The sequence below is a fragment of the Pyrus communis genome, chromosome 11 (assembly GCF_041283825.1).
Source record: "Pyrus communis isolate YQ-2024b chromosome 11, ASM4128382v1, whole genome shotgun sequence".
Lineage (NCBI taxonomy): Eukaryota > Viridiplantae > Streptophyta > Magnoliopsida > Rosales > Rosaceae > Pyrus > Pyrus communis.
In genome coordinates, this window is record NC_142575.1 from 19,235,896 (window position 1) to 19,307,097 (window position 71,202).

Here is a 71,202-nt window from a genome sequence, read left to right on the forward strand (position 1 = left end):
TGTAATCTTTCTTATGATTTCAATGTTTAAATTCAATACTTTTTGTTGTGCAAGCATGAGGAACTAATCCCCCCTTTGGCTAGGGGGGAATTTCGAAACCATGGTTATATTTGCATGATGATTTGATTACTTTTAGTTGTGATTTCATGAATGATGAATTCAATTTGCTTATCTGTTTTAATTAAAACTTGCTTATGTATATGAATTGAGAGTGCACGCTTAATTTGCATGCATAAACATGATGCTAGGGTATGAGGGAACTTCACCTAATCGTTGGGAACTTATATTCATGAGTAGTTAAGATTGTTGGTCACAATTATGATAAGTGAATTCTTGGCATAAGTATCATGCGCTTTCATAGTTACGAATGCCTCGTCAACACCTATGATTTCCATAGAACCTAATGATCTTTGATTGTCTTTCTACCATGCGCTTTCATATAGAAAACTTTTAAGGAATAATTTGATTGCAATGCGCTAATTCCATTCAATTCAATGACCTAAGGGAAATCTGAGAGTTAATTTAAGCGTACCTAATTAACTTGGGGTGTTGAGGTTCATAAATTCATCGAATAAGCAACTGGAGATTATTTTGTATGCAAGTATGCCATGTGTGGAGAAAAACCTCCTAGCCATCTCACCATCCACTTAATTTTATCAAATTCGCCTAAATCTGCCTATTTTACATATTCGTTTTGTTTGTTTGATTTTCGTCCAAAACCAAATCCCCAATTGTCTTAGAGTGTCTAATTGGTCCAAATATGTTTTAGATTGTGTTTTTAAGAGTTTTGAGTCAAGTTAGAATCAATTTTCGTCCAAATTTGTGTTTAGGCTCAAAACTGCCCAGATTGTGTTTTTAAGGCAGTTTTGAGTGTTTTTAGCCTATTTTGAGTTTTGTGAACGTGTTGAGTCTTTTTAAGTGAGTTTAAGTGTTTTAAAGGTTAGTTTTATTTATTTGAGTCAGTTTAGAGTGTTTAGCAAGCCCTCCTAATCCCCGGTGTAAGAACGATCCCTACTTATTTATATGCTACAATTGTCAAAAGAGGGTTAATTTGTGTGTTAAGTTAATTTGCACATCAAATTTTGGCGCCGTTGCCGGGGATTAGCAACTTTGCTAATCCCTTGTTATTTCTTTTTAGTTATTTTCGTGTGTTATTAGTTTGTTATTTGTTTTAGTTTCTGACCTATTTGTTTCCTTGTTTTAGGCACTAGTTTATGACTCGGAGTTCTCAACCGGTTCATGCGCATATCTTAGACTTTGACGACGATTTTGAGCGAGCCTTGAGAAGAAAGAAGAATCAACAAGAGCCTCAACCATCTCAACCTGCACCTGAGCTTGAAGAGGACGAAATACAAGTGGAGGAGGAGGCCACGGCAAGGGTTGTTGAGGAAGAACAAGTTATGGCAGCCGACAACCGAACAATCAAGGAGCTTTCCGCTTCGGGATTGGTTAATGCCACGCCTCTATGCATTCAATATCCAAGGGCAGCCCCCGACAAGACTGACGAGTTCGAACTCAAGTCCAGTTTATTGCACCATATTCATAAGTTCCATGGGTTGTCCATGGAAGATCCTAATAAACACTTGAAGGAGTTCGAGGTTGTTTGCTCAAGTATGACCCCGGTGAATGTTGATGGGAGCATTTTAAAAATGAAGGCTTTTCCCTTTTCTCTCTTGGAAAAGGCTAAAGATTGGTTGTATGAACTAGCCCCCGGAACTGTCACGTCATGGGAAAGTATGAAAAGGGCGTTTTTAGAGAAGTTTTTCCCAACTTCTCGAGTCATTCTTTTACGTAAAAGAATTAGTGGCATTCAGCAAGATCAAGGTGAATCATTTCCAACTTATTATGAACGTTTTAAAACCCTTGTTGCTTCATGTCCACAGCACCAAATGAAGGAGGAGCTTCTTCTTCAATATTTCTACGAAGGGCTTCTACCAATTGAACGTCAAATGCTAGACGCCTCAGCGGGTGGAGCTTTAGTGGACAAAACACCTATGGCCGCCAAGACTCTCATTGCCAACCGAGCTTTGAATGCTCAACAATACGAAGGAGTTGGCCAAAGAGACATGCCACGGCAGCAACAAGTTAATGAGGTAAGTGCTATTTCCGAACTTCAAAATCAAATGGCTAATCTTACTTCTCTACTTTCGCAGGTGGTTGAATTACCGAAGGTACAAAGTGTGGCTGTTTGTGGCGTGTGCTCCATGAATGGACATCTCACGGACAAGTGCCCTCAATTGATTGAGAACGGAGGGTGGGAATCTGCCAATGCCGTGGGTTATGGGAACCAAAACCAACCAAGGAATGATCCTTTCTCTAACGCATACAATCCCGGTTGGAGAGATCATCCAATTTTCAAATGGAGGGAGCCACAACAACCCCAACAACAAAGCACATTTAGGCAGCAACCTCCGGGGTTCTACCAAAGGCCGCATGCACCCACACCACCCCAAGCACAACCTACACAACCGAAATCAGGTTCGTCCATAGATAATGATCAAATTTTTCAATTACTAACTTCTATGGCGCAGGGAATGCAAACTAGGGACAAAAAGGTTGATGAATTAGAAAAGCAAGTAGGGCAGATTGCGGAGTTCATGGGCCAATTTAGAGAACAAGGTAAGTTGCCTAGTTCAACCGTTGTCAACCCAAAAGGAGGATTTGAATCTGCCAAAGCAATCATGTTGCGAAGTGGAAAACAAGTTGGAACGGCTTCACAACCCTCTAACTCAGCCCCAACGGAGGATGAAAAGTTGCAATTGGAGGAGGGGGAGCAAGAACAAGCCACGGCAAGGGTAAAAAGTACCTTGCTGCAGCCACCTAACCTACACCATTCGGCTTCCAAGGGTAAGAATGTTCCAAGTTCGATTATTTCTAATGCTATTCCTCCAAATATACCCTTTCCTCGCAGATTCATGCAAACAAAGAAGGAGGAAGTTGAAAAGGACATTTTAGAGACATTTAGAAAAGTACAAGTCAATATACCACTTTTGGATGCAATTAAGCAAGTTCCAAGGTATGCTAAGTTTTTAAAAGAACTTTGCACCACTAGAAAGAGAATTTCTAACAAAGAGGTTGTAAAGGTAAGTGAAAATGTCTCAGCCATCTTACAACGTAAATTGCCCCCTAAATGCAAAGATCCGGGTAGTTTTACAATTCCTTGTGTTATTGGCAATAATCGGTTTGAACATGCCATGCTAGACTTAGGTGCATCTATTAATGTTATGCCTTACTCAATTTATGCATCTATGAACCTAGGTGAGTTAAAAAATGATGGTGTGATTATTCAATTGGCCGATAGATCTAATGCCTATCCAAAGGGTGTTTTGGAAGATGTGTTAGTGCAGGTTAATCATCTAATCTTTCCGGCAGACTTCTATGTATTGGAAATGGAAGAATCAAACCATGCCCCGTCCTTGCCAATTCTCCTTGGCCGGCCCTTTATGAAAACCGCCCGCACAAAGATTGATGTGTTTAAAGGGACCTTGACAATGGAATTTGATGGGGAAGTGATCAATTTCAATCTTTCTGAATCTATTAAGTACCCTCTTGATGATCATTCATGTTTTGCTATTGATGTAATTGATTCGTTGGCGCAGGACCATTTTGAACAATTGAACGAAGATGCACTTGAATTGGTCATCACAAAGGGAATGGAACTCAAGGACAAGGAAGTAGGGCAAGTGCATACCCACGGCATGCATGGTGAGCACCATGCCGTGCCCCCTAGTAATGACATGGTCGAGATAGTGGCTGCCCTTGAGTCATTGCCACTACAATCTGGTAAGTCCTCGAACCCAATTTCAATTCCAATTTCGACTGATAAGCCCATTCCTTCAGTTGTGCAGCCACCTTCCCTTGAACTTAAACCATTGCCAAGTCATTTGAAGTATGTTTTCTTGGGAGATCAAGAGACCTTGCCGGTCATCATATCCTCCTCACTCACGGCACAAGAAGAAGGTAAGTTAGTGAGGGTGTTAAAGGAGTACAAAACCGCCATTGGGTGGACCTTGGCCGACATCAAGGGAATAAGCCCGACTACGTGCATGCATCGTATACTTTTGGAGGAGGGGTCCAAAACATCTCGAGAGGCTCAACGCCGACTCAACCCTCCAATGATGGAAGTTGTGAAGAAGGAGATAATCAAGCTCTTGGATTGTGGAGTGATCTATCCAATTTCAGACAGTCGGTGGGTGTCTCCGGTGCAATGTGTTCCAAAGAAATCCGGAGTAACTGTGGTGACAAATGCCGAAAATGAGCTTGTTCCTACGCGAATCCAAACAGGTTGGAGGGTTTGTATTGACTATAGGAAGCTCAATGCCACGACAAGGAAAGATCATTTTCCCTTGCCATTCATTGATCAAATGCTTGAAAGGTTAGCGGGTTATGCTTTTTATTGTTTTCTTGATGGATATTCAGGTTATAATCAAATTGTGATAGCTCCGGAAGATCAAGAAAAAACCACTTTCACATGCCCTTTTGGTACATTTGCTTATCGTCGTATGCCATTTGGTTTATGTAATGCACCTGCCACATTTCAAAGATGCATGATGAGCATATTTTCTGATTATGTTGAGAAAATTATTGAAGTTTTTATGGATGATTTCAGCGTTTTTGGTGATTCATTTGATGGTTGTTTAAATAATCTTAGTTTGATTTTAAAACGATGCATTGAAACTAACCTTGTGTTAAATTGGGAGAAATGTCATTTCATGGTTAAACAAGGCATAGTTTTAGGTCATATTATTTCTGAAAAAGGTATTGAGGTAGATAAATCAAAAATAGATCTTGTGCGTCACTTACCCTCTCCTACTTCGGTTAGAGAGGTTCGTTCGTTCCTTGGCCATGCAGGTTTTTATAGGAGGTTCATCAAGGACTTCTCGAAGATCTCCCAACCTTTATGCCGCCTCCTACAAAAAGAGGCACCTTTCGACTTCACCAAGGAATGCACGGCAGCTTTCCAACTCCTCAAGGACATGCTAACCACGGCACCCATCATTGTGCCACCAGATTGGAGCCTTCCGTTCGAGCTAATGTGTGATGCATCCGACTATGCATTAGGGGCTGTTTTAGGTCAAAGGAAGGACAAGCAGCCGCATGTTATCTACTACGCATCTCGGACGTTGAATGACGCTCAATTGAACTATTCAACTACTGAAAAAGAACTTCTTGCCATTGTCTTTGCTTTAGATAAATTTCGATCATATTTACTTGGTACTAAGGTTATTATTTTCACTGATCATGCAGCTTTAAAGTACTTGTTCACGAAGAAGGAAGCCAAACCACGACTAATTCGATGGATGCTACTTCTTCAAGAGTTTGACATTGAAATCAAGGACAAAAAGGGAAGTGAAAATGTGGTGGCTGACCACCTAAGCCGCATGATACATGAAGAGGAGCCGTACCCTATTGTAGAGACCTTCCCCGACGAGCAATTGTTATCCATTAAGGTAAGTGAGCCTTGGTATGCGGATTTGGTAAATTATTTGGTGACTAAACAAGTTCCTAACACTTTAAATAGAAACCAACGTGATAAATTGAAAAAAGACGCTAGGTTTTATGTTTGGGATGATCCATACTTGTGGAAATATTGCTCGGATCAGATTATACGTAAGTGTGTGCATGACATGGAATTCACTTCTATTTTAACATTTTGTCACACTTATGCATGTGGGGGACACTTTGGGACACAACGCACAGCCCTTAAGGTTTTAGAATGTGGATTCTATTGGCCAACTTTATTTAAGGATGCTAGAAACTTTTGTATGTCTTGTGATCGTTGCCAAAGAATGGGCAACATTAGTGCAAAGGATCAAATGCCGCAAAATGTTATTCTCCCGGTTGAAATTTTTGATGTTTGGGGTATTGATTTTATGGGTCCTTTTCCTTCCTCACATGGTTTCTTGTATATCTTACTTGCTGTGGATTATGTGTCGAAATGGGTGGAAGCAAAAGCCACCCGAACTAATGATTCTCGAGTGGTTGCAGATTTCATTAGAACTAACCTATTTGCAAGGTTTGGAATGCCACGAGTGATCATAAGTGATGGAGGATCTCACTTTTGCAATCGAACCATTGAGGCTTTGCTCAAGAAGTACAACGTCACGCATAAGGTTTCAACACCTTATCATCCTCAGACCAATGGGCAAGCCGAGGTTTCCAATAGGGAGATTAAGCAGATTCTAGAAAAAATCGTGGGCCCTACAAGGAAGGATTGGAGTGCACGATTGGAGGATGCGTTGTGGGCATATCGCACGGCTTACAAGACCCCTCTGGGCATGTCCCCATTTCGGCTCATTTATGGCAAACCATGCCATCTTCCCGTGGAATTGGAGCACAAGGCGCATTGGGCCATCAAGACATTCAATATGGACATTGATGCCGCTGGAATTCACAGGAAGCTCCAATTGAATGAATTAGAAGAGATTAGGAACGAGGCGTATGAAAATGCTCGACTTTACAAGGAGAAGACCAAGGCTTTCCATGATAAGATGATTCGAGGCAAATCATTCTCCATTGGGCAGAAAGTGCTACTCTTTAATTCCCGCCTTCGCTTGTTTCCTGGTAAGTTGCGTTCTAAGTGGGTTGGCCCGTTTGTTATTACTAATGTTTTTCCTTATGGTGCAGTCCAAGTTCAAAGCTTGAAAACAGGACAAGAGTTCACGGTGAATGGCCATCGATTAAAGCCTTACTATGAGAATTTCGAGGAGCATGTGGTGGATGATGTACCCCTCCATGCCGTGGGTACTACTAGTGAAGCTTAGCATGGCGTATTCGTCCGGCTGGAAGACGTTAAAGCAAGCGCTCCTTGGGAGGCAACCCATGCATTCAACAAGGAGAAGATGGAACTTCCACTCCAAACCCAGATTTGCGTTTCTAAACCCTTCTCCTTGCTGTTTATTTTATCATGCTTAGTTGTTTATTATTTGTTTGCTTTTATGTGAGTCTTTGTGTGAAACATTGAGGACAATGTTTGATTTAAGTGTGGGGGGGTAAACAAGTGTTTTTATGCAAAATTCGTGGGATTCTATCACCTATCACTTCTAATGTTGTTTCTCACTGTTTTTAAGTGTTTTTAGTGCATTTTAAGCTGTTTTGGTGTGTGTTGATGTAAAAATCCGAAAATTCGAAAAAAAAATTTGAAAAAAGTGTTTTGAAAAAGCCAAAAAGAGTTGTTTTTGTGTGTTTGTTTGTGTCTTAGGGTACCTTCCAACACAATGATGAGGATTTGGTTTTTAATGCATGACTGTTAAAGAAAGTTACAAACAATGATGGACGTGGGAATTGCTCTTTGGTTTATGTTTGGTTGTAGTTATAGTTTACAAATTCACATGTAATCATAAAGGATAAAATCAGTTTTGTAACATGCTTGAAGGAAGGAACTTAAACAAACGCTACATCCCTGAGAGATTTGAGCCTAAACGTTTATTTGGAGAGTTATTAATCTGTGCATTCTTGTTTTCTAAAGTCGTTGCATGATCTCATTATTCCTTGCTTGGTTGCTACTTAGAATGCATTTCATCACTATAGTTCCAAATACTAGAACTCATACCCGTTTTATTCAAAGCATGAAATTGATTAGCATAACAAATAACAAGATGAAGTTGTGTAGTAGTCACCACCATAGCCAAATAGCCGAATCCACCCTTGTCATTTGTATTGTAGGTTTAAACCCCTTTGAGCCTTATTTAGCCTATTTTCTTGTTAACCACATCATCCTTACCTAGCCTAGAATAGGACTTTCCATACCCTTGTTCTTGAAGTATAGTGGAGCATAACTTAGAAGGAATTCCTTTTGAGTGACATTCTTGCAGAAAACAAGTGTGGGGGAAAGGATTTTGTGAGTATGTGTGTGCCAAAGTCTTAAAAGGGGCACGGAAAAACGAAAGAAAAAAAGAAAAAAAAGAATGAAAGAAAAAGAAAGAAAAAAATCGTGAGAAAGAACTCACAAGTGTTGATTGTTGAAGAAAGGGTCCAAAAAGTTTGAATATGGCCCTAAGTTTTGTGTGACCCCTTGGGTATTCAAAGTTGATTTCTGCATTCTAAAGGGAATTCTAAGTGCCTAATTCATTACTTTGCTCACTATTGCTTTAAGAATGTTTGTTTCCTCTACCTTTCCTTGTTAACCAATACCTTAGCCCCGTTACAACCCTTAGACTTCTATCTTGATTGTTATGTATTTCAATATGTGGAGTTTAAAATTGGTTTGAGCATATGGTATCCCTGGTTCTCGCGTCTAAGTAGTAGCATTCCATTCATGAGATCATATACATACATGTTAATAATTCCAGAAAGTGCTTTCCTTGTTATAACATATGTGAGTGTTCGTCTACATGTTTACATCAATCTTCTCACATATACCTAGTGTAGGGAGTGTAGTTAGAAAATCTGTGTGAAAATTGAGAGTACATCTAGTAAGGAATTGAGGGAATTCTCTAAGGCATGTTACTACATTCAAAATGTTGTTTTAATTGATTAAATGCGAGCTAGTGAATGGTGACTATGATTAAGTATGCTCGAGGGTAAGGATTGCGTAAATCTATGTGAGTAGTGATCTTTAACATGTTATGTTTCATTGGAAATCCCTGAGGCAACGTTGGAAGGTTTAGAGTTGTGTTTTGTTTCTTTTGTTTATTTGTTTTGCTCGAGGACTAGCAAAAGATAAGTGTGGGGGAATTTGATAGGAGCATATTTAGGCGACTTAACTAGCTTATTCTTGTGCATTTGTGCTATTATTTCTTAGTTAATGTCGTATTACAACTCAATTTCGTGTGTTTGTAGGTCCTATGGGTTAAAGTATCAAGAAAGTGCATTTTGGTGCATTTTGGAGCTATTTTGGACACTAGGTGGTGAGCTTGCATGTGGGCTAACATGGATGGACGAATTTGGACTTCAAGAAGGTGGAAATGTGATAAGAAGAGGAAGGAACTAAGCTAAGGACAAAGTGGATAAGGAAGGAGCTCAAAAGAGGAAACCTTATCCAAAACATTATCTAAACATTATCCAACCTTATCCAACCTTATCCAATTATCCAAAACATTATCCAAACCTTATCTCATCTTATCCTATCCAAACCTTATCATGTCTTACTCCTAATTACATGGGGACTTAAATGGATCATTCTAGAACCTATTTCTAGAAGCATCCTAGTCTAGAAGGCCCAAATCTGCCACAAAACCTATTCTTTCTAGAAACCCTAGAAAAGTGGCGCCCCAAACCTTTCTAGAAGGCTTTACCTTGCCTTGCAAGCCAAGCTACCCTCTCCCCTAAATCAGCCGCACCTCCCTAGGCCCAATCCCTTTGGGATTCTGAATTCCAAGGCCTAATCCTTGTGGATTTGGGTATACAAATCAGTTTATAAAAATATGTGGGCCAAAACCTTCTCCTAAGTGGATTTGATTAACCCTAGCCGAATTCTAGGGCCCTAATCCACCAAACCTGTTAAGTAAACCCTAATCTAATAAACCCTAGGACTATATAAACATATTTTCAGCCACAAATTCGTACCACCCCCTTATGCTATTCAGAAACCCTTGTGCCGCACCTCCATTCTCCATTCTACACATCCACACATCTCCCTACACATCCATACACCTCTGCCGCACCTTCCCCACCATAATCAACCATCCTCCATCCCTCCAAACAAGAAAACACCACCCAAAACCACAAATTCCATCACCCAAACTTTGTGCCGCAGCAAGGAGGAGGAAGAGGAGCCAATCTGTGCATCGAATCCATCTTGGAATTGCTAGGCATTTAGGTGTAATCTTTCTTATGATTTCAATGTTTAAATTCAATACTTTTTGTTGTGCAAGCATGAGGAACTAATCCCCCCTTTGGCTAGGGGGGAATTTCGAAACCATGGTTATATTTGCATGATGATTTGATTACTTTTAGTTGTGATTTCATGAATGATGAATTCAATTTGCTTATCTGTTTTAATTAAAACTTGCTTATGTATATGAATTGAGAGTGCACGCTTAATTTGCATGCATAAACATGATGCTAGGGTATGAGGGAACTTCACCTAATCGTTGGGAACTTATATTCATGAGTAGTTAAGATTGTTGGTCACAATTATGATAAGTGAATTCTTGGCATAAGTATCATGCGCTTTCATAGTTACGAATGTCTCGTCAACACCTATGATTTCCATAGAACCTAATGATCTTTGATTGTCTTTCTACCATGCGCTTTCATATAGAAAACTTTTAAGGAATAATTTGATTGCAATGCGCTAATTCCATTCAATTCAATGACCTAAGGGAAATCTGAGAGTTAATTTAAGCGTACCTAATTAACTTGGGGTGTTGAGGTTCATAAATTCATCGAATAAGCAACTGGAGATTATTTTGTATGCAAGTATGCCATGTGTGGAGAAAAACCTCCTAGCCATCTCACCATCCACTTAATTTTATCAAATTCGCCTAAATCTGCCTATTTTACATATTCGTTTTGTTTGTTTGATTTTCGTCCAAAACCAAATCCCCAATTGTCTTAGAGTGTCTAATTGGTCCAAATATGTTTTAGATTGTGTTTTTAAGAGTTTTGAGTCAAGTTAGAATCAATTTTCGTCCAAATTTGTGTTTAGGCTCAAAACTGCCCAGATTGTGTTTTTAAGGCAGTTTTGAGTGTTTTTAGCCTATTTTGAGTTTTGTGAACGTGTTGAGTCTTTTTAAGTGAGTTTAAGTGTTTTAAAGGTTAGTTTTATTTATTTGAGTCAGTTTAGAGTGTTTAGCAAGCCCTCCTAATCCCCGGTGTAAGAACGATCCCTACTTATTTATATGCTACAATTGTCAAAAGAGGGTTAATTTGTGTGTTAAGTTAATTTGCACATCACATGATTAAACAAAATGCGTGAGAGACTAAAAATAGTTTCCTTTTATCACTGCAAAAGTATTATATTTATGTTGAGGACAAAATATTTCATAATTGATTAAAAGTAGCCCCTTACAAAATACTATAAATACCATAAGCTATTTAGTTCAAACACACCGTCTACAAGTCTGAAACCTTAAGCCGCCCTCCTCCCTTCCTTTCCCTAGTTTTCATTTCTCTTTTTTTTGAGATATTATGACTAGAAGGAAAGTGAAACTAGCCTTCATCATGAAGAACTCGTCGTGAAAAGTGACATTCAGGAAAAGGAAGAGAGGATTTATGAAGAAGATGTATGAAATCAATAAACATCGTGATGTTCCAGCATGTGCTATCATATACAGTCCAGATGAGCCTCAACCTGATGTCTGGCCTGATCCTTTGGAAGCACGATGCCTCATCGAGCAGTTCAAGAACATGCCTGAGGAAGAACAGAACAAAAGGATGGTGAACCATGACATGTTTCTGAAGCAGATGGTCGAAAAAGAGCAAGAGAAGGTGAACAAGCTAAAGAAAGAGAACCAAGAGGTGGAAATTTGGCTAGCCATGAACAAATGCCTCACTGGGAAGTCCCTTACCAGCTTACAATTCACTGATTTATAGGAAATAGGGTGGATGATTGATGAGAAGCCGAAAGGAGGAGGAGATAGCAAAGATGAATCAACAATTAGGTGCATAACCATCAGTGACTTCAGCGGCAATTGATGAGAACATTCATAACGCCATACAGGTGGTTCCATAGTCCATTGGGGACGTGCCATGTAGATGACTCGATCATCTCGCTTATGGATTAGGACCACCATATTAGGTCATGTTAGGTGGCCCAATAACCCTATTAATTTCACTTGAGTAGTTTGAGAAGTTTTTATTGTTTGTTATTTTCGTTATTTTGCTTCAACGGTGTTTTAAACTTCTATTTTGATGGTTGTTATCTTGACATCAAAACCACAAGGTTTATGTCTCTTAATTTCTTGAATTTTAGGTAGTAAAAATTAATTATATAACAGTTGTTTGGTAATTTTGGTTTGTATTTAACGTAGTCAATGTTGTGTTACAGTCTAGTAGGATTCCACTTTACTTGTTAGTAGTAGTATATAATAGGTTCGTACCTCATGGATGACGAGTTTGAAATTAATTTATTTTTCACTGATTAATGTAAATATATATAATCCTCTCTTGTCGAGGAATCCTTCAAAGAAAATCATTTGAGGGACTCTTGTGGTGCTCAATCCCTTAGGTACTTCAATAATCCAACATCTATTTTTAAGATCTTTCCTCGAAATCTCTACCAAAAATCATCTAAATCTGGAATCATATGACCGGTGAATTAAATAGTAGCCATTTCATGATTCTTTGAGGAACCATATTCATTAATCAAATCCTTTAAGTGTTGGAATTCCTACAATCTAAGAATTGGCATATGTCGTTGGTAATCATAACTCCTAAGAAGGTGTCAATCTACTTCTACATATCCTCTAGAATTCTCCCGGCTTAGAACGAGAATTCTATCCTAAAAAGATCAATTTCCCCATGGTATAAATGCACCCATCTAGGGTTCATCTATGGTAACACAATCTGAACACTTTAATTCTCTTGCCCACTGCTTGAGTCTAAAATCATTCATTAACATGACCATCGAAGAGCCTTTGGCCAGCACACACCCTCCTGATCTTAGGCTTGCTTACAGTTGTTTACTGTTTTGCAAGTTGCTAGAGTTTGTGCTCAATCACTACTTATGGCGATATGCGAATTTGGTTCTAACAATTGGTGCTTTCATTGAGAGTTCAACTCATATTCCTCCTAACCAAACCATTCTGCCAATTGACATGTTAGAAAACTCGTTAACGACAACGACTTGGCTGTTTTCCAAGATTATATCCACCAGAAGTACAACGGTGTTGCGGCCATAGATAAGATGTGGGAAGACGTCATGGAAATCTGTTAATCTCTATAAGGCATTTAGTGAAGCCCATTGGCTGTGGAACCTGCTAGACTTGCCAATATGAAGGCACGCATTGATGGGCAGGTCGCGAAAGAAATCGATTAAGTGCAATTGCTCATTAGGTCAAACCTTGGATCTCCTTCAAAGTAGTGAGGAACTTCATATCTAGGATCGCTCAAATCTTATTTGGGTGTGCGTTTGGCGTGGTCTGACCACTGCTTAAGGTCAAAGGAGATGTGCTCAGCGTTTTCTTTGGGTTTCCATCCTGATTCATCTACAAGTGCATTGTCGACCTTGACGCCACCTTCTTGACCTGTCTACTGTGATTACTATTTGGTGAAGGTAGAATCATCTTTCTACACTTCAACTATTACTAATAAGGCAAAAGACTTATTCTTCTTCTCCTTGACAACTTGTATAGTGCATCGTCGAGACATGGTCTGATCGCCTTTGATCTCTCCAACTACTCCTCCAAGGATGCGAAATTGGATTTTCTGATACTCGATTGAGGTCACAGCTCCAATCTTCACTAGCCAAGGTCGGCCTAGAATCCTGTTATAAAGGATGGGTCGCTGACGATCATAAAGGTCTACGATGAGACAATTGGAGGGCTGGTTACGTCGAGCGTTATAGTGTCAATGGCAGTTAAGGTAAGTCTGTTAAATCCGGTCAAGATCTCTGTTTTTCCTGGATCGTGTTTTCTAAGCCCATATTCTGGATGACTAATAGTTATAAGATGTTGACTGAGCTGCCGTTATCCACTATAATTTTGTCAATGATGGCGTGGGCCAGTTAAATAGAAATCACCAAGGCATCATCATGGGGAAAGTCTACTTCTTCAGCATTTTGCTTGGTGAAGCCAACGATCGGTCCAAGTACAGCATCGGTGGCTTAAACCTAAAAAATTGATCTCGCCTACTAGATGTTCCTCTTCTTAGAACTGTTGGTAGGCCCCAGATGCTTGGATTCGGCAAAGATGCTGTTGATTTGGGTCGTCTTGGCTAAGGGTTTGGCATCAACGTCTACTTCTCGCCTTGGTCCAGATAGCTGGTTTGTTGACATACTGGTCTAACTTGCCTTCCTTCACGAGCCTTTCAAGGTACTTCATCTATATGATGTAATCATTGGTTACGTGCCCCGGAGGGAGTGCTTTTCTGCCAAATGATAAGAATCTGCTGGAGTCAAGTTCTAGCCCATGATCAACTCTCCGAAAAGTGGGTAATCTGCTGAGAGTCCCTTCCAGAAGACTGAGCTTGTAATGCTATCATCGCATCCGACGATCTTTGCCTTCCCCACCTTAAACCTCTTGACATACATCTGGAGTGACTCATTCAGGTTCTTCTTCATGTTAAAGAGGTGGTCATATTTCTTCTTGATCAAGCGGTATAATGAATATTCCTTAGTGAAAACCAAGAAAAGTTCACTGAAGGTGTGGAACCAGTCTTGCGCCTTGCCTTAGAGGGTCATGGCAAAGATTTTAGACATGAGAGCATCATTATTGTCGTAAAGGGTCATTGCGCTTCGATAGTGCATCAGGTGCATATCTGGATCTTTATCTCCTTTGAACAAAGTGAAATATGGTAGACTAAACTTCCACAGTAGCTCCATCTGCTCGATCTCGTATGTGGACGATGAATTGCTCATGTTGACCATGTCTCTACGAAAGGTATCGTCGGTAGTCTCAATGCGCTGGAATTCACGCAGCTGCTCTACAACGAACCTATGTGCTTCCTCTTGGATTTGCTCCTGGCGAGGCAACGAAGCTTCCAACTGCCCCCGATGTTAACCTACTGGTCTATAGTGCTCTTCTACATGTCCTACTTGTCTGTGGTGCAGTCGCGGTACACGTGGTTTGTTTTGTGCTGCTCGTCATTGCTCTTAGTGGGGGCTGCAGGTGGAACTCGAGCTAGACTACTCTCGTTCTCTCCTCGGTCTATCATGCAGCTGCCTACTCTGGTGCCTCGTAGAATTATCTCATTGCGGGCCTAGTCTCATGTCTGGAGTGCTTATCGGAGTGTGAACCCACCTCGAATGCACACTAACTTATGAGCCAAGTTGGGAATGAATAGTTTTCTAAGTAATGAGGTTGGAGAAGACGTTTTCCAGAGGGCCCAAACAAGAGTGCACACTACCCGAACGCACGATTTGTGGCGGGCTAAGCAGCTCTTTGTTGGAACGTCATTGGAATGGGTCACATTCATTTGCTCTTGTCCTACTTTAGGACACCTCGTCTGGGGCATGCTGCGTCTCGATATGCTCAATGAGTTGGTTCACCAAGGTGGTTTGTTGTGAGAAGGTGCTAATCAAATTGGTGACCTGCTAGGACTGGTGGTGCTCGCTATTTAGATTGGAAAAGTCTGGATAATAGGCATCTCCTTGTATAATGGAAGTGTAATGGACTGCAAGTACAAAGCTTGAGCCCGAAGGGGGCATCCTTGCAGCAAAGTGGGGTGAAAATAACTTTGGTTCAATCACGAGACCAGTAATTGGAATCTAGATCGCCTGAAATGGCCTCAGATTGGATTAGGTTGCGGGCCAGGTTACCGGAACGGGTCTTGGGGCTAGCCAACCAGGCTGGGTGGACGGAGCATGTGCAAGGACGCGTTAGGCTCGCGCGTGTGGTGTGTGGCATTGGGCATACGCTACGCGTTAGGCTTAGGCCTGGCTGGTAACCAAGTAAGCTCGAGCTACCTTTACAACGATCTGGGCCTGGTCCTAAGCATGGGCTGGTGGCTGGGCTTTAACTTCTGTGGCTTGGGCTACTACGGCTTGGGATGCCTGCCTGGCGGCTTAAGTTATTGCGTCTTGGGCCTCTTAGGCTCAGCTGGCAGCTTGAAGGGCTTAGGCCGCCTGCTCATAGGCCATGAAATGGACCTAGGCCTCCTACCCAGGGTTTTGTGGATTGGGGCGCTGCAAGGGATGCGGCACTATTCCTTGGGCCGTGGCCTGATGGCCCTGCCGAGGTTGCTGGGTCGCAGCAATGGTGGTGGCACGGCTCCGTAACGGTGGGGCTCCTCCTGCCGTCACGTTGAGCCTTGAGGATCACCGTCGTGGGGCTACGTCCTCGTCTCCACTATTTGGTTTAAATCCTTGTACATAAGGGGTTTCGTTTGTCATAGTTTCCGAATTTCCTACCATTGTATCCTTTATCCAAGGATTGATCAAGAAACTTTTCTAGGAAAAATTAATTGATACAACGTGTGAAAAATTCAACGTAATAGAAAATTCAAGAAACCCAATGCAAGAGGCTTCTTCGAGTATTTGAATCAGCTCTAAATGAAAGCACCAATTTGTTGATGCAAATTTCCGCCGTCTCTAACTTTGACAAAATTGCACCTGCAAAACAATCAACACCTTTGATCAAGGACCTAATCCTCACGCACCCACGAGGTGGGGAGGGGGGGAGGGTTAGGCCAATAGATCTCCAATGCCCAAGTTAGTTTCTTTGAGAAGAGTAAAGTGTATAGGACTTTTTAAGGTTGTAAAAGCTTACGAAAATTTGGTAGAATAAAGGGTATATATAAGAGGTGGCCGGCCATGGTGTTAGGGTTTTGCCCTGCAAATGGCGACATCCTATTAGCCAAGGTTTTATGGAGAAATATTCTCAAGATATTAAATAGGAAATAATATCTTGAGATAATGGAGTAATTATCCCTAATTGATTTAAATAGGGATTACTGACTTGAATGGAGTCAATCTTCAATTGAGAATGTATTAAAGATAGAATTTGGGTAATTAATCCTTATCCTTAATGCTTTGACTTTTCCTTGCCAAGGGCAGATGAGCTATGGGCAGTAGTATTCAGTTGTAGGGACCTTCAAGGGTGGGAGCTGCGTGTGAGAGTACCTAAGGAGTCTGCCCATTTAATGAGGGATGTCTTGTCTTTCTTGAGCAAAAGTCCATGTGTCGCCTCTAGAATTTTTGGGATTATTTTAGACTCCACAAGTAACTACTTCTTTACTAAGTAAATTAAGTGTAACTTCTTTATCAATACAACAAACTTCATGTTGACTGATGCTACTTACAATTTTTGGGATTATTCTACTTCATGTTGATACAAATTATATTTATTTTTCTGTGTTCTTTCAAAACCTCTTCTAATAAATTCTTGTGCTTCTTCTTCATTTGGATAATTTATCTTTAGCTCTAACTATTTCTTTTCCTTTTCTTCCAAAGAGTTCCATTTTTTATTATCAAAAGGATTTATCTTAGGTCTTCTAATATGATTATTTGTACTCAAAGTTAAATCTTCTAGTTTTGTAACAAAGATGGTGGAAGTGATGAAGATTTGTTATGTAAAACTTGATTAATTTATGTTATTTGTTCTTCAACTTGATCTAATTTTTCTACTAAATTTAAAACTAATTCAATAATTAAATTATTTTTTCTAATAGGGATATTACTACTAGCTACTGGTGTTGAAAAATCTATTAAACCTACTAGCTCTTTGTCTAACTTAGTAACTTCTTTCAAAACTTGAATATATTTTCTATTAGTTCTATAATCGATCATTAAACTAATAATATATTTATTTTATCATGTAACTTATCTACTTGTTCACTCAAATCTTTTTGCACTAATTGAATTTTTTGAACTTCTAATATTAATTGCTCAATTATTTATAGTGATCTAAGTTTTACTTGTTTAGGCTTACTATCTATAAGGTCAATAAGCTCTTTTATCTCTCTCTTCCTAGGAAACCTTTGAATATTTTTATTATTATCTTCTAACTGGGATGTAATATAATCTAAATTATGTCTAATTGTTTTTATGAAATTTTTCTGAAAATATTCTAACAACTGGTTTAACAAATAATTATGTTTATTATTTTTTAATTTTATACTTTCTGCTTGACTAAAAATAAAATCTACAATACTATTAGCTTGTGGATTTTCTTTACTATGCAAATTATGATTATGCTTTCTCAATCGAAAATAATAAACTAAACTATTTTAGTGTATGGTCATTTTTCTTTTTTGAGGTTCATTAATTTCTAAATTAAGGTAATCTTATCATAAACTACAATCTACCTTTCTCTACAGTTACGGCTAATTGGTTTCTTAGAAACTCTTTTTCTTCTCTCAAGGTCTCTAAAGTATAATCTATTGTTCTTTTTGCTGCTAATAATTTATGCTGCACTTCTGTGTTATTACATTTACTAATAAATGAAGGGTGTTCAAGATAACCAAAATAAAACTTCTACTTCTTCAAAGTCTTGCTGATTCTTTTTGAAATATATGCTAATCTTATCTTTATACTAATTATAGTTGGGTGTCTAGGACAAAAAATACCTAGTGGTTGTGGTTGACAAGATCTACAAGGACAATATTATCTAGTATTCATACAAAATTAAACAAGTGTGATATCAGTTGTATTAATGACTTCCGTCCTCAAGGTACTTTACTATTATAATTATATTATTAAAAGGCTAAACTTGGATCTGTTACCGAAGTCAAAGCAAATGCCTAGTTAAATAATCGGATGGCCATTATAACAACTAAACATAAAACCTTGCACATGGAACTCGACATGTTTCAACATGACGGCTACTCACAATGTAGGTATAAAGCCTTAAAGGCTGAACTCAGAGGTATGAAGAACTTAGATGTACCCTGGTTAATGTCCAGTTATTTGTATGGCAAACATTCAAAACAGAGTGCTCGAACAAAGTATGATTTAGCAAGTTAATAATATAACTATAATAGTGTTTTCCTGTTTTGGACTAGAGTCTAATTAAACAAACACACAAAAGAAAGAAAGAAAGAAAACTTACTTAAGACTTGGATATTTCTTGAATATATATGTATAATGTTTACAAAAGAGGAGTGTTTACAAAGGATGCTAGGTAGGCTTCGGATGCTCTATGCTTGAGTGTTTGCAGATTAAAGTGTGTTCTTCATGGGAGGAAAAGCTCCCTTATATACAAATCAAACTCCTAAATGACAAAACAACTTTTGAAAAAGCAAACTATTTACAACTTTTTTGAATAGTAACTTTGCATTGTTTCTAAATCTATTGGAAACTTGTCTTTTTCTTTCTTTTGTGGCTACCATTGTTTTATCTTCTTCTTTTCGTTTGCTTTAATGAAGACCACGTGAATTTTTCTACATGTTGGTCTACTTGTTGCATGAGTTGTCTCCCTGGAGCCCATTTTATAATCTTTCCTATGCCCAGTTCAGGTATTATACAAAATATTTGTCCTAGATTATAACTAAAGTTTATAAGGGCCTTTGGTTAATTTTTATTTCATTTTTCTTTCTTAAAACTTTATTTTCCATTGTCATTTAGTACTATGGTCAATTAGTTTGTCAAGCTCTATTAAAATGGATTGAGTAACCCATAAAATTCAAGGGTATATATTATCGAGTGCAGTGGCTAATGATTTTTCACTATGAGTTAATTAGGCAGAGACTTAATATAAGGAAATATCCTTTCTAGTCCACCCGTTACAGAGAAGATTGGAATAAATAAGTTTCTTCAATTAGTACTTCATGCCTTTGTAAATCTTCCCGCACCCTTGAAAGGGTGAACTGTAGTAGCAAAGCCACCAGCTAATCCTTTTTTTATTATAAAAAAAAAAAAAAAAAAAAGAAGAATTAGCACTTCCATCTTACTTCTCTTTCTTAGCAAATGCCTCCCCTTTGCACTCATTTCCAGCAGTAACCACGAAACCTGCACCAACCTGGACTCCAGCACACATAAATACTGGGATACCGTCAACTGAATGGAACAAAAGAGGAAGGGGAGAAAGACAGAAATAAAAAATCATGCTCACTTGACAATCTTTTAGTACAACATGATCTTGGAGCTGTGCATTACTGCAAATAACTGAATTTTGGACTGAACAACCATCGCCAATGGTAACATGATTCATCACAACTGAATTCACAACCTGCGTTAAAAATTAAGAATTGACTATTATCTGAGCTCTTAATATCTCAGTTTTTCTACTTATTTAATTATTTATTTATTATTTTTGGTTGATTGAGCTGAAGACCAGCAATATAAATGCCATTCTCGAATCAATTTATATTTCGAAAATATATGAATAAGTAATACTATATTTTAGATTTCAACATTTTATGATAAGCAAATTATCTTACCTTCACATTAGAACCTATCCGGCAGTGACGACCAATAACAGATCGTTTAACACTGCATTTGTCACCCATTTGTGAACCTTCCCCAAGCATACAATGTGGTCCGACCTAAAAAGAAAAGTAGAGACCTTAACATGGAGCTACCCAGCACAATGGCCTGAACTTTCGCAAACTGTCACAAAAGCCCCAAGATTTATTGCTGAATTGACAATCAATCGTTTTGGTTCGTAAACAATTTGACTTACAGTCGTCTTAGATCCAAGTTCTGCTGATGGATGGATGATGTTATTTTGTGCAGAGAAGGAATACCCTGACAAATGGCTAGCGTCTCCTATGACCTGACAGAATGTGAAATGTTAAAACTATCCACAGAATGAATGCAGAAGAGAGAAGTTTCACGGAAAATGGCAAACTAAAGCTCTCAACCATGAACTCACATCTCGATTAATGTCACTGAATGCTTGAATGGAATTTAACCGCACACAGTACTTGCTGTTTCCAGCAATATAAACACAGCATTTATGGGTTCTTTGTACAGGAGTAGAGCCATTACGACCTAGTGCATTGAGCTCATGGAAGCTTGGAGTGGATGAATTAGCCAGGATTTGAGATATCACTAGTTGGTTGTTATGAGAACTAGCCTTCTCGTTTCCATTTTCTTCTGGTTGAGGTGCACCATATAACACTTCTGAATTCTAATGTTCAAACACAGAAATATCAAGTCAGATGCTCTAGAAGGGCCTGCATGTTCAAGGAATCTAGCAAGGAACCTCACTGGACTAACCAGCTGGCGACGAACAAGATAAGGCAATACATCACACTTTAAACTTTGAAAGGTATCCTTTTGATCCAAAACTTCTTGTAGAACAGACCTAGGAGGGAATGAAAAAAATATACTGCACGTATAAAGATCAAGTTGTATCCAACAAACATCATTTGACAGCAAAACGGAAGGATGTATAACCTCTTGAATGCATATAAATGAGCATCCATGAGATCAGATCGAATTTCCATCTACAAGGAAAAAACAAGTGTAAGAACACACAGAAACCTAAACACCATATATCACAGTTAATGACATTTAGATTGAGAATTCTTAACTTCATAGGTATGTCCTTTCCTTTCATAGAAAATACGCATAGCCCTTGATTTGAGGTGTTATAATTTGCCCCCTACACAATTTTTACCACCTAGATTATGCCTCGAATGTTAATGTGGGGGTTCTACCAACTTCCATTCATTTTCTGTTAAATTTGCCATGTCGCAGTACTCTTTTTTATGTGGTTTTCTTAAATTTATTTTATTTATATTTCACTTCCACCACCTCCCCTTGCATCTCTCTTCTCTCTTCTTCTCCGCCCATTATTAAACCACAAACCCCACCCACCACCACCCGCTTATTCTAACCTGATCAAACAAAAATTTTAAGAGTAAAACAAATGAATAAAATAATCAAGTACGCAGCTCAGACTGACATATAAAAGAAACCCAACTGAAATATAAAATATCAACACCAAAACCGATTCAGCAGACACTCAGCTGACCAGCCAAACAAACTGCAGCACAACACCACCCCCCCCCCCCCCCCCGCGCCCCCCCCCAAAAAAAACAAAAAAAAAAAAAAAAAGAAAACACCTATCAAAACCACCCCAGCCCATCCAATCCCATTGGTCATTTGCTAATCCAAACCCACTGATAATGCCAATCCCTAAATCCCATTAACTCATGCAAGAATAAGCACAGAGTTCAAAAAGAATGACCAAATCCCCTTAACCGGGGGGGGGGGGGGGGGGGGGGGGCGGGCGGGGGCCCTCCTCTCTGCGGCACATTATCTTATTTACAAAATATTGGTTGGAACTGAATGGAGACAACACTTTCTAGTTTCTTTTCCTTTTTTTATAAGAAACAAATATTCTAATTGGACAGAGAACCCAAATTGACACACAAGCATAATCAAGGGAGTACACTGAAAAAAGAAAAAGATTAGGGGATCAAAAACAAGAAAAATTATAAAGCAATTGTTGAAGCTGGAATGCTATCCTGAAAAGCACCTAATCAAATCCATGACTGAATTACAAATTCAGTAGCGATAAGCACGAACTGAAACAGTAACTTTAAATTTTTATTATGATAATGTCCAAGATGAGAGAATAGTTTCTGATGTTAGTGAGGTTGTGGTTGAGTGCCAAGCATATCTCAATGAAATTCACCAGCCCAGTAGTTTTTTACAGCTGGAAAGTGTCGACCAAAAGAAACAAAATAATTCACAGAGGCAAGCCAATTACTTACCTGGCCAACTGCACGGAGTATGCTCTTCTGAATTCGAATATCTTTCTCAAGTTCCGCTCCTAGCAAAGGACCAAGAGAGGGATGATGAATTTATAAGGTTACATGCTAAAGAAAGGGAAAATTATAATATCTAACCTGTTGCAATGTACAGTAAAAACTGCTTTGTTGGATCCAGCCCAATGATATTGTAGTGTCCTGGTTTCTTGGCTTTGTCTTTTCCAACAGAGGATACCGAATCTGAAGGTCCACTTATAGGAGCAGAACAAAGCATTGCAGTTAATACTGCATCATGACGTCTATGAGCAGCAGCTACAGCACCGGGAGAAACATCAGAGACAATATCGCCACTCACAACCTGCAGCATCGCAAGGAGTTGAAAGCTAATCTAGAAGAAACTTTTGAGAAGTCAAAATACTAGAAAGGATACATAGATGCTAACCAAAATGTCTTTTGCAGTCAAGTGGTGTGCAATGGCCCGAAGTGCACCAGCTGTTCCAACATCCTCAGGGACTGCCGCAACCTGCACTATGCCAAATTATGCAATGAATCTCTACATGAAATACTTATATAAAAAGAACCATTTGTGGAGTTACGAACTCAGAAAACATGCACAGGCACCTTAACAAAATGCAATGCAAATGCAAGAGATGAAAATGCAGCTTCTTAGAAATATAGCAGTAGATACAATTTCGGAAATACAGGGGATTGGCCCACATACATTCAATGAATGGACATCCAATTAAGCAATAAACAAGAAAAACAAGGGATTTGCATCAAACCAAGTCTTTCTAATAGAACAGAGGGTGAGAGGTATTAAACACCATGCTTTACAACAAGAACCATTAGTCCCATGAATCATACAATACAATCTCTTGAAAGACAAGTTTTATTATGACATAAACTAGATAGTGGAACTAATAATAGCCCATAAGAGGCTATCAAGGAAAAATTTATACCTCTCACACACCAAAGAATTACATAAAGCTGGAATAAACCAGCTCAAATATGCCTCCCCAAGCAAACCCTTACCTAGCAATGCAACTAGACAGACGAGCAACTTGCACACAATTTTGCAATGGCAGAATTTTGGTAGTTAACATATGTAAAGACCAGGAAAGGGAGAACAAAAGGTTGTTCCTCCCACCAAACACTCCTCCCAAAAACCTCACCCTTTCCCCATTCCCTGCCTCAATGAAAACTGTAATAAGAAGAAAGAATTAAGACTTTGAGAGATGCATTTCATGGGCATTGACTTGATCTTGAACCTCTGAACACAAGGTCAAAATCTCACCCATCCATTCTAATGCGCGTCCTACTTACTCCTAATGACAGCATGCCAAAGGCAACTCCTCACTAGCTGAAAACCTTAACAAATCATGACCAGTTTCATAAGTGGAGATTTAGTGCAGGTGGCTGGGCTAAGTTTGATTGTGTGTGTGGTTCTAAGTCCGAGTGCAAATTCCTATAAAAATAAAAAATAAAAAGTTTCCAATTAATGCTTCAATTTTATGCACCAAATTCCCCACCTCTACCCACCTTTATCCTTTATCTAAGCACCGCTTCTCACGTTGCAAGAAATCAAAGAATTTTTGGGGGCACTAGCATGAGCAAAAATGGTTCAAAAGTCTACAGTTTGAAGGAGAGTAAAACTGCCCAAAATCCCAGGATCTAATCCAAAATCACCTACTCGATTGAAAAACAATTGGATCCATCATCCATGTCAACCTTCTAGCCTCCCTCTCCGCTTGTACACATACTGAGACAAGAGGGTGCAACATTGACAAGCATCTTACACATAAAGTGTCCCCCAACGCAATGCACAAGTAAATGAACTACAAATAATGTTAGTACACTATAGCCTTGGAACACAAACAAAATAAAGTAGCATGAAATTCATAATATTAACAATAAAAACAAAAATAGAAGAGAGCAAAGTTGGGTAAGTACCTCAACATGTAAACGATCGACATAGGCCCCGGAAATCCAACTTCCAACAAGTACGGCTGCATCTTGCCCTTCAACAACCTGGACAATCCACAAAGAAAAATTAACTGTGAGCCCTGCTTGGTTACCGGAAAACCGAAAAATTGGCATCACATTAAACCAAACAAAGCCAGGACAACTGTAAACAAGAAAACCCTTTTCTCATGAGCACCATTAACCAAGCAGAGAGCATAAGAATTAGAGTCTTCAGAGAGAGGAGGGGAGAGAAGAAGAAGAAGTCGTACAACTATGAGGTCCTTAAGGTTACTGAGTTCCAAGAGCTCCAGAACGTACGAGATAACCGGACGGTTCGCAACTGGAAGCAGAGCCTTTGGAACCTCCTGGCATTATAATTCATATAAAAGAGAGAAATCATAACAAAAATTGGACAGAAATAAATCGAATGGGATTCCGGAGAATCAAAGTGTAGAAAAAGAGGGGGACCTTGGAGACTAGAGGGACAAGATTCTTCGAGGTGCCGCCGGCTAAGACTACCACTTGGAAATCCATCGGAGCAGCCGCAGAGAGGGAGAGAGGGAGGGAGGGTTTAGGGGTTTTTTTTTTTATTTTTTTTTATTTTTTTTTTTTAATGTCTCTCTGAAGGAAGCTGAGAAATTAGGGAGCAGAGCGAGCTAGGGTGGCTTCACTTCTCGCAGGGGTGTTATCCACTTCTAATACATCCTTATTAATTTCTGTTATTTCATTTTTTTTAATTTATCCAATCTAATGGTCGAAAATTAAAAATATATTTGAAAAGTAAAAAATGATGTGTGGATAGCACATCCCTTCTCGCAATTGTTCTTGTCACATCCCAGCCCGGGATGGATCACTTCCCGGGCCTGCTCTACCACCGTAGCACGATATTGTCCGCTTTGGGCTTACCATTCCCTCACGGTTTTGTTTTTGGGAACTCAAGAGCAACTTCCCAATGGGTCACCCATCATGGGATTGCTCTAGCCCTCTTCTCGCTTAACTTCGGAGTTCCTACGGAACCCGAAGCCAGTGAGCTCCCAAAAGGCCTCGTGCTAGGTAAGGATTGGAATATACATTTGAATCACTCCCCTGGGCGATGTGGGATGTCACATTTTGATACTCAATAAGTTTGTAATCATTTGAGTACTCAGTCTTATGGTCTCAATAGGGTATTATATGTGTTTTTGCATAATTTTCAATGGGCATCAAACACATGCTTGTTTGCTTTTATTAATATTGAAAACAGTCCAAATGCACTCTAAAGAGAAAAATTGTGTACTTTTGACACCCAATAAGCTTCTGATCTTTTGCGTACTCATTTTTATGGACCTACTAGTGCATTATGTGTGTTTTTTTTGTTCACCATTCACTAGGCTTTGAAAGTCATGGGTTTTAGAATTGTTTTTAAATGCATGCCTACTTTAAAGTGTTATTAGTTTGCTTATGTGTTCAAATGTTCTCACATCTTCTTAGCTAGGACAAATTTTTCTTTCACTTTTGAGTACTCATTCTTATGGTCCTAGTTGCACGTTATATGTTTTTATGTGCACAAGTTCCAATGGGCGTGAAACGCACACTCATTTGTTTTTATTAATGGCATAAACAGTCTGAACGCACTGAAAAAAGAAAAACTATGTACTTTTGACACCCAATAAGCGTTTTATCTTTTCAGTATTTATTCTTATGGTCTTAGTAGCACGTTATATATTTTTACATGCTTAATTTCCAATGGGTGTGAAACACATGCTCGTTTGTTTTTATTAATTGCTAAAATAGTCCAAACTCACTGAAAATATAAAAGCTTTGTACTTTTGACACCCAAGAAGCTTTTCATCTTTTAAGTGCTCACTCTTTTGGTTCTATTAGCGTATTATATGTGTTTATTTTCTTAAGTTCCATTAAGTGTCAAACGCACGCTCGTTTTTTTCCATGAATGTCGAAAACAGTCCAAAAGCACTCCAAATAGAAAAACTGTGTACTTTTGACAGCCAATGAACTTTAGATCTTATGAGTACCATTCTTATGGTCCTAGGAGTGTGTTATATATGTTTATTTCCTTAACTTCCATTGGGTGTCAAACACACACTTATTGTTTTTATTAATATCGAAAGTAGTTCAAATGCACTGAACATAGAAAAATAGTGAACTTTTGATTGGGGGTGGGCACGGGCCGGGCTAGACCCAAAATTGGAAGGACCGAACTGGACCCCTATCAAAATTTAGCGGGGTGGAGCAGGGCGGATCATGCAAAAATTGAAATAGGAATCGGACCTAATTAAGCCTATTTTAAATGGGCTGGTTCCTAGGGGCCTCGCGGGTGCATGTCCTATTCCTTTCGTATGAAATTTCCTAGTTCAACCAATTCACCCAAATCTCAAAACTCAATCATAATTTACACACCCAGTCAATCTCCTCAGGAAAAACCTTCAAGGCAACAAACTTTAATACAAAATTAAATTTTAGACAACCCAGATGACTAATTTCCCAAGATTGCTTTACAATACAACATAATTGATCAAAATCCAAAATTTAACAATTTACCACAACTTTAGTTCCAAAGTATGGATTGCATGCATCAGAAAAATAACAAATTCCCTCTCTGGATCTTTTTTATTTATTTATTTATTTTTTTTTTCACTTAGAATCCCCCACAAATAGCTCAAAATCAAAAAACAAACCAAAAAGATAGCACAAATGGAAGACTTCGAGCAGTAGACACAAGCTTAACCTCAATAACTGGGTAAGCTTCAAACTTTTTCTCCTAGTCGGTGAGGACGCTGATCTCCTTCTCCATGAGGCCGTTGAGGGAGGCAGTGATGTCCTCGTCCTTGATTATCTTTGCTAGAAACCTGCTGGCATCTTTGTGGTGAACATCACATATGGACTGATGAAAAGGCTGAAATCACGATGACGAAGAACGATGGTAGGCAGTCTGGAGAGAGATCTTGAGATCGATGCTCGACTTGGGAATTTGAGTTCCAATTGTTGTCAAACACATGCTTGTTTGTTTTATTGATGCAGAAAACAGTCCAAATGCAATGAAACTAGAAAAACTATGTACTTTGACACCAATAAGCTTGTGATCTTTTCAATACTCATACTTATGGTCCTAGTAGTGCATTATATACTTTTATTTTCTTGAGTTCCAATGGGTGTCGAAGGCATGCTCGTTTGTTTTCATTAAAGTCGAAAATAGACCAAAAACACTCCAAATATAAAAAAACTTTGCACTTTTGACACCCAATAAGCTTTTGATCTGTTGAGTAATCATTATTATGGTCCGCATTATATGTATTTATTGATGCCAAAAATAGTCTAAATGCACTGAAAATAGAAAGAAAAAAAATCTTGAACTGCCCAGCCTTTCGATATTGGGCTTTTTGTCCATTACAGTAGTATCCTCTCCATGTTCTTCCACATGCATAAAATCCAAGCAACTTTCGTTCACCACCTTCTTCGACCTTATAGTGGTATCCTCACCATGTTGTTACACTTTATGGTTTGGGTAGTAGGTGCAGTGGGTCTTGAACCAAAGAAGAATGGGAGAAGGGAGAAAGACGAATAGGAAGGCACGGTCAGAAAACTTTACCTAACCGAGTATCACCTAATTTGTCGATTAAATATTCTCCTCTTCGCGCCAAAAGTTGACTTGACAACGTTTTTCTTAACCTACAAACTATGTTCATCCCAAATAACCATTACTCGGACATCTTTACCCTTAGCCATGAACCTCCTTTGGTTTTTTATTCACTCAATTCTTTAATTTTCTGACCTGAAGCAAGGAAGAAGAAATGACACAAAAATAGAAGCAGGTAACTCGAAATCAAATTATGAAAGAAATTTTTTGTTGCAATCAATATAGTAATAAATAATAAGTAATATAATGATTTCTAACTATATTTTTAATTTTTAATTGCCATACAGTATTTCATTTTCAATTAAGTATCTTGTATGATATTGTTGCCCCAACCACCACATTTCCATTCTATTATTAATTTAATTTGAGCATGAGCCCCCGTAAACATATTCAATCAACCCAATATGTTGACCAACTTCGCCCTATCAGCTGAATTACCCATCGGATAAATAGTTGTTAACTGACGAAATTTCTTCCGTTGAGCATAATTTGGTAGGGCAAGCCGTAATTTCTAGTAGTGATATTATATGTTTATTGACACACCCCGACCGAAATCAAGTCGTGCTGGTCGTCACGTGAGAGTGACGTAACCATGTGCACAGTGCGGAAGCAAAATGATAAAGAGAAATACGAATAAATAAAAACCGAACTACTAATAGTACTAGCTAAGATAACATGCTAGTGTGAGAGTAAGTGTGAAATACACAACCAGAGCATGAGTAGCCTAAGTGCAGTCTAGCAGGACAAAACTAATTACACAACACCCAAAGGTGACCGTACAATGGTAATAATCTGTCAGATCTGCCGTGGATTCCTCGCAAGCCACCAAAAGCATTCCTCACTAGAACCTAGAGGGGCACAAAACAGAAAGTGTGAGTGGGCAGAAACAAAGCTTTTCAAAATCATTTCATTTCTCAAAAGTTCTAACCCCTTGTCGTAAAACCTGTATAATTTCCCAGAAAATATAATATATATATATATATATATATATATATCTATATATTCCACAACCATGCTCAGAATAGAAAAATTCACCAATATGCCATGTCAAATATCGCAGCATAAAAATATATGTAAGCCAGGTGATATAAATCAATGCAAATGATATGTCAGCCGGAGTCACCTAACGTGACCTGCACGGATGAATCTAAAGCTCATCCATCTAGCCAGAGTCACCTAACGTGACCTGTACGGCTCAAATCCACATCTCAACAAATATACCTGCACACGAGTCGGAACCACCTAAAGTGGTCTATAAGACAGGAATGGGTTTAAATAAATACGCTTAAGTGCTACGATCACGTGAAGACTGTGTGAATAATCGCGGGTCACCTACGAGTTGGAACCACCTATAGTGGTCTGTACGACAGGACTGTGCACCTAACTTGGATCCAAGATGAACGTATGGTGCGAGAGGTGAACATCACGTGAAGGACTGTGCCCTAACTCTGGGCAGGAGCACTAACACCGGGGTGTAGGTTTATCAGCTCTCAATGCCTCTCAACATAATCATCATAATGCAACTCATCATTATCAACACATAAACTCATCTGGAACTTACCTGAGCACCCGCAACGTCAACAACCATAAACATAAGCAATAATGCACATTTAAAGTATAAGCATATTTGGCATGGCATTTCATTTCATAAAATCATTTAAATTCATTTTCTGGGAAAAATACCAAGTATATAGGTATATACGGAAAACCAAAAGCCCACTCACTGGTATGTGGAAGGGTCGTAGCCCCCAAGCCTCGATTGACTGCGCTCGTCCTGAGGATAGGTTTCACCTATATGCGAAACAACTATATAAACGATAATTTAAAGCACATAAATGAAACTAGCTAATAACTTCTCATACATTGCTCAAATGAGGTGTTTAAATATACCAACGTGATCTACTCAACACCACAAACATCCCCATATTTTTAAAATAATTTTTGGACGTCTCACGCGCCACCACGCACCGGACAAGGCACGGCCAGACACGCCCCCACCCACGGCCATGTGTCTGGCACGCTTAACGGAACCTTAACGCCGTTAGGGAATATTCTGTTAAAACCTTAACAAAAGTTAATGGCCGTTACCTGATGTCATTAGAATATTCCGTAAACTCTGACGGAATATTCATCTCCTTCTCCAGTGAGCCTCGCCAGTCGCCGCCGTCCGCCGTCGTCAGCACCGCCATCTGCAACTCATGGTTTCGCCGGTTTCTGGAAAAACTTCAAAACGTCATATCTTCTTCATTTCTCAACCAAAATCCATGAAATTTGTACCAAAATGAAGCTTATGAAGAGTAGAATAAAACCTTACCCTTTCAAGCCCTAAAACCAACGAAAAGTCGCCTAAAAAACCTACGATATTCCGGCCAAACTTGCAACTCACTGAACTCGAGCTTCCCGACGTCCAAAACACCTCAAATTTCTTCCTCGAGCTTCGTGAAGACGTTCTAAGGTTCACTATAACCTCAAAACTCGATGAAACCTCCGCGATCACGAGTGCATGAACAGTACCTCAAATCGGAGATCCTTGGTTCTCGGGTTTCCGAATGTTTCACGTCCTAAAAATGGTATGGATGAGTTCTTGGGCTTGCTAGGAGTCCAAAAATACCAACAATGATTTCGATCCATGCCTGAAATGGTTGGTTCAAAGGTTGTACGGTTTGTAAAGGAATGGAAGAAATCCGAGAGAGGGAAGAGAGAGGGAGTACACGGGAGTGAAAGAGAGGGTTTGAGTGTGTGTGTGGTCCAGCTGAGTCACCAACCAAAAACAAATCACCCACAACACCAACTAACGTCCAAGGGCAAAATCGTCATTTCACGTCATCGATAAAGTAATTCAGGATGGGCTGTCACATTTATTTATTTATTTCCTTGTGTATTTAATTATAAGAATTAAATTAATTCAATTATATATGCCTAGAAACACAACAAATATATAATCAAACATGAATGCACAGCAAAGACCTCGCGGTGCATTCACAAATTCTTTCTCTTCTTTGCTCTCCTTTTCGTGCAAATTCTATACAACCACCTAGAAAATCAAAACAAATAAAATGATGGAACTCGATCGGTCAGATTCTTATCCCTCTGTCTGCCTTTTCCACCGTTTGAACTTCAAGTTGGGTTCGAGTTGCAGCTTCAAGTACGTACGAAAGTTGGGTTCGCGTTGGGTTCAAATTTAAATTGGGAATCATCCCAATCCATTTGGTTTCCGTTTGATACGAACCAAAACTTGAAATTCCACAAAATAACACAGAATTAACAATGTAATAACGGGAGAGGCTTCTCGGGGGAGAAAGATCTTGAGATCAGTAGTCCTTCCACCGTGGTCAGATAGAACGAAGTGGATATGAACAGGGTGTTAACAGAGCAATAGTAGGGTACTAATGAATATCTCACGAAGTTAATACGGAACCAACATTGCTTCATATTTTATTAAAAGAATATCATTGTCACACTCTTTTTAACTTTTACACGCTCCAGATCTAGTATACTCAGTTTGTTACAACGTACAATAAAAAAAACAAAACAAAAGAAAGCACGCACAGTATACAGTGTACACACACAGCGGAAAGAAAAGGAAATCAACTGATAAGTAAAAAAGAATAATCAAAGTCTCAAAGATATATAAAAACTAGGAATAAATTATCAGCCAGCAAATCACCAAAGGCAGCAGTAGAGAAACCCTAACAACATGAAAACCCTAAATAGCATCCCGTGATTGTGATTCACACAAAGTGATCCAGATGAATCTTTATCATGATCGCCAGTGGCAGTGTCATCCGCTTTGGGATGGTCGAAACTGGCAGGAACAATTGTATCCGGGACAGAACCATCATCAGTGCCGTCACCACCTGGAGATGGGGACCCGCCGGGACTGCTTGCTGTTGCTGGACCTGGGGACTGGTCCTGTGTGGGTGTGGTTGGGTTTTGTAAACTCTTTGGCAACCCTTGTCCGTGAGCGACGCTGATCTTAAAGTGCTGCCCGTTCTTGCATTGGTCGCCATCATAATACCCTGAAAAGAAATAGTTCATCCCTTCCTTTTCCAAAGGCACTGCCACCGACACCTTGCGTACTGCCGTGTTTGACGGGTCAGCTGCCGACCATTGCATTGTGTCGTTTTCTAGAGCATCGTTGTAATCGCACAGCTTGTATGTCGTCAAGTTATATGTTTGCACAACTGAGTGGTTGGTGTCCGTATTAAAAACTGCATAACAATCACGTCTATAATCAACTCTTCGGTAAGTAAATATAAAGCTGAACGAAGCTAAGTTAACTAAAGAAGCATTAGATTGAATTATAATATTACTCAAATAAAAGAAACTTCGACAAAATTAATCCATATACATATTATTTCCCCGAGCAAAAGCAATAAAAGGTTTTTGGTTCTTGGTCTTCATATTTGCCAGAAGATAACATTCTTCAGGTATTATATATATATCATATATAGCAGTTGCAGGACACTGACTAACTAAATGTTTTAAATAAGTATACCTATGTACATGCGTCAGCTCTAGATTACCAAGGCAGTGGAGAAATAATCAGGCTGTCCAGTTGCACAACCTATAAAACATCCTGTCTTTATTTGCCGACAAGCCGAATGATTATGTACTGCCGTTCCGTTTGAATAAGATTTTACCCTTTTTTTTACGTACTGCTAAACTTACAATTATTTAGTTGTTCAACTGTTTTGTTGTTTGATTGTCAACATCTTCATTTCAATTATATCTCGTGAAACATGACTTTGCGCATGTTTTAGCTGACCAAACATTTTATAATTTGAATAATCTAAACTACATATTAATAGAATTTTGGTTGTCATCTAAAACTCTATAAGATTACCATCCTAACCTCTAATTAAAAGTGAACTCTAAATGAAAAAATATGAACAGTAATATAATTTCAAAACAAATCAAATTTTTCTTTTTTTAAAGCTTCACCTACATATGATTTTAACATACCTCAAATATTAAAAAAAAAAAAAAAAAAAAACAACAACAACAAAACAAAAACAAACAAAAACTTCTGTCCCCTCTCTCCCCATTTAAAAAATAAAAAATAAAAAATATTTACCCACACTTTTGTGTGGGCATGTACTAGTTGTTTACAAAAATAAGTCTTGATTAAAAACACAAAATGTTAATGGTTTTAATCATTAAAATGCATTATACGAATAACTTTAAAAATAGGGCAGTGCTAAATAGATTAAATTTCTAATCTAAATTATGTAAACTAAGTTACGTGGTTGTTGATGATTAAATTATTATTTAACTATTGATTAACGTGCTTATTTCTTAGTAGTGACACATCATTTAGTTTGTAAATTTTGTCTCCCTAGCATTAGCCTTAAAAATATATAGACACATGAATATAATAATTTGGGTAATGTTAAGAAGACTAAATTTGTAGATAAAATTTACAAATTAAATAATATGTCACCAATAGAAATGAGCATAGTTATCAATGGTTAAGTAATAATTCAAGTATCAACTTCTATGTTATTTAGTTTTTAAGATTTTATTTACAAATTAAATCTCCTAACATTACCCTAATAATTTATGCAACTCCAAACCTCGATTGGAAATTGGAAACAGAATAAATTAATAGGCTTTGACCTGGTTGGGGGATAATCAAAAGAATTGAAAAGAAACAGAAGAAAATGGTAACTGTATTCTAAGGGAATTTTAACGAAAAATCTACGGTACTGTTCATTTTAACAAAAAATCATATTTTTATACTAAAAAGTTAATTCTGGTACTATTTATTTTACCTTTTATTTTTTCTTTATCATTAAAATTCAAAATTTTCAAACCTTTTTTATTAATTTTTCTGTATTCTAATTCATGTTCCAAGTGATGAGTTGGGTGGTTAGTAGGCAGGGCCGAAGCGTCGGCGGTGGTAGCTTTGGCTACACGTGAAGTACACATGGTTTGACAGAAAAGTCTGTGCACTTGATTGGAGTACACTAGACAGTATGCTTTTCTTTCTTTCTTAATGTTTCTCTCTTTGAACTTTAGCTTTTCCACTAACGTGAATGCTGTTCTGGGAAAAAGCAACGTGATTACATACTTGATGAGGCAATTACACTACTGCTTAATTAAGTTATTACTATTAACACACAGATTAGCAGAATATTTATAAAAAAAAAACAAATTAAAAAAGAAGGAATATTACTGTACAACACCTCAAATTCTTTAATTTCCAAACACGAAATTTGGACAAATTAAACCAGGAAATAGCTCAAGGATACTCAAGAAATGATTTACGCATCCATGAATGTCTTTTTTTTTTTATATTAATAATCAATTGTAGAGACATGCAAAAATAAACATAGTTTGGAAATGATGATATACTTTCGAAGCATTAATTATGAATTAATAATTAATTATGATGAATTAATAATGATGATATATTTTTCTTTTCTTTTTGGATATGAATTAATTATGAATAATTACAATTCAAGGACTAATAATCGCAATTTTCTTTGCCAAATGTTAACATTAATGGGTTAAGTTGTCCACTGCTAAGAAGAAGGGAAATCGATAGAGATCGAACCCACAACAGAGCGATAAAACGTAATTTGCAACTGATAGCAATTGATATTAACATAATATTATCGATCGAAAGAGCAAAAAATGAAAGAAATTGATGGATAGTGATGAAAGGAAGCTTACTGAGAAAATCTCCCAAACTGAATGTCTTGGCGGCAACCCATTTCTGATAGTTCACAGATTCATACCAACCGGAAGAGTCACCGACTGTATAATTCTTGTAAGCTTCAACGCCTGATATTCCTGAAAACGAAGGAATAACAAGAGGAAGAAGAAGGACAAGGAGAAAAAACAAGCTAGTGTACTTGCTCTGTAGTAATGGTTCCATTGTTTTTTGGTTGGAGTTAGTGAAGACTGAAAACAGAGAGAGGGGATATTGAAGAACAAGGGGCATCAACTGTATATGTACATACATGTATTGTATGGATGCTGCCAGCTAGCTATAGCTAGCCACCCAGCAATTGGTGCGTATTATGTTTATGTTTACCCCTACTTTTTATTGGAATTACCAAAACGGTCTCTCTTTCCTTCCTGTCGGTTCCGGTATGAAGTCTCAGAGTAATGTATGGTGTGACTCGTCTCGTTCACGCAACATCTTTTGTGATAAAATTATATATAACTTGTATTGTGTGGTTTAACTTTTAATTATATCAAAGTTTTTTTTATAATGAAATTAGGTTTCACAACTGGTGTGCTGATAGTAGTATACAAGTTGAGAATATGACCTCTCTCTTAAATGTTGACAAAACATAACTCATGTTTCCAATCAAATAAAATAGTCGTGTGTGATTGAATAATAAATCATAATGCAAGTTTTGTAGTTTGATTGCTTGCATTATTTATAAGAAAATATTATTTACACACTTATTTTATTTTATTTTTTTTGTAGTTTGATTGCTTGCATTATTTATAAGAAAATATTATTCACACACTTATTTTTAGTTTTTATGTACTTATTTTAATTGCAATCATCAGATTGAAGAAAATTAATGGTAAAAAATTAACAAAGATGTGTGAAAGATAAAAATAGATGTGTAAATAACACTATCCTATTATATAGCTCAAATTTGGTCATGATCTGATTTATGTATTATTGTTCACTTTTAAAAATTACAAAGTCTGTGTTGTCCGTAGGCTGAGTAATTAGGAACTAATTACATCTTCAGTCGTTTGAATGCTGATGTGGACGTGCCAATTAGCTGCCGAGCTCGATTGCTCAAATTTTTTTTTTTTATAATTATTTTATAAAATTTTACTTATTAATGAAAGAGAGTTCGAAACTATTACATTTATTTAGAGAAAGGTAAGAGTTTCAAATCTGAAACGCGGATAGAAATTTAACAACTTATCTACTAGAATTTTTTTTTTTTAATCAGTTGCATCACATGCGGTTGGGCAAATAACTTGAATGTGGTGATGTGATAAATATGCTGCTAACTTCTAAATCGATTCTAGTCTTCGAAGAGATCGCAATCTTCGAAAGGATCCAAAATGCCCAGCATCTACTATCTCTCCTTGTTCTCTTTGATCTTTTGGACCCTTAACTACTTGTTGAAGCCCCAGCGCTTTTCTGAACAGAATGGTTTTCATGCCCGAAAAAAGAGGGAAAGGAGGGAATGGGTGAAGAGAAAGAGGGAGGGAGAGGAAGTATCAATCTGGGTTTCAAGAGGGAGAGGGGAGGGATGGGACGAAGAGAAAGAGGGAGGGAGGGAGAGAAGTTTCAATTGGGGTTTCGAGAGGAAAAGGGGAGGGATGAGACGGAGAACAGAGGGAGAGAGAGAAGTTTCGATCTGGGTTTCGAGCAGGAAATGGGTGAGATGGGATGGAGAACAGAGGGAGGGAAAGGGAGAAGCTTCGAGGGAGAGGAAGAGGTTTGTCGAAAAAGGAAAAAGAATTAGTAATATAATAATATTATCTTTTTTTCAATTTTTAATACCAATGGCTCCAATAATTTATTTTTACAGGTGAAGATGCACTCCGATAATTATTATTCACTAAGGCAATTATGGTAGTGTTATTCAAACACTTATTTTTACTTTTCACATACTTTTTAAATTTTCAATTGTTGTATCGAATAAATTAAAGAAGATTAGTAACAAAAATTAATAAGGGTGAGTAAAAGTTAAAAATGAAGGTGTGAATAACACTATCGAGGCAATTATTGGCCTAAGAGTAACTCCACCGAGACCATTAGCTCAATGGATCGATGACTTCCCCATCCCAATAGCCCCAGCTGCAAGCTCCAACCCATGCGAGCGTGTGGGCTGAGGGGAGGCCCGAGCGAAAGGCCTAGCTCGAATTGGTGGCCAGAGAGCCTGAGGGATGTGTGATGTGTGGCTGACGTCAAGGTGACCCGGCTCAAATTTGTCCGTTTTCCTTTGTTGGAATCTGGAAAAAGAATGGGATGCATGCAGGGAATTAAGCCCTCAAATTAAACCACAAGAATTGCAACACAACATGATTTAAAGCTCAAAAACACAAGATAGTGATAGAAACATCACATGGGTTCGAGATTGAGAGCTCAAGCTCTCGGCTTCAATGGTAGGACCTCGCACCATGCACCAATGCCGCATGCAAGGCCATGGTTGGGTTCCTTGAGTTCCAGGGATTCCAAAAATATTATTTTTGAGCTTGATTTGTTGAAGGTTTGAAGAAGAAGGAGGAAGAGAGCTCACGAGAGTGAGCTGGAAAAGATGGAGAGAAAGAAAGAAAAAAATGAAGAGAGAGAGAGAGAGAGAGAGAGAGAGAGAGAGAGAGAGAGAGAGAGAGAGAGAGAGAGAGAGAGAGAGAGAGAGAGGGAGGGAGGAAGAACCGGTCAAATGAGAGAAAAAAAGGAAAGGCTGGGGATGTTTGATGGACTGGGTGAGGAAAAAATACTAACATTTTATTGTTTATTGCCATGACTATTCAGTTTAGGGATGGAGATGCAAAATACATTCACTGTTCATTAAAGGTAATTACTGTTCATTGGATGGATTCCATAGTGAGTTGCCCTAGGGGGCCTTTACAATGCTGAAGTTGCTCTAAGGGCATACCAAAAACAAAAATAAAATGCCTAATTGGATTATTAGTCCCCGTGGTGACAGGGTAGTTGGAAGATAGGCAATTATTGACCTAAGGACAATTATTAGGCTAAAACGACTGTTAATTGTTAACACGTGTAGTTGGCTCATGTGCTAATAATTTATAGAATTTTTAATTTTGGACATAAATCCTAACAAGCTTAATTCATAATTTTTTTTTTTAATTTCTTCCAACTATCTTGTCATCATGGGAACTAATCTCTACTAATTAATAAAATACTTATTGTCAACCAAAACCCTATAAAATTACCAGTTTAACCATCTAATTAAAACAGACCATGAATAAGAAATATAGGACAAAAATGTAACAACCAAATTTTGCTTTTTTTTTTTTTTTTTTCAAAATCTCATCTACATGTAATTTTAACATATATCTAAAAAAAAAAAATTAAAAAATTAAAAATAAAAAAAAACTTCTCACTCCCACATTATCTATCACCCTATTCCTCTCATTCAATTTCAAAAACAAAAATAAAAAAAATTTCGCCCATATCCTAGTAATCCAATTAAGCCAAAATAAAATAAGTCTAATATAAAAAAGGCAACAGAAAAATGAAAACAGGCGGGGAAGATTCCCATTACATGGAAGACCATTTCTTTCTCAAAATACGGTAGTAAAGAGAGATGGTCAGTCAGTCTGTGTGAGAAGAAGAAGAAAATGAATTCGTCGCCGCCGGCAGAGGAGCCCCCTGATCTGGTGTGCCAGATCGACAACGCCCAGGGCATGGTCGACGCCCTCACCACCGTCCGATGGAAACGCCAGCAGGTGTGTCCCTCCCTCCCAACCTAAAACGCTTTCAATTTTGATGCTTGCTTGCTTTCTTTCTTTCTACTGGAAATTGAACGCAATTGCGGAAGAATCTTTTATGTTCTTCTTACCACTAATTATCAAGGGTTTTGTCATAACTCTCTCTCTGTCGTCGCAATTTCGATAAATTCAGGACGCGGTGGTGGAATTATCAGAGCACGGCGTCGTTTTAATTGTGGAGGAAACCGGTTGTCTTCAGGCCAAAGTTTATTTGCAGCGTGAGGTAGTTACCATTGCTGATTCATGGATTGTTATTTTCCTTTTGTAAATTACTAAAAGAATAAGGAAAAGGAAATGAAATTTGATGTTGAATTGGTTGGTTGTTTGTAGCTGTTTACTCGTTACGAATACAACGGGCAAGGCCGCCCCCGGTTTGGAATCAGTTTGGGGCTCTTCGTCGATTGCTTGAACACATTTTCAGTTCCTGGACAATCAACCATTCTCGAAATTCGCTATCCCGGCCCTGACATGCAGCTTCTTCTCAAGTATTTCTTTCACAGTTGAATTGAATATTTTGTTCATTTCTGGATGCAATGCATTAATACTTACTTGTTCATGATCCTTGTATTTATGCTTTCAATCCACGATAACTGAATCGAACTTTTTTCATGGCTATGTTATCTTCCCTGTTTTGTCAGGTCTGTTGATTCGTTGGATGCTTGCATTTATGCAGAGATCAGGACAAGAATCCCAGATACAGTTTCATGGGACTACAATTTTGAACCCGCAGGGAGCACCCCGCTCACCTTTACTGTTAAGGTATGCTGCTCTGCTCATTTATTTTTACTCGTATCGAGGGTGTACATGCTGCCTCATTTGGTCTCTCAATAATTAAATTGGTGCCCTTTCGTAGTTTGCTTCCAGTGCAATAAGGTCGCTACTGAGGCGTCCCTGGAGAAGTCTTCTTAACATTCTTCTTATGTTTCCTTTTTCTATCTTTCCAAACACTTTCTGACCCATACCTTCTGTATTAAAGATAAAAATAGTCCAAGGTTTATGTTTTAAAGTTTAAAAAAAAAAAAAAAAAGGGGTTAGGTATTGACAAGAAGCGGCATCCACTTGTATTTCATCTCTTTTCCGTTTCATAAGTGGGTGCTGACTCCAAATAGTTTTCGAATCAACCTCTACTGTGCTTCTTAAGTACTAGTTTTACCTGCCACTATGTGCGCATAGTTATCATATTTGTCCTCAATATAAGTTTTAAGGTCAATGAGAATATGAATGTTCAAGGTGTGTGCGCTTGTGTGCTCGTGCATCTGACTCTCTAACCAACAGAAAGTTTTAGCCCTTTTAAGACAAAAGAATATTAAAAGGAACGACCTGCCGATTAACAATACTTGTGAAGGAAACAGTCATGCATTCGCTATATAGTGTATAGCACTCAAACATAAATGTTCTTGATGTATTGAATATGTTCCGACTCATGTTGAAGTCTTTTTCCTAATTGTTGTTTGGCATCTAATTTAATTAACAGTCTGCGGCGCTGAAGGAAGCAATCGATGATCTTGAGTGGCCTGGATCAAGCATCCAGATCAGTTTACAACCAGTTCCTCCAACTGTTACATTCAGAGGTGAAGGCCACGGAGATTTGCAGGTAAAAGATTGTTCTAACTTGAAAGCAAGCACTTACTGTGATGATTCGAATATCAGAGAATAAAGTTTGACTTTATTGCAGATAGACTTGATGTACTATGTGAATACCGATCTTTTGGTTGCATTTCATTGTGATCGTCAAGTATCTTACAGGTTTGTCTTGAATCACTTTCGAACCATTCCATCCACTGTGTCACGTCTAATTTCTTAATGTTGGTTCTTACCCTGATGTTCTTAGGTATAAATACAAGTTTCTTCGAGCAACTACTTCAAACATACCGAGCAGCGTCATTAAAGACAACAGAGGAAGCAAGTTGACTATTGGGAGAGGGGGATTGCTGAAAGTTCAACACCTAGTTTCAGTGGCAAGACCATCCACTTCACACCCTCGGATTGATTCTGCTGGGTATCAGCAACCCAGTCGAATTGCTTATATCGAGTTCTTTGTCAAACCAGAGGAGGATGAAGACACTGCCAACGGTTAGTAGGCAGTAAATCGAGTTTGTAGCTACAGTTTTCGCATTGTAATTTCAGCCGTGAATCTCACTTGGTGTCCCCACTAAAACTAATTGTGCAAGTGTTTTCTTTCGTGCACCAAAAGGAAAGCACACTATGACATGTTTTCGCGTAATAATTATGCGCATTCCTCCGATAAATATAGCAATATGATGGTATTCGTTTTACAAATACAACGTTTCAAAGTTAAATTTGCCAAGGTTGAAAGCGAATGAAGAGTTTATTCCTACTCCGTGGCAGAGTGCCCGAGCACAAGTTATCAGCCTGAAATATCTTATATCTTAGAGGCGTCAGCCGTGACTCGACTCAAGGCAACGGCAGTCTTTGAGCCAGACGGGCGACCCAAATGCTTGCTGATGAAATCCCCGGTCACCAAGAGCTTCGCCAGATCCACATTGGTTTTCACACCGAGTCCATTAAGCATGTATACAACATCTTCAGTGGCAACGTTACCTGAAGCTCCTTTAGCATACGGACACCCACCTAAACCCGCAATGGAGGAATCCACCGTGCTAATCCCCATCTGTTCAAACGAAAATATTATGGATTACGAGTTTGCAACACATTATTTACTCATGAAACCATCTTCAGCGCGGAAGATTGTTCATTGTGTATCGTACTTCTACCTATCATTCATATGTAAAACGATGTTCTTTTACTTTCTGAAAAACAATAATATGAGACACTTTTGACATGTTAAGATCGCTTACTTGAAGAGACACTAGGATGTTTGAGAGAGATTGCCCATAGGTGTCATGGAAGTGAACAGCAAGCTTTTCAACAGGAACAGCAGCCATTACAGCTTCCAGCATGGGGACAACCGTCCCTGTTCCAAAGAAAGACAGAAAAGAAAGAAAAGAAATTACGTACGAGGCCAAAAATATGGAACCAGAGACAGATACGATAGTTTGAAAACAATAAAGTCGATAATCGTATGTCTCTTGGAGGAAACACAAAAGTTCACCCCATGAATCAACACTCATCTTTAGGGGCCTTGTCTAGTACAATCGTATAAGGTCTCAATCTATCAAATGCTCGAGTTCAATTCTTGGATGCAGCCATCCAAGGACTCGACAAATGTGGAGTCAGCAAGGGGTAACGACCTTCATTGAATATAAACACATTTTCTCCATCCTAATGTTGGGTATCCGAAAGATCCATCCAAATCGAACTAAAACATCTGCATCAGTATTGGTTATCTCCATCCTAATGTCGAATGACTATGCCTAAAATGAGGTAAAATTTGTGCCAAATGGTCTTAGTCGAACACAAGCTAAAAGATAAGAAGAAATAATGATTCGAGAGTCCAGATACAGAAGCTTTAAAACAAATGAGAATGAACAAAACTTTGGACAAAGTTCAGTGTGTTACCAGGTGTACCAACACCAATTGTGTCACCAAGAGATATTTCAAAGCAGCCCATGTTGTAAAGTTCTTTTGCTACATATGCCACTCTTGATGGAGGAATTGCTCCCTCCACTGGACATCCAACGACACACGAGACATACCTATCCATGGTAAAAACAAGTTTATTCATAAAAGAACCACCTAAAAGAAAAAATGTTCCTTTTTGTCGTCGAAGAAGTAGAAAAGTTAGATTACCACCTAAAGGATAATGAAAATGATACATAACGTTGAACTGTACTTCTGTCTAACTAATTATACAGAGCTCATAAACCAAACTCCTGTAAAGGCATTCATACAACCAAGCACAGAATTTTAACTTTTTAAATAATCACAAGACAGTAAACTCTTATCTGCTGCAAAATCGACTTTGAAGTGAGATATACCATCCTATCTAACCCACCAGATCAAACACTAAATTCGTTATCCTCTATCGCAAGGGGAGAAGAAGGTAAAGCATAACGCCCTACGTAAATGGAGAAACAACACAATCGAAAACCCCAAGACAAGATTTAATGACAGCATAAGCACACCGTGGAGTGATCTATGGCCTTGTATCATGCCCAGCACTGTTTTCTCACATACTTTTATGTTTTCAATTTTCATGCTATGTTATTGTCTGTAAGTAACAAGAATATGCGAGGGGTCAGAAACCAAAGATGAATGGAAGAAAATATGAATTAACTAGTGCAACAGAAAGCTCGTGCTTTCATCTGCCATCTCAAAGGGTTAGCCACAATGTTAAGGCAACTGAGGCCATGTGTCAAGGAAGGTTAGCCAAATGATAGCATATTTTGTGGCTTATCATTTCCATTCTTAAAAATTGCATTGTAAAGGAAGCGTGCCCTTGGTAGAGAAAATACAGAGATCTAACGGAGACATCATGTACGAGAATGGTAGCATAGAGTAGCTAGAACTGCATACCAATCTACTTAACAGTTAACATCCATTTAATGCAAGCACAGAGATTTAACCCTTTGAACGTACTCTAATGTTATACAGATTTTTCCTCCCAAGGAGACAGAGAGAACAAGAGAGCATGAAAGAGAAAAAAATTCATATAAACCCTACTTTAATCTTGATAAACCATCCATTTCATTTCTTGACCCATAAGATGATTTGAAAGGATAAGGAGGTAGCTGTCGTGCTTAGTTTATTTCGTAAACATTCTGTGAAAATGAGATAGAGAACATACCCTCGTACAGGAATTGAAAGCTCTTTTGCAGCACGAGTTACAGCACGATAACGAACAAGGCTTTCTTCAATGCTACAATTGATGTTTGACTTTGAAAATGATTCAGAAGCTGATGCAAATACTGCTATATCTTTAGCACCTGCTGCAACAGCTGCTTCAAACCCCTGTAAAAAATGGCGTTATATGTCAGATAAGTTGCATGACGAATGTCTGGTATTTCTAGAGATCACTCACTTTTAAATTGGGTGTCAGTACAGGCAATCTAGCACCCTCCAGATTGTGAACTGCTTCCATTACGTCCTTTGCATCTGCTAGCTATACAGACAGGAAAATGGAATGTATCCGTTACTAAGATTCAGCTTCAAAATTAAATTAAGACGAGCTAGGTTTGTTTACTTTCTTGAAATACGAAAAAAGTTTGGTTAATTCGCGGAACCTCACTTTGTAAGATAAAATTGAAGTTATCAATACTAAAGGGTAAAATTACCTGAGGAACCCATTTGGGCGATACAAAACTCGTAGCCTCAACAACAGACAACCCACAAGATACCAGTCTCTGAATCAGTTCAATCTTTACGGATGCAGATATAATATTCTTTTCATTTTGTAATCCATCCCTTGGACCTACTTCTACTATCTTCACAAACTTTGGCACGCCTTTCAAAAACTGTTTAGTTCAAGGCAAATCAGTGAAAAAAAAGGAAACGTTATCTGCTAATCAAAGATTACGGCATCCTCATACGATATTTCAAAACAAGAAGAGAACACATCATCATCTAATTTAAGTTATTGAAGCACCTTATTTGTTGTATCTTTTTCATTGCACTTGGCGTTATATTGATCTGACAAATACCATGAATCGCACACATTTCCAAATACCCTGTGATTCCTGCCTAAGCTCAAGGTCCGTTGATTGAAGGAGTCACCATGGGACAGGTCCCTGTCTCTTGTATGTCTTTTCCATGGAAAGCCTTCTCTTGCATATTCATCATAATCTTCGCTGAAAATAAATAGAGGTTAAGGTTAGTTATCGCTCTAAGATTATTACAGTACAAAGCAGCTGGACTACATATTCTAAAGGCAAGAAACAATTAAGAGCTGACTTATTGAACTTAAACACGGAATAAGAAGATTAATAGATCAATTTGATCAATTTGATCTTTAACTTAAATGTAAGGGGAAGAACAAGCTCTTGTCTCTATCCCTTTGATCAGTCGATGGTCACCATAGCACATGCTTGCACATATGCATGCATGGGCACAAGTGCACATATATGGACATAACATCAAAGGAACACTGTCAGTTTTTGAGTGTTTTGTAAACACGAAAGCACATGAATGGATACATATGTACATTCTGAGTGTTCCACAAACCAAACACCACACAAATTACTTACTCGCAGCTATTGGATGTGCTGCAACTTCTTCCTTCAATCCAACAGGTTCCCATTGCCGCATCATCTGATCTAGATCTGCAAGCAGTAGACGAGAACCTCTGAATCCGATCCATGGTACCCATGCTAGGCAACTTGTCAAAACCAAGTGGCTCCTCCAAGCTTGACATGGTGGAAGTAGACGGAAAAAAACCAACTGAATTCACCACAACACACAAGTAAATATCTGCTAGAAGCCTAGAAAACATACGTTTCTAGCATGAAACCACCAACACACCATGAACAGGTTATGCAAACAGGATAAGTAAACATTAACAATATTCTCCTACTTTGCCAAAGCAGCCAAATAACCATCAAACCAACAAAAAAAAAAAAGGCTTAATCTCAGCTACAATCTGTATGGAAAGCAAATTAACAATAAAAACATTACACAATCCAATGAACATAATTAAGCATCAAAACCAGAACTCTGTTTTGCTCCCAACAAAACCAAACTCAAACAAAAAATGTTATAAATAGTTTCAAATTTATAATGAAAAAAAAAAAGAGGAAGGTGAGGGAAACAGACCTGAATTCCTTGGGGGAGGAAGGGAAAAATTAGGGTTAGGGTTTCTGAGAAGAAAAACAGAAACCCTACAAAATGGGAATAATTTAGGCAGTTTGAAATCGTTATGTTATGGATGGTTAGATGAAAAAAGAGTTTGAAGAAGAAGAAGAGAAGGTGATGAAACGTGACGGAGTTGGTTAAAGCGTTTGTAATTGTAAGGGTTGATGGGATGGGATGGATTGGTAGGTTGGTGGACGACGTTAAATTATAAATTCAATTATTTTTCGTGATTACAAATTAAGCTTTTCCGGATTTTTTGTGTTGTTCGTTCTTTTCTGTCTTTGTTTGTTCTTTCTGTCTTTGTTTGTGTTTCTTTTTGTCCACAATTTTCTTCTTGTTGAATGGAAGACTGGTGAGGCATTCACATCTCTCCCGTCTATCACGTTGCGTGTGGGTAAATTGTAATGGCGCGGGAGGTCAGAAGAGGTGGTAGGTTGTTTTCAGTTGGAAGTTGGTCACTTTCTTTTATTATTATTATTTTTTTTTGGACAAGGTCTTTTATTATTTTTAATGCTTGGTCTCTCCTAGGGCTGGGCACGGGCCGGGCCGGGCCCAATTTTGAAGGGACCGGACCGGACCTAGGTTCAAAGGGAACGGGGCGGGCCGGGCCGGGGATTACATTTTTTAATATAAGAACCGGACATTACCCGGCCCGGTTGAAACGGGCCGGTTCAGGCCGGGTCCACGGGTCCCTTTTTTTTTTTTTTTTTTTGGTTGTTTGAAAGAAAAAAAAAATTGTACATATTCACAGATTGCAAACTGCACAGATTGCAATCTGCACAAAAAACTACACAGATTGCAATCTGCACAAAACTGCACAGATTGCAAACTGCACAGATTTGCACAATCTGCACAAAACTGCACAGATGAATCTACAACAAAAACAACAGAACTGTAATATTATCCTTTCAAATTTTCAATATTATTTAAGAGCATCTATTACACTCACTCACCTGCTATCTCGTTCAACCGTCAACTAAAGTTTGAAAATCCTCCCAACTTAATAAGGTACAAGATCATAAAAAGGGAATAGAACCGCAACTAGAAGTAGACCAATCTCTTCAGTTTGATTGTAATGCAGCGTCCATTGTTCCAAAAGCCCCAACCCTATCTCGAGGAATCAGGCGTAGTTCATAACCATGCTTGAGGAATACATTCCCTGAGAAAGCCAGTCAAAGGTTGTGTGAAACCAAGGGTCTAATCCATGCTAACAATAATGATGAATTCAGTACCACAATTATTCTAATTGACAATTTAATATCTATCTGTTTGGGGAGTGCACATAGCGACATTTGTTTTTTTGTGTACATGAACATACATCATAGCATAGCATTGAAACTAAGCACAACTAAATATTCTTCATAATGAGAATCCTTGAACTCCTATTTATACCCTGGAAATTGAGAGGTCTTGCAAAGTACGTTGCATAAATCTATACCATCCCTTGTGATTCCATCATACATTTACTTCTATGAGTCTATCAAATAAAAGCTAAAGCTATTATTGTTCACAGAAATCTTACTGTTTGTTAAAATTTCAATTGTCCAAAGATTGGACAGTATCAATTCTAATTTCAGATTGGATCTTGGGATAGGAAAAATCGCACAGCAATTTAAACTAAAAAAACAAAACTCATTGTCCCTTGAAGTGACAAGGACTAAGATATTGGTATGTGTTGGGTGCACTTCAAACTGCCACATTGATCCTTCCAACTTCATACAAAATGTAGGACATTTCATTTACGTTTCAGTTGAAGCAGAACAAATTATGCGCTCTTAATATTCTTGAGGAATTCTTGTGAACTCAATCCCATAAGACCAAATGATGAAACATTTTTCTAATATCAAATTCGAGAATGTCATCTGAATTCAATTCCCCATTTCCTTACCTCAGCTCTATACATTCCCTAATTTCAAATTTTGGTCTTTTTGTTGAGGTTTATATCGCTATTGCTCTACATAAATTATAAGCCCGAGCCGTCAGTTAAAAAGACCACAAGATCTAATCTTCATAAGCGTATTGCAATCTCATACTTTGGATCACAAAAAAAGGGATGCCCAATTTCCAGAAACCAAAAACCCTTATCGATTCCGATCAATGCCCACTAAACTCCACAAGCAAATCAATTACAATTTCCAACAAAGCCCAAATCATAAATCAGAAAGTCACAAACTTTACGAGCCAAAAATGAAATTAACAGCGACATGCAAAAGCCCAGAAGTCAAATTACCGTTAGTGATGATAGCGCTGGTTTGGGGAGGCACTTTGAATTCCTCGGCCGCGAATTTCAGCACGGCGGTGAAAGGGGCTGCTTCCGGCACGCTAAACCTAAAAAAAAAATCACAAAAAATTGATTGAATTATAAAAAAAAATTATGGAAAATCGAAATAGGAATTGGAATAGAAATTGAGGGGGTTATGTTATACGAACACTTTGAAGGGGAGCTTCGGATCGGAGGTGAGAGTGACTTTGAAGGAGACCTTTCCAGATGTCGGACTTCAAGAAGAAAATCGAGGATGAGAGACGGAAAGGTCGAGGTCGATCGAGAGAGAGCAAAGACTCTATTAGGGTAAAACCTAAAACCAACGGTCATGATTGGAAGGTATGTTTATTTTCAATCTGGGCCGTCCATTTCAATTACAAACGGGCCGGTTCGGGGCCCCGTTTTTCTATAAATCTGGAACCGGCCCGACCCTAGAATGCCATTACCTAGGCCCGCCCCGCCCCGTTTCCCCTATTTAAAAACAGGACCCGCCCCGTACCCGTCCCGACCCGCCTATACCCGCCCCTACCCGCGGGCCCAAGACCCGTTTGCCCAACCCTAGTCTCTCCTCTTACACGCTTCCTTTAATTCCCGGCCCTATACCCAATTCCTGGTCTATTTTATTTGACAAATCATAATCACAGTCCTTTTTTACACTTGCACATTTTTATTTAATTTTGGTTATTAATTCTGTTTGATTATTCAATCTAATAGTTAAAAATAAGAAATGTGTAAAAATTAATAGAATATGTTATGAAACTTAGTGTGAATGCCGCATATGTAATTATTTAAGATGGCAAACCAAGTTTAGACTTTTGGTGGCAACCTTTAAAAGTCTTAGGTAAAAGTCCTAGCATAGTAAATCCATGCATGTAAGGATGTGTCAGATGAAAATCCCTATAAATAAAGGTATGTTTGTAACCTCAACACAACACACCAAATCAAGAGTGAAAAGTAATAATACCTAAATCCCTCCCTTCTCTTGACTTGCATCCTTTGTGTGATACAGTTACAAAAACAAACAGTGTGATACACTGCACCCATTCCACTTCTATCTCTAACAAAGGTTAGCTCTCTCACTTTTACCTATTTATAGTATGTTATCAACACAACTTTCTAACCCGAGCCAGTTTTCATTTCCTTCACTGAAAAATGCTTCCTCCAAGGATCTTACTGTTCATCTTCCTTCTCTGCCTCAACTGCTTGGTATCTCTTAGCCAAGAGCTGCTAGCACTATGCCTTCTCCTAGTTCTCAATTTAATAATTATTTATATTTTTTATTATTTGGTGTAGCTCCTAATTACTAACCTAGTGTGTTTATTTATGTTAATTTTACCACAATTTTAGATGGTGCGGTACAATCGCCCATCTTGAATTACATAATTAATTTTACTGCAATTTTAGGTGGTGCGGTATAATCGCACATTCTACACTGCATATTTAATTTTCCTACTGGTTGAGTGGTGCGGTATAATCGCCCATTCTACATTATATTATTTCAATGAGGGTGGTGCGGTACAATCGCCTTCCTCATTAATGTCTAAATTATGTGAATCTCGAGCCTGAAGATTCGGGTACTTATCATTTTGGCTTGAAGTTCAAAATGAAAAATTTGTAAAAACCAGAAGTTCTAACACTACATTCCTTCAAAATCCATATTATTGCAAGTTCTTACACATCTCATGTTTCAAAAAAAGAAAATGGCGAACTTGGCAAACCTTGATTTTGTTGCCCTTGATATCACTAGGAAAAACTACCTTACCTGGGTAGTGGATGCCAAGATCCATTTGGATGTAGGAAATCTTGGAGAAACCATCAATAAGGGAAACAATGCATCTTCTCAAGATCGAGCGAAAGCCATGATCTTTATTCGTTGCGACCTCGATAAAGAATTAAAGAGCAAGTATCTAACGGTTGATAAGAAGTGTGTAAAAATTAGTAGAACATGCTATGAAACTTAGTGTGAATTAGGCTTGACAAACTGGTCGTGTCTATCGTGTTCGTGTTGTTTTCATGTAACACTTGTTATCTTAACGGGTCGTGTCGTGTCGCACCTGTTAAGAAAAATATTTTTTTTTCTTAAATTTGCACATACCACACATTGCCACATAATATTAGTTCAAAACATTAAAACACATTTGTCGTTTAAGTACTACATCTACACTCGAAAATAAGAGCCTAATAAACATATACACTACTAGTCTATTACAAAATATTAAATGTGCAAGGATATGCAAAATGAAAGAGCTATTGTTTTCAAGGTTGTGAAGCCTTTCTCCAAAGTTTAAACCTTGCCAAAGGAACTCAAAGCTTGCATGTCATTCATTTTACAAAATCCTCAATTTTCATCAATCATCATGACATAAGATTTTGTGGTATCCACTAGTGTAAATATTTTAAATTGAAGATCGAATTCATTCATTGTATTCATATAGGGTCAAGGAGTGTAGCTGTAAAAAAATCATCAAAATCGGAGTTAAAATAACCGTTAAATCGTGATTTTTTGTTGATAACCATTAAAAAGTTTTGTCCCATTACTTGATCTTTGAATGTTTGTTTTTTGCGATTTTTGGCGTATGCGATCTTGAAGCATATACAAACAAGTTTGACGGTTGGATCATTGAAATTAGTTTCATAGAATGCGTATTACATCAAAACGATAGATTCACTAACACTTACAGTTTATTTATACTTTCATTAAGTATAACATAAGATTTTGTGGTATCCACTAGTGGAAATATTTTAAACTAAAGATCGAGTTCATTCATTGTATTCGTATAGGGTCAAGGTGTAACACCCAGTCCCTAAAAATTATGGTTTTTATAATTTTAATACATGAAATTACGAAATTGCCCTTTTGGGCAAAGTGTGATTGTACGAGGACGTATTTTATCCTCATATATTTTGTCATATTTCTTGACATATTTGGTTAGAGCTCGACCTTACAGACGCGTAGGCATAGGTAGAAGTGAATTTGGAGTTACGATTGAAGTTTTATTGAGTTACGAACCCGAAAGTATTTGGAATGAAATACTATTTTAATTATTTTACACTATATTTTATTAATATTACTAAAGGTTTTTTTTATGATATGTGGGTGTGTGTATGTGGCGGAAGAAAAGAGAGAGGAAGGAGGGGCTGCCTAATGGCAGCGAAAGAGTGGAGAAAATGGAAAAAAAAAGGGAGACCGATCGGGGAAAGAGGGAGGAGAAAGGAGGACCAAAGAGAACGAGAGCAGGAGGGAAAGGAGAGAAGAAGAAAATGAGGGAACCCAAACGGGTCTTCCTTGACCCGGGCAACCCGTTTCCTCAAACCGGCGACTCCTCACCTTTTCTTGTCCAATTTTCCAACGAATTGGACCTATAAACTGCTCCCAGTTATCACCTTGGCCCTTTCTCTTCTTGTTCCACCAAAAATTAGAGGGAATTTGATAGTATTTTGGTACAAAAATAGTGATGGGTGCCGCGGGAGACCTTGCCCAAAATCCATCAATTGTGAAAAGATTTATTCCAATTGCCACCACCAATAGACTTCCTTTGAGGCTTAGAACAATGCCCAATCATTGAATGGAGCGTCGGAGTCGAATTAAGGACGAATCAAGAGCACCCATTTCTAGGGTTTCCGGCGGTTCGTGGCCAGTTTGAGGTGTTTTCCGGCGAGCTGGAGTAGCCGACCACCACCCACGGCGGCTAGTGCGGCGACGCACGGCCAGGGAGCCGTCATTGTGTTTTTATGCGAATGTTATTATTCTAATGATGCTTTTGAGACCTAACTGCGATGGTTTGAATAGTAGTACGATTGTAGTATTTGTTGGATTAAATAAATATATTCGGATTTGGTTTGAATTTTGGAATTGTGAACTACGAATGGCTTGATCCTTGTTTAGGGTACGTAGGCAGTCTAACAAGATGTTAGATGCAGCCATACAATATTTGAGACAAAAGCCTTGTTTGGGAAATTAAGCAATGCGAAGGAATTGGTGAAAATGTGAGCTTTAACCTTATGATTTGTTGGTCAAATGTGGTCATAAAACAGTGTGTGAGTAATAGAGAAATTGAAGTAAGGAATCGTAAGTATTGATAGTTAGTTAAGCTAGTGTTTAGTTGGGCTTGTCACCGATAATTATTCCCGAAAATAAATTATTCGGGAGTAGGGCGTTATAGATTGTGCATTTTACGCCACATTATATGTACATAATTATATATTTGAAAGCACTACGATATAGTTAAGTTTTGGATTGCATCATGGCATATCCATAGCTATATTACTGCGCATAATTATTGTGAATGCTTTGAAGTTTGAGGGTGAACGCATGACGCACAGGTAAGTTCAGGTAAGTATATGTTGTGAAATGTGAGATGCATGGTTATGATTACATTTTATCTGAAATGATTGGGTTATGGCATGACTACATGTATGTTTTAGGCAACTCCGACCTTGTTGTACAGGTTGCAATGATAGGTAACTCCGACACTGTCGTACAAGTTGTCCATGAGTTGTATATGTTACAATAGATGCAGTTTGAGCTCATAAACCTGCACCCCGGTGTTAGTGCTCCTGCCCGTGGCCAGGGCATAGTCCTTTATGTGATGTTCACCTCTCGCACCTTACGCTCACCTTGGATCCAAGGTAGGCCAACAGTCATGTCGTACAGACCACTAGAGGTGGTTCCGACTCGTAGGTAACCCGCGATTATTTGCACAGTCTTCACGTGATCATAGCACTTGAGCATACTTATTTACACCCAGTCTTGTCGTACAGACCACTAGAGGTGGTTCTGACTCGTGTGCAAGGATATGTGATGAGTTATGGGTTCAGCCGTACAGGCCACAAGAGGTGGATTCGACTGACATATTACTTGGATATTGATTAATGAATATGGATAAGTTGTACATGTCACTATAGGTGACTCTGACTTATATGTTAGCATTGATTGATGAGATATGGATGAGTCGTACAGGTCATTATAGGTGACTCCGACTCACGTGCTAGCATTGATTGATGAGATATAGGTGAGTCGTACAGGTCACTATAGGTGAATCCGACTCACGTGCTAGCATGGATTATTAAGCACCTAATTATTTATATTGCTGATGAGATGTTGTATCGTGGTATACTTCTGGATTTACTGATAGTATACAATTGATTTCATCCTTATGCGTAGTATGATTTTCTGGGAAATTATACATGTGTTACAATGAGGGGTTATTACTTTTGATAAGTGAATGATTTTTGAAAAGCTTTTTTTTCGCCCACTCACATTTGCTATTTTTACACCCTTCTAGGTTCTACTAGTAAAGTTTCCGTATTGACAAGGATTTGTGGCACTTCGCATTACATGTGGCTTCTTATGATGGTATAATCATTATCTTACCTTACGGTACTCTACTTATGCTCTGTATCACGTGTGTATGGGTCCATACCCACTCACTGCGCACTCGTGTATTTAGGCACTTCTAGGTTTAAATTTATTCATAGTTTATACATTATCACTTTATGGCTTCGTCATCTTCTAGCTGTCGACCAGCACAGCTTGATTTGGAGTCCTAGTGGACATTCCGGGTCAGGGTGTGTCACAAGGAGTGTAGCTATAAAAAAATCATCAAAATCAGAGTTAAAATAACCATTAAATCGTGATTTTTCATTGATAACTGTCAAAAAGTTTTGTCCAGTTACTTGATCTCTGAACGTCTGTTTTTTGTGATTTTTGGCGTATGCGATCTTAAAGCATATACAAACAAGTTTGACGGTTGGATCGTTGAAATTAGTTACATAAAATGCGTATCCCATCAAAACGATAGATTCACTAACACTTAGAGTTTATATATACTTTCATTAAGTATAACATAAGATTTTGTGGTATCCACTAGTGTAAATATTTTAAATTGAAGATCGAGTTCATTCATTGTATTCGTATAGGGTCAAGGAGTGTAGCTGTAAAAAATCATCACAATTAGAGTTAAAATAACCGTTAAATCGTGATTTTTCTTTGATGACTGTTGAAAAGTTTTGTCCTGTTACTTGATCTTTGAATGTTTATTTTTTGCGATTTTTGGCGTATGCGATCTTGAAGTATATACAAACAAGTTTGACGGTTAGATCGTTGAAATTAGTTTCGTAGAATGCATATCCCCTCAAAACGATAGATTCACCAACACTTAAGAGTTTATTCATACTTTCATTAAGTATAAAATAAGATTTTGTGGTATTCACTAGTGTACATATTTTAAATTGAAGATTGAATTCATTCATTGTATTCATATAGGGTCAAGGAGTGTAGCTGTAAAAAAATCATCACAATCGGAGTTAAAATAACCGTTAAATCGTGATTTTTCGTTGATAATCGTCGAAAAGTTTTGTCCCATTACTTGATCTCTGAATGTTTGTTTTTTGCGATTTTTGGAATATGCGATCTTGAAGCATATACAAACAAGTTTGACAGTTGGATCGTTGAAATTAGTTTCGTAGAATGCGTATCGCATCAAAACGATAGATTTACTATCACTTAAAGTTTATTTATACTTTCATTAAGTATAACATAAGATGTTGTGGTATCCACTAGTGTAACTATTTTAAATTGAAGATCGAATTCATTCATTGTATTCATATTGGGTCAAGGAGTGTAATTATAAAAAATCATCAAAATCGGAGTTAAAATAGCTGTTAAATCGTGATTTTTCATGTATAACCGTCAAAAAGTTTTGTTCCGTTACTTGATCTCTGAATGTTTGTTTTTTGCAATTTTTGGCATGTGCGATCTCGAAGTATATACAAATATGCTTGACAGTTGGATCGTTGAAACTAGTTTCATAGAATGCGTATCTCATCAAAACAATAGATTCACTAACACTTAAGAGTTTATTCATGGTTTCATTAGGTATAACATAATATTTTGTGGTATCCACTAGTGTAAATATTTTAAATTGAAGATCGAGTTCATTCATTATATTCATATAGGGTCAAGGAGTGTAGCTGTATAAAAATCATCAAAATCAGAGTTAAAATAACCGTTAAGTCGTGATTTTTCGTTGATAACTGTCGAAGAGTTTTATCCCGTTACTTGACGTTTGAATGTTTTTTTTTTTTGTGATTTTTTGTGATTTTTTGCTGATGTGATAGGAGCATTTTTATGCGACTTAATTGGCTTGTTCTCATGCATTTATGTTGTTTTTCCTTAGTTAGTTTAAGTGTTTAAAGTCATTTTCGTGCAATTTCAGGTTTTAGTGTCAAAGTATGCAAAAAAAAGCAATTTGGAGCATTCTAGAGCATTTTTGGGCCAAGATTGGATAGTGCAAGCATGGAGGCATGAGGATGGACGAATTTGAAGGCTTGAATTCAGTTAGGGAGCTGCAAGGGGGCCTAAAAAAAAACCTTATTTCTAGAAGGCTTTATCTATTCACACATGGTGCCTAATTTCTAGCTTGTCTCCTAGCCGTCCTAGCTTCTCACTAGCCGTCCTAGCTTGTCTACTAGCCGTTCTAGCTTGTCACTAGCCGTCCTACCTTGTCTCCTAGCCGTCACTAGCCGTCCTACCTTGTCTCCTAGCCGTCCTATCTTGTCTCCTACCTTGTCCAAGCTACACACATATATCATTTAAGTGTTTCATGTATAGAATTTCTGGTACAAAAAACCTTTTGTTTTCAACTAAGTTCAAAACCTTTCCTAGCCCTATAAATAAGGCTTTGCAGCAAGGCACTTGGGGGATCACTCATTCACCCAATTTTCGTCCATTCATCTAGCCACACCACTCTACACATCCTAAAATCCTAAAAACACAATTCCAGCCAAACACTACACCTTGCCGTGCCTATCCTCCATCCAATTCCATAATCCCTGATCATAAAACACATCCCAACCATCCCATCCACCTTTGTGCCGTAGCAAGGAGAAAGAAGGAAAGACTCTTGGATGCTCAAGCTTCGTTGTTGGTGCATTCTAGGTGTAATTCGTTTTATGATTTCAATGTTTAATTTATTTTCCTTTCATTTTGCTATGAACATGAGTGGCTAAACCCCTATTGGTTAGGGGTGATTTCGAAGCCATAACTATGTGTGCAAGTTGATTTGATAAATTCCAATTTTGAGTTCTTGAATCGTGAATGCAATTGGCTTAACTGTGCGAGTAATAACGTATTTGTGTTTGTTAATTAGGGGTCGACACTTAATTGGCTTGCATGAATATGATGCTAGAATATAAGTTTGTTTCACATAATTGTCACACACTTATATTCACAAGTAGTGAAGGTTGCTAGTCACAATCGCGTTAAGTTCAATTCCTAGCATAAGTGTCATGTTGTCATCGTCACAAGTGCTTTGTCAATGCTTATAGTTTTCATTGAACGTAATGATCTTTGATTGTATCTTTATTATGATGTCATGTAAGGAACTTTTGAAGAATGCTTTGGGTTGTCGTATGATGTCATCCAATTCAATAACACAAGGAAAACTTGAGAATTAACTAGTGATGTCACGGTTAATTTGGGGCATTGTCATTCATAATTCTTTGAGGGAATAACTGGAAATCGAGTCATTTGCATACTTGTCATGTGTGGAGAAAGAACCCCTAACTAGTTCATCATCCATTAAAAACCCCAAAAAAACGTTTCAAAATCAGTTTTATTTTGCAATCTGTTTTCTCAACTTTAATTTCGTCCAAATCAAATCCCCCTTTACTTTGAAGTCTCAATTTAGTTAGAAATTGTTTTGGTTCATGTTTTTAAGTGTTTTGAGTCAAGTTTTCAACCAATTTCGTCCAAATTAGTGTAGGTGCTCAAAACTGCCCAGAAAGTGGTTTTTAGCAGTTTTGAGTCTTCTAGTTGCTGTTTTGAGTTTTTGTTTTGTTTTAGTGTTTTAACTTTGGTTTTTCATTCTTTGAGTCCAAATTAGTGTTTTTAACTTTGTTTTGGAGTTCTTAGGTTAGTTTTCAAGAGTTTAGCAATCCCTCCTAATCCCCGGTTTTGAACGATCCCTACTTACATACTTTGCTACAATTGTCAGAAGAGGGTTTAATTTGTGTGCTTAATATATTTCGCATCAAATTTTTGGCGCCGTTGCCGGGGATTAGCAACTTTGCTAAATCCCTTGGATTGTTTTTGTTTCATTTATTTCACTTTGTTTCTGATTTTGTTGTAGTTTCTGACCTATTTTTGTTTCTTGTTTTTTTAGGTACTAGTGCATGACGCGGAGTTCTCAAACTGTGCATGCACATATCTTAGACTTTAACGACGATTTTGAACGTGATTTGAGAAGAAAGAGGAGGCATCCTGAACGTAGTGAACCTAGTTCAAGTTCAGAGGCCGAATCTGAGTTTGAAGAAGTGGAAGAAGAAGTTATGGCAGCGGATAATCGGACCATTAAAGAGCTTTCGGCCTCAGGGTTGGCCAATGCGCACCATTATGCATTCAATACCCCGCGGCTGCCCAAGGCAAGACCGATGAATTCGAGTTGAAGTCAAGCTTGTTGCACCACATTCCTAAATACCATGGGCTTTCCATGGAAGATCCAAACAAGCATCTTAAAGAGTTTGAAGTAGTTTGTTCAAGCATGACTCCCGTCAATGTTGACGGAAGTATTTTGAAGATGAAAGCTTTTCCGTTCTCTTTAATGGATAAAGCTAAGGATTGGTTATACGAGTTGGCTCCTGGCACTGTCACTTCATGGGAGAGTATGAAAAGAGCGTTTTTGGAGAAGTTTTTCCCAACTTCTCGCATCATTCTTCTTCGTAAAAAAATAAGTGGAATTCAACAAGATGAAGGTGAGTCTTTTCCTGCATACTATGAACGTTTTAAATCACTTGTTGCTTCTTGTCCACAGCATCAGATGAAGGAGGAGCTACTTTTGCAATACTTCTACGAGGGCCTCCTACCATTAGAACGTCAAATGCTCGATGCCTCGGCAGGTGGAGCATTAGTGGACAAAACACCTATGGCTGCCAAGACCTTGATTTCTAATCGAGCGTTGAACGATCAACAATACGAAGGAGTAGGCCAAAGAGGACCCCCACGACAACATGTTCATGAGGTAAGTTCTACTTCCGACATTAATTCACAATTGGCTAATCTTACTTCTATTGTGTCTCAGTTGGCCGAGGGCATGAAGATGCAAGGACCAATTGTATGTGGCGTATGTTCTATGCATGGACATGCCTCTGAAAAATGTCCACAGTTGATTGAAAATGGTGGATGGGAAAGCGCCAATGCAATTGGGTTTCAAGGCCAAAACCAACCAAGGAACGATCCTTATTCCAACACATATAATCCCGGTTGGAGAGACCACCCAAATTTCAAATGGAGGGAGCCCCAACAATCTCAAAACCAAGGAGGCTTTAGGCAACAACCCCCTGGGTTCTTTCCCAAAACCTACGGCCCACCCCAAAATCAAGCCCCATCCGGCCCAAGTGCCTCAGGTACGTCTCTTGACAATGATGCACTTCTTAAGATACTAACTAAGTTGTCTAATGGGCAGGACGATCAAGCTAAGGCTATGCAAAACCAAGACAAAAGGGTGGATCAATTGGAGAAACAAATGGGGCAAATTGCCGAGTTTATGGGGCAGTTTCGTGAACAAGGAAAGCTCCCTAGTTCCACCGTTCCAAATCCAAAGGGAAGCTTCGAAAGTGCAAAGGCCATAACCTTGAGAAGTGGAAAAGAGATTGGGGCAGATCCTACACCATCACAATCAGGTCCCAAAGGTGATGAAAACTTGCAAATTGAAGAGGAAGAATCAAGCAAACCCACGGCAAAGGTGGGAGAGTCTTTGCCGCAAGTTCCTAGTGCCCCAAAACTGTCTAATTCGGCCAAAAAGGGTAAGAATGTGTCAAATTCGGTTTCTACTAATGCTTTTCCTTCGAATGCTCCTTTTCCTAGTAGGTTTATGCAAACAAGGAAGGAAGAAGCTGAAAAGGACATCCTTGAGACATTTAGGAAAGTTCAAGTGAACATACCCTTGTTGGATGCAATCAAGCAAGTCCCTAGATACGCCAAGTTTTTGAAGGAGTTGTGCACCACTAGGAAGAGGATGTCGACCAAGGAAGTGGTAAAAGTAGGTGAGAATGTGTCCGCCATCTTGCAACGCAAACTACCTCCCAAATGCAAAGATCCGGGTAGTTTCACCATTCCTTGTGTCATAGGTAACACTAGATTTGAATCTGCCATGCTTGACTTAGGTGCTTCTATAAATGTTATGCCATATTCCATATATGCATCTATGAACCTAGGAGCATTGAAAAAGGATGGTGTTATCATACAATTGGCCGATAGATCTAATGCCTATCCAAAGGGAGTTTTGGAAGATGTTTTGGTGCAGGTTAATCATTTGATCTTTCCGGCGGATTTCTATGTCCTTGAGATGGATGAATCGGATCATGCACCCTCGCTGCCCATTCTACTTGGAAGGCCATTCATGAAAACGGCCCGGACTAAGATTGACGTGTTTAATGGAACTTTGTCCATGGAATTTGATGGGGAAGTTGTTAATTTCAAGCTTTCTGATTCTATTAAGTATCCTAGTGAAGATCATTCATGTTTCTCTATTGATACTGTTGACTCTTTGGCGCAGGGATACCTTGAAGATTTGAATGATGATATGCTTGAAAAAGTCATTACAAGTGGTGTAGAAGTCAAAACCAAGGGAGCAATATCCATGCAACCCCACGGCACAAATACACTATCCTATGCCGTGCCTCCTAGTGAGGATTTTCTTGAAGTAGTTGCTGCCCTTGAGTCATCACCAATACATGATGGTAAGTTTCCTAACAAAGAGTCCATTCCCATTTCGACTAACAAGTTGCTTCCATCCATAATTCAGGCACCTATCCTTGAACTCAAACCTTTGCCAAGCCATTTGAAGTACATTTTCTTGGGAAAAAATGAGACACTGCCTGCCATCATATCATCATCCCTCACGGCACAAGAGGAGGAAAAACTCATGCATGTGTTGAAGGAGTACAAATCTGCCCTAGGATGGACATTGGCCGATATCAAAGGTATAAGCCCCACAACTTGTATGCATCACATATTTCTTGAGGAGGGGACCAAACCAACTAGAGAGGCTCAACGCCGTCTTAACCCTCCAATGATGGAAGTTGTGAAAAAGGAGATAATCAAACTTCTTGATTGTGGAGTCATTTATCCTATCTCCGATAGTCGTTGGGTTTCACCTATCCAATGTGTGCCTAAGAAATCCGGAGTGACGGTTGTGGAGAATGCCGAGAATGAGCTTGTACCCATGAGAATCCAAACCGGTTGGCGTGTATGCATCGATTATAGGAAGATAAATGCCACCACAAGGAAGGACCACTTCCCATTGCCGTTCCTAGATCAAATGTTGGAAAGGTTAGCGGGTCATTCTTTTTATTGCTTTCTTGATGGATATTCAGGTTATAATCAAATTGTCATTGCCCCGGATGATCAAGAAAAGACCACTTTTACTTGTCCCTTTGGAACATTTGCATATCGACGCATGCCATTTGGTTTGTGCAATGCCCCTGCCATGTTTCAAAGGTGTATGGTAAGCATATTTTCTGATTATGTTGAAAGGATTATTGAGATATTCATGGATGACTTTAGTGTTTTTGGTGATTCTTTTGATAAATGCTTGGATAATCTCACTTTAATCTTGAAACGTTGTGTTGAAACAAACCTTGTTTTAAATTGGGAAAAATGCCATTTTATGGTTAAACAAGGTATTGTTTTGGGTCATATAATCTCTGAAAAAGGAATTGAAGTTGATAAGTCTAAAGTAGATCTTGTACGCTACTTACCCTCTCCTACTTCGGTTAGAGAGGTTCGTTCTTTTCTTGGTCATGCAGGATTCTATAGACGATTTATCAAGGACTTTTCCAAGATTGCACAACCCCTATGCCGCCTCCTCCAAAAAGATGTGTCTTTTGAGTTCAACGAGGCATGCGAGAAGTCATTCAAGCATCTCAAAGAGCTCCTAACCACGGCACCCATCATAACTCCCCCAGATTGGTCCATTCCATTTGAATTGATGTGTGATGCCTCGGATTATGCACTTGGGGCTGTTTTGGGTCAAAGGAAAAATAAACAGTCACATGTTATTTATTATGCTTCCCGCACTTTAAATGATGCTCAATTGAATTATTCTACAACCGAAAAAGAACTCTTGGCGGTTGTATTTGCTTTAGATAAGTTTAGATCATATCTTATTGGCACTAAAGTAATTGTTTTCACTGACCATGCAGCCTTGAAGTATCTTTTCACCAAAAAGGAGGCCAAACCAAGGCTCATTCGTTGGATGCTCCTACTTCAAGAGTTCGATATTGAAATTAGGGACAAGAAAGGTTGTGAAAACGTGGTGGCTGACCACTTGAGTAGATTGGTGCGTGAAGAAGAATCCCTCCCCATTTCTGAGACGTTTCCGGATGAACAACTTCTGTCCATTGAGGTAAGTACCCCTTGGTATGCCGATTTGGTCAATTTCTTGGTGACTAAGCAAGTTCCTAACACCCTAAGCAAGGTCCAACGTGATAAATTGATACATGATGCAAGATTTTATGTGTGGGATGATCCATATCTATGGAAATATTGCCCAGATCAGATTATTAGAAGATGTGTGCCAACTTCTGATTTTAACTCAATTCTAGCATTTTGTCATTCTTATGCATGTGGAGGCCATTTTGGTACCCAAAGGACAGCTCGTAAAGTGTTAGAATCTGGTTTTTATTGGCCTACATTGTTCAAAGATGCTAGAATGTTTTGCTTAACATGTGATAGATGTCAAAGAACAGGTTCTATTGGTGCAAAAGACCAAATGCCGCAAACACCCATCTTCAATGTTGAAATCTTTGATGTTTGGGGTATTGATTTCATGGGTCCTTTTCCTTCTTCATTTGGTTTCACTTATATTTTGCTTGCGGTTGATTATGTTTCTAAATGGGTAGAAGCAAAAGCTACCCGTACTAACGATTCTAGAGTGGTTTCAGATTTCATCAAGACTAACATTTTCTCTAGATTTGGGATGCCGCGGGTATTTATAAGTGATGGAGGTTCACATTTCTGCAATAGGACCATTGAGGCACTTTTCAAGAAGTATAATGTCAAGCATAAGGTTTCAACACCTTATCACCCACAAACAAGTGGCCAAGCCGAAGTATCCAATAGAGAGGTCAAGCAAATCTTGGAGAAGACCGTGGGGCCTAACCGGAAGGATTGGAGCATGCGTTTAGACGATGCACTATGGGCATATCGCACTGCCTACAAAACACCCCTAGGGATGTCTCCATTTCGGCTAGTTTATGGAAAACCTTGTCACTTACCCGTGGAGCTAGAGCATAAGGCACATTGGGCCATCAAAACGTTCAATTTGGACTTAGATGCTGCTGGAATACATCGGAAGCTCCAATTGAATGAGCTTGAGGAACTAAGGAATGAAGCCTACGAGAATGCCCGCATTTACAAGAAAAAGACGAAGGCGTTTCATGACAAGATGATTAGGGGCAAAACCTTCACAATTGGGCAGAAAGTTTTACTTTTTAATTCTCATCTACGTTTATTTCCTGGAAAGTTACGTTCTAAATGGATTGGACCTTTTGTTGTTACTAATGTTTTTCCACATGGTGCAGTTCAAGTCCAAAGCTTAAGGAATGGGGTGGAATTCAAGGTCAACGGACATAGATTGAAGCCATATTATGAGAATGCCGTGGGGCAGGTTGTGGAGGAGATCTCACTCCATGCCGTGGGCACCAATGGTGCCTGAACGTGTTCTTCGTCCGGCTGCAAGACGTTAAAGAAAGCGCTACTTGGGAGGCAACCCATGCTATTCAACAAAGGAAGACCTAGAAAGCACTCCAATTCTAGATTTGCGTTCCTAAACCCTTCTCTTTGTTGATTCTTTCTAATCTGCCTATTTAGTTGTTTTACTTGCTGTTTGTGTGTTTCTTTGTGTGATTCTATGCTTAAAACATTGAGGACAATGTTTGATTTAAGTGTGGGGGGGTAACTAAGTGTTTTTCATGCAAATTCGTGGGATTTTATCACCCATTATTGCAAAACTTGTTCCTTGCTGTTTTTAAGTGTTTTTAAGCAGTTTTGGTGTGTTTTAGTATGTTTTGAAGTAAAAATCCGAAAATCAAAGAAAAATTTGAAAAATTTGTTTTAAAAAACCCAAAAAAGGGTTGTTTTTGTGTGTTTGTTTGTGTCTTAGGGTACCTTCCAACACAATGATGAGGATTTGGTTTTTAAATACATGGCTGTTAAAGAGAGTGATTAACATGGATGAAAGTTTGATTTACTCTATGTTTATGCTTGGTTGTGGTTATAACTTATGAATTCACATGCAATCATAAAAGAAAAAAATCAGTTTTTGTAACATGCTTGAAGGAAGGAACTCAAATTAACGCTACAACCTTGTGAGACTTGAACCTAAACGTTTATTTGGAGAGTTAAAATCTGTGCATTCTTTGTTTTCTAAAATCGTTGCATGATCTCATTATTCTTTGCTTGGTTGCTACTTAGAAGGCGTTTCATCATTTAGTTCCAAACACTAGAAGTCATGCCCATTTCATTCAAAGCATGGTATTGATTAGCATAACACATTTTCAAGATGAAGTTTTGTAGTGACCACCACTTTAGCCAAAAAGCCGTGTGCCCCTACTCCATTATATGTTTAGGTGTTAACCCCATTGAGCCTTGTTTAGCCTTTTCTTTGTTAACCCACATTACCCTCACCTAGCCTAGATTAGGACTATCCATACCCTCGTTCTTAAAGTATAGTAAGCATGATTCAAATGGAATTCCTTTATGGCAGAAACCAAGTGTGGGGGAAGTAGAAAGAAAAGAAAAGAAAAATTCGTAAAAAAAAAAAAAAAAAAAAAAAAAAAATATGAAAAGAGTTGAACAACATGAGAAAAAGAGTTCCAAGGTGTTGTTTGTTGAAGAAAGGGTCCAAAAAGTTGAATTCGGCCCCAAGAAGTGTTTAAAGTCTTCCCCTTGTGTTTTAAAGTTAATTTCTGCAAACTAAGTGAATTCTAAGTCTTAATTTCATTACTTTGCTTACTAATGCTTGAAGTAACGTTTGTTTTCCCTATCCTTTCTTTGTTAACCAATACCCCAAGCCCCGTTGCAACCCTTAAACTTCTATCTTGAGTGTTATGTGTTTCAATTTGTTGAGTTTGAATTTGGTATGAGCATATGGTGTCACTGGTTCTTGCATCTAAGTAGTAGCATTCCATTCATGAGATCATATCTAAACATGCCTATTAACTTCGGAAATTGCGTTCTTTGTGATACATATATGTGAGCATTCGTTTTTATATCTACATCAATTCTCTCACATATAACTAGTATAGGGTGTGTAGTTAGAAAATCTGAGTGAAAAGAGAGTGCAAATCTATTAAGGATAGAAGGAATTCTCTAAGGCATGTTACTACATTCAAAACATTGTTTTAATTGGTTAATTGTGAACTAGTAAGTAGTGACTATGATTAAGCATGTGCTTAAGTGTTAAATTGACTCAAATCTGTGGGAATGATAATCTTTAACATGTCATGTGCATTGGAAATCCCTGAGGCAAACGTTGGAAGGTTTAGATTATGTTTGTTTGTTTTGTCTTGTTTTATTTCTTTGTTTTGCTCGAGGACTAGCAAAAGCTAAGTGTGGGGGAATTTGATAGGAGCATTTTTATGCGACTTAATTGGCTTGTTCTCATGCATTTATGTTGTTTTTCCTTAGTTAGTTTAAGTGTTTAAAGTCATTTTCGTGCAATTTCAGGTTTTAGTGTCAAAGTATGCAAAAAGAAGCAATTTGGAGCATTCTAGAGCATTTTTGGGCCAAGATTGGATAGTGCAAGCATGGAGGCATGAGGATGGACGAATTTGAAGGCTTGAATTTAGTTAGGGAGCTGCAAGGGGGCCTAAAAAAAAACCTTATTTCTAGAAGGCTTTATCTATTCACACATGGTGCCTAATTTCTAGCTTGTCTCCTAGCCGTCCTAGCTTGTCACTAGCCGTCCTACCTTGTCTCCTAGCCGTCCTACCTTGTCTCCTAGCCGTTCTAGCTTGTCACTAGCCGTCCTACCTTGTCTCCTAGCCGTCACTAGCCGTCCTACCTTGTCTCCTAGCCGTCACTAGTCGTCCTACCTTGTCTCCTAGCCGTCCTATCTTGTCTCCTACCTTGTCCAAGCTACACACATATATCCTTTAAGTGTTTCATGTATAGAATTTCTGGTACAAAAAACCTTTTGTTTTCAACTAAGTTCAAAACCTTTCCTAGCCCTATAAATAAGGCTTTGCAGCAAGGCACTTGGGGGATCACTCATTCACCCAATTTTCGTCCATTCATCTAGCCACACCACTCTACACATCCTAAAATCCTAAAAACACAATTCCAGCCAAACATTACACCTTGCCGTGCCTATCCTCCATCCAATTCCATAATCCCTGATCATAAAACACATCCCAACCATCCCATCCACCTTTGTGCCGTAGCAAGGAGAAAGAAGGAAAGACTCTTGGATGCTCAAGCTTCGTCGTTGGTGCATTCTAGGTGTAATTCGTTTTATGATTTCAATGTTTAATTTATTTTCCTTTCATTTTGCTATGAACATGAGTGGCTAAACCCCTATTGGTTAGGGGTGATTTCGAAGCCATAACTATGTGTGCAAGTTGATTTGATAAATTCCAGTTTTGAGTTCTTGAATCGTGAATGCAATTGGCTTAACTGTGCGAGTAATAACGTATTTGTGTTTGTTAATTAGGGGTCGACACTTAATTGGCTTGCATGAATATGATGCTAGAATATAAGTTTGTTTCACATAATTGTCACACACTTATATTCACAAGTAGTGAAGGTTGCTAGTCACAATCGCGTTAAGTTCAATTCCTAGCATAAGTGTCATGTTGTCATCGTCACAAGTGCTTTGTCAATGCTTATAGTTTTCATTGAACGTAATGATCTTTGATTGTATCTTTATTATGATGTCATGTAAGGAACTTTTGAAGAATGCTTTGGGTTGTCGTATGATGTCATCCAATTCAATAACACAAGGAAAGCTTGAGAATTAACTAGTGATGTCACGGTTAATTTGGGGCATTGTCATTCATAATTCTTTGAAGGAATAACTGGAAATCGAGTCATTTGCATACTTGTCATGTGTGGAGAAAGAACCCCTAACTAGTTCATCATCCATTAAAAACCCCAAAAAAATGTTTCAAAATCAGTTTTACTTTGCAATCTGTTTTCTCAACTTTAATTTCGTCCAAATCAAATCCCCCTTTACTTTGAAGTCTCAATTTAGTTAGAAATTGTTTTGGTTCATGTTTTTAAGTGTTTTGAGTCAAGTTTTCAACCAATTTCGTCCAAATTAGTGTAGGTGCTCAAAACTGCCCAGAAAGTGGTTTTTAGGCAGTTTTGAGTCTTCTAGTTGCTGTTTTGAGTTTTTGTTTTGTTTTAGTGTTTTAACTTTGGTTTTTCATTCTTTGAGTCCAAATTAGTGTTTTTAACTTTGTTTTGGACTTCTTAGGTCAGTTTTCAAGAGTTTAGCAATCCCTCATAATCCCTGGTTTTGAACGATCCCTACTTACATACTTTGCTACAATTGTCAGAAGAGGGTTTAATTTGTGTGCTTAATATATTTCGCATCATGATGCGATCTCAAAGCATATACAAACAAGTTTGACGGTTGGATCGTTGAATTAGTTTCATACAATTCGTATCCCATCAAGTTCAATGGTATATATATATTTATTTAGTAGATTTAAATTTATTTATTTTGTACGTGTAACACTTAAGAATTTTAATGGTATGTATATTAAAGCCGATCCAATGGTCACCAATTTTTAATATGTAATTTAATATATATATATATATATATATATATATATATAATTATTATAATTTTTAGGGGTATAAAATTTTTAAATTAATATATGTAATTATTATAGTATTTTTTTAGGATTATAAAATTATAAAATTAATATTTTGCTTATCGTGTATCGTGTTACCCACATGTATACCCAAACCAACCCGTTATCTTAATAGGTGCTTATCAGGTTACCCGATAACGACCCAATTCGTTATCGTGTTGACCCGAACACCTGTTAATTTCGTGTCGTGTCATGTCAGGTTATCGCGTCATGTTAGGAATTTTCAAGATATGTAATTATGTAAGATGGCAAACCAAGTTAGACTTTGGTGGCAACCTTTAAAAATCTTGGGTAAAAGTCCTAGCATAGTAAGTCCATGCATGTAAGGATGTGTCAGATGAAAATTCCTATAAATAGAGGTATGTTTGTAACCTCATCACAACACACCAAATCAAGAGTGAAAAGTAATAATACCTATATCCTTCCCTTCTCTTTACATGCATCCTTTGTGTGATACAGTTACAAAAACAAACAATGTGATACACTGCATCCATTCCACTTCTATCTCTAACAAAGGTTATCTCTCTCACTCTTGCCTATTTATAGTACGTTATCAACACGACTCTCTAACCCTGGCAAGTTTTCATTTCCTTTGCCGAACAATGCTTCCTCCAAGGATCTTACTGTTCATCTTCCTTCTCTGCCTCACCTACTTGGTATCTCTTAGCCAAGAGTTGCTAGCACTATGCCTTTTCCTAGTTCTTAATTTAATAATTACTTATATTTTTTTATTTATTTGGTGTAGCTCCTGATTACTAACCCAATGTTTATTTATGTTAATTTTACTACAATTTTAGATGGTGCGGTACAATCGCCTATCTTGAACTGAATAATTAATTTTACTACAATTTTAGGTGGTGCGGTATAATCGCCCATCCTACACTGCATATTTAATTTTCCTGCTGATAGGAGCATATTCATGCAACTTAAATGACTTGTTCTCGTGTATTTATGTTATGTTTCTCTAGTTATTTTAGTCCTTTATGCTTCTTTTGTGTGTTTTCAGGTTCTAAGGGCTTAGGGAGCAAGAAAGTGCATTTTGTGGCTATTTGGAGCATTTTTGGGCATGGATTGGATAGCTTAATCATGGTGCAAAGAAGATGGACGAAATTGAAGCCTTGTATGCTCTTTGGGACATAAAACAAAGGGCCTAGCCCAATCAAACAAATCCTTTGAGCCATGGAAAACCTCTAGCCCAATCAAACAATCCATCAAAGCCATGCAAAACCACCAACACATGCACCCATCACCAAACACTTCCATCATTGCCGTGAGCTCCCATTCCCTTATGCCATTTTCAGATTTCAACCCACTAACCTAGTCATCAACACATGCATTCCCTTCACATTCAACCACATGCACATTCAATCATTCACTCATGCACCCTTTATTCTTTAATCCAATTCAGCCATTTAATCATTCAACCATGCTTTCCCATTTCATTACTCATTGCACATGCATTCACACCCCTTTAATCCACATGCATACACATGCATCACAACCCCAAAACCATCAAGAAACTTTCCTTGCCGTGAGTTCCCTCCCTTTCCAGCTTTTCCCTTTGCATTTTCAGATTTCCACCCACATGCACTCCCACTCTTTAATCATATGCACTCCCATCATAATTCCACCACCAATTCAGCCACAAAACATTATCATTGCACCACATTCAACCACTCCACATCCCTCACCAAGAAATCATTCAACACATGCATCCATAATCATTTCTCCAACCTTTGCCGTGGCCTTCATTCCCATTTCCAACATCTTCACATGCATTTCTAGCTTTCACATGTCTTCACATTCATTTCCAAACAACAATCACTTCAAATGCCATGCATTCACATGCATTTTCAGCACCTACACACCTCACACACATGCAATTTCAGCACCAACAAGCATCATTGCCGTGTACCCCTTATGCATTTCCAGCTTTCACATGATTTCCTAACTGTTTTCCATCATTAATTAGCCACTTGCATCCTAAACAAACAGCCATATACACCTCCATTCCTCCTATAAAAACCCTTGCATTCTCATTCATTTGTCATTCATTCACTCCCCACTCCATCTCTCCATTTCTCACACCACAACTAACACAAACACTTCCCCTTAGAATCCAAAACCGTGAGTCCCCCTTCCACCACTCCTCTACCATTTCCATAATCCCCCAAACCTCACCTTAGACCTTGTGCTACAACAACGAGGAAGATAATAGGGCCTAAACGTTCATACAATTCAAGTTTGAGTTGTTGGAATGTTTAGGTGTTTCTTTGATTTCAAAGTTTAAATTCAATTCTCTTTGTTTTGTACGTATGAGGAATGGAAGAGAAGAGTGCCTAAACGTTCATACAATTCAAGTTTGAGTTGTTGGAATGTTTAGGTGTTTCTTTGATTTCAAAGTTATGAGGAACTAAAACCCCCTTTAGCGAGGGGGTGATTCGAAATAAATGTTTATGCTTGCATTTTGATTTGATTACTTCTAATTGCGTTTCATAAGTTGTGAATTCAATTTGTTTAACCGTTTGAATGATAACTTATTTATGTATGTTTATTGAGAGTGCACGCTTAATTTTCATGCATGAATATGACGCTAGAATATAAGTGAGTTTCACCTAATCGTTATGAACTTATATTCACAAGTAGTGGAGGTTGCTTATAAACAATCGCGTTAAATGAATTCTTGGCACGAGTTTCATGCTCATCATAGTAACGAATGCCTCGTCAACACTTATAGTTTTCATAATGCTTAATGATCTTTGATTGTATCTTTATTGTGCTGTTCACGTAAAAGACTTTTGGAGAATGTAGTGAATTGCGTTGCGCTAACCCATCCAATTCATTAACTTAAGGAAAACTTGACGGTTAATTTAAGCGGACCTAATTGACCCGGGGTGATGAGTTTCGTAATTTATTGAAATGCAATTGGAAATCTTTTTATTATGCAAGTGTAACATGTGTGGAGATGAACCCCTTGGCTAGCATCCATTCATTCCAGTTCATCAATTTCATATTTACATTCTGTCTAGTTTATTAACTTGTTTCGTTATTTCAATTTTCGTCAAACCTCAATCCCCCTTTTGCTTTAATGTTCAATTTAGTTAGAAATCAATTTAGTTTGTGTTTTTAAAGCATTTTGAGTCTTTTGGTTTGTCTTAGTGTTTTAACGTATAGTTTCGCATTCTTTGAGTCTAGTTTAGTGTTTTATATTGTTTTTACGTTTTTAAGTCAGTTTCCAAGAGATTAACAATCCGTCCTAATCCCCGGTCCAGAACGATCCCTACTTATACATATACTACAAATTGAAAAAAAAAGAGGGTTTAATTTGTGCGCGTATAAATCTCGCATCACCTGCTGCTTGAGTGGTGCGGTATAATCGCCCATTCTACACTATATTATTTCAACGAGGGTGGTGCGGTACAATCACCTTCCTCATTAATGTCTAAATTATGTGAATCTTGAGCCTGAAGATTCGAGTGCTTATCATTTTGGCTTGAACTTCAAAATGAAAAATTTGTAAATACCAGAAGTTCTAACACTACATTCCTTTAGAATCCATATTATTGTAAGTTCTTACACATCTCATGTTTCAGAAGAAAGAAAATGGCAAACTTGGCAAACCTTGATTTTGTTGCCCTTGATATCACTAGGAAAAACTACCTTACCTGGGTAGTGGATTCCAAGATCTATCTGGATGTAGGAAATCTTAGAGAAACCATCAATGAGGGAAACAATGCATCTTCTCAAGATCGGGCGAAAGCCATGATGTTTATTCGTCACGACCTCGATGAAGAATTAAAGAGCAACTATCTAACGGTTAAAGATCCACTGGTTCTCTGGAATGCATTGAGAAACATATATAATCACCACAAAACGCTGATTCTCCCAAGAGCTCGTTATGAGTAGACATACCTGAGAATCCAAGATTTTATAACGATTTGCTGAGTATAACTCTGCAATGTTCAGAATTAGCTCCCAAATGAAACTTTGTGGGGGAGACTATCATTAAGGATGATATGCTGGATAGGACCTTCAGTACTTTTTATGCATTCAACGTGCTCATGCAACAGTAGTATAAAGAGCAGGGCTTTACTGAGTACAACTAGTTGATATCAGTGCTCCCGGTGGCTGAATAGAACAATGAGCTACTAATGAAAAATTATCAGTCTCGACCAACTAGGTCAGTGCCAGTCCCAAAAGTGAATGCTAATTCTCTTGAAGCAAACTCCACCTCCTTTCATAGCAATAATTACAGAGGACGTGGCCATAAGGGAGACCGATGGAATGGGAAGGGTAAAAATGTAAACTACCACAAAGGTAAAGCTTATATGAATAGCACTCCTACAAATATTGAAGGAGTCTGCCATAGGTATGGTGGCAATGGGCATTAGGTGCGTACCTACCGTACCCCAAAATATCTAGTGGATCTGTATCAAGCCTCCCTCAAGGAAAAGAGTGTGGAAACCAATTTCATCAACCTGGCTAAACCAATAGATATATCTAATCCAATGTTCGATTTATCAGGCCAATTGAACATAACTCATCTAGATGTTGTAGACTTTGTTGCGAAAAGAGGCAATGAATTATATTGGTCCAATTACATCATTTTTATGTTTAATGTACTCTTGCTTTATTATCTGAACTTGTCATTTAAAGCTTGTATTTCAATTCTATAAAAAGTGGCATTGCAATTTCCTTTTTATTATGAATAAATTGTTTTAACTCTGATTCTCTTGCTCAGTAAGGATGGATATAAACTATAGTTGTTCTCAAAACAAGAACAATATCAAAGATATTTGACTTGCAGACGGCACAATCACGCATACAATACTTGAGATCGAAAATATTTCTCAAGCTTGATGCTTACAAAAGTAAAGGTAACAATAATATCAGGCCGATCATATCTAATTGAAGGCTCAAGAAAAGCCCAGGTCATGTTACCAAATGGAACAATATTGTCCATACAAACTGCGTTGTACGCTACACGATCTACTTGCAATTTGTTGAGTTTTAAAGATATATGTTTGAATGGATACAACATTGAAATGAAAAGTGCATATAATGTGAGATATTTATGCATTACCTCTAATGATACCCAGAAGCA

General features: G+C 38.1%; 5 protein-coding genes across 8 annotated transcripts; 2 read left to right on the forward strand and 3 right to left on the reverse strand.

The window, feature by feature from the left end:
- Positions 1–1,214: 1,214 nt before the first annotated feature.
- LOC148693002 (uncharacterized) lies at positions 1,215–11,580 on the forward strand. The gene is made up of 3 exons (XM_088680283.1): positions 1,215–4,617; positions 11,201–11,373; positions 11,479–11,580. The coding sequence occupies exons 1-3, from the start codon at positions 1,215–1,217 to the stop codon at positions 11,578–11,580; spliced, it is 3,678 nt and encodes a 1,225-aa protein (XP_088536409.1).
- Positions 11,581–19,294: 7,714 nt separating this feature from the next.
- LOC148693003 (uncharacterized) lies at positions 19,295–25,019 on the reverse strand. Of its 4 annotated transcripts, none has more exons than XM_088680402.1 (13): positions 24,634–24,857; positions 24,435–24,530; positions 24,154–24,231; positions 22,646–22,736; positions 22,342–22,561; positions 22,207–22,265; positions 20,882–20,931; positions 20,702–20,789; positions 20,355–20,612; positions 20,163–20,255; positions 19,921–20,025; positions 19,593–19,709; positions 19,298–19,499 (listed from the first exon to the last, which is right to left on the reverse strand). In XM_088680402.1, exons 3-13 carry the CDS (start codon positions 24,213–24,215, stop codon positions 19,428–19,430), a joined length of 1,215 nt encoding a protein of 404 aa, XP_088536528.1. In that variant the 5' UTR covers positions 24,216–24,231; positions 24,435–24,530; positions 24,634–24,857; the 3' UTR covers positions 19,298–19,427. The 4 variants fall into 4 exon arrangements, with proteins under 4 accessions (XP_088536527.1, XP_088536528.1, XP_088536529.1 ...); XM_088680400.1 differs by having other exon boundaries at positions 19,299–19,499; positions 22,646–22,726; positions 24,634–25,019; XM_088680401.1 differs by lacking the exon at positions 24,435–24,530 and having other exon boundaries at positions 19,295–19,499; positions 22,646–22,726; positions 24,634–24,812.
- A 6,186-nt stretch (positions 25,020–31,205) lies between these two features.
- LOC148693004 (early nodulin-like protein 18) lies at positions 31,206–34,947 on the reverse strand. Its single transcript, XM_088680620.1, has 2 exons — positions 34,478–34,947; positions 31,206–32,010 (listed from the first exon to the last, which is right to left on the reverse strand). Exons 1-2 carry the CDS (start codon positions 34,767–34,769, stop codon positions 31,463–31,465), a joined length of 840 nt encoding a protein of 279 aa, XP_088536746.1. The 5' UTR covers positions 34,770–34,947; the 3' UTR covers positions 31,206–31,462.
- Positions 34,948–37,945: 2,998 nt separating this feature from the next.
- Positions 37,946–40,525, forward strand: LOC148693005 (PCNA domain-containing protein). The gene is made up of 7 exons (XM_088679646.1): positions 37,946–38,203; positions 38,379–38,468; positions 38,576–38,730; positions 38,884–39,004; positions 39,720–39,839; positions 39,921–39,991; positions 40,077–40,525. The coding sequence occupies exons 1-7, from the start codon at positions 38,096–38,098 to the stop codon at positions 40,321–40,323; spliced, it is 912 nt and encodes a 303-aa protein (XP_088535772.1). The 5' UTR covers positions 37,946–38,095; the 3' UTR covers positions 40,324–40,525.
- LOC148693006 (hydroxymethylglutaryl-CoA lyase, mitochondrial-like) lies at positions 40,459–45,349 on the reverse strand. Its single transcript, XM_088679645.1, has 9 exons — positions 44,915–45,349; positions 44,350–44,542; positions 43,752–43,953; positions 43,441–43,620; positions 43,188–43,268; positions 42,954–43,117; positions 41,726–41,862; positions 41,065–41,180; positions 40,459–40,877 (listed from the first exon to the last, which is right to left on the reverse strand). The coding sequence occupies exons 2-9, from the start codon at positions 44,514–44,516 to the stop codon at positions 40,629–40,631; spliced, it is 1,296 nt and encodes a 431-aa protein (XP_088535771.1). The 5' UTR covers positions 44,517–44,542; positions 44,915–45,349; the 3' UTR covers positions 40,459–40,628.
- Positions 45,350–71,202: the final 25,853 nt, after the last annotated feature.

Bases quoted from the DNA above. Each gene is read 5' to 3' on its own strand.
- LOC148693004 (XM_088680620.1), bottom strand. From the start codon at position 34,769: ATGTATGTACATATACAGTTGATGCCCCTTGTTCTTCAATATCCCCTC. The intron at 32,011-34,477 runs GTAAGCTTCCTT...ATTGTTATGCAG, and splicing joins CAGTTTGGGAGATTTTCTCA to TTTTTAATACGGACACCAAC.
- LOC148693002 (XM_088680283.1), top strand. From the start codon at position 1,215: ATGACTCGGAGTTCTCAACCGGTTCATGCGCATATCTTAGACTTTGAC. The intron at 4,618-11,200 runs GTGATTCATTTG...GTGATGTTCCAG, and splicing joins GGATGATTTCAGCGTTTTTG to CATGTGCTATCATATACAGT. The intron at 11,374-11,478 runs GTGAACAAGCTA...ACTGATTTATAG, and splicing joins TCGAAAAAGAGCAAGAGAAG to GAAATAGGGTGGATGATTGA.
- LOC148693003 (XM_088680400.1), bottom strand. From the start codon at position 24,699: ATGGATTTCCAAGTGGTAGTCTTAGCCGGCGGCACCTCGAAGAATCTT. The intron at 24,531-24,633 runs GTCCCCCTCTTT...TTATAATGCCAG, and splicing joins TTGTCCCTCTAGTCTCCAAG to GAGGTTCCAAAGGCTCTGCT. The intron at 20,790-20,881 runs GTTATACATCCT...ATTCCCTCCTAG, and splicing joins CATTTATATGCATTCAAGAG to GTCTGTTCTACAAGAAGTTT.
- LOC148693006 (XM_088679645.1), bottom strand. From the start codon at position 44,516: ATGTCAAGCTTGGAGGAGCCACTTGGTTTTGACAAGTTGCCTAGCATG. The intron at 43,954-44,349 runs GTAAGTAATTTG...ATTTATTTTCAG, and splicing joins AGCACATCCAATAGCTGCGA to CGAAGATTATGATGAATATG. The intron at 41,863-42,953 runs GTATGTTCTCTA...TACCATGGATAG, and splicing joins CTTTCAATTCCTGTACGAGG to GTATGTCTCGTGTGTCGTTG.
- LOC148693005 (XM_088679646.1), top strand. From the start codon at position 38,096: ATGAATTCGTCGCCGCCGGCAGAGGAGCCCCCTGATCTGGTGTGCCAG. The intron at 38,469-38,575 runs GTAGTTACCATT...GGTTGTTTGTAG, and splicing joins AAGTTTATTTGCAGCGTGAG to CTGTTTACTCGTTACGAATA. The intron at 38,731-38,883 runs GTATTTCTTTCA...CTGTTTTGTCAG, and splicing joins GACATGCAGCTTCTTCTCAA to GTCTGTTGATTCGTTGGATG.